At 30.3% G+C, this 72089-nt stretch overlaps 7 protein-coding genes and 2 long non-coding RNA genes across 12 annotated transcripts in view; 4 read left to right on the top strand and 5 right to left on the bottom strand.

Annotated features, from left to right (window-relative positions):
- Positions 1 to 1595, bottom strand: part of LOC111041877 (chymotrypsinogen B-like) — a 7161-nt gene extending 5566 nt beyond the window's left edge. Inside the window, exon 1 of the mRNA XM_022326313.1 lies at positions 1520 to 1595. Coding sequence (XP_022182005.1) covers positions 1520 to 1589 — 70 coding nt within the window. The 5' untranslated portion in view covers positions 1590 to 1595. The remainder of the gene's footprint in view (positions 1 to 1519) is intronic.
- A 5629-nt stretch (positions 1596 to 7224) lies between these two features.
- LOC111042230 lies at positions 7225 to 10442 on the bottom strand. Its single transcript, XM_022326774.1, has 3 exons — positions 10018 to 10442; positions 9581 to 9842; positions 7225 to 7806 (listed from the first exon to the last, which is right to left on the bottom strand). The coding sequence occupies exons 1-3, from the start codon at positions 10417 to 10419 to the stop codon at positions 7289 to 7291; spliced, it is 1182 nt and encodes a 393-aa protein (XP_022182466.1). The 5' UTR covers positions 10420 to 10442; the 3' UTR covers positions 7225 to 7288.
- A 1302-nt stretch (positions 10443 to 11744) lies between these two features.
- On the top strand, positions 11745 to 12383 carry LOC111042238. The gene is made up of 3 exons (XR_002605417.1): positions 11745 to 11854; positions 11930 to 11997; positions 12074 to 12383. It is a non-coding gene; the product is annotated as an uncharacterized LOC111042238 (long non-coding RNA).
- Positions 12384 to 14765: 2382 nt separating this feature from the next.
- On the bottom strand, positions 14766 to 21079 carry LOC111041958 (sodium-coupled monocarboxylate transporter 1-like). The gene is made up of 11 exons (XM_022326422.1): positions 20907 to 21079; positions 19627 to 19789; positions 19400 to 19517; positions 18739 to 18806; positions 18485 to 18639; positions 17972 to 18221; positions 17747 to 17856; positions 16307 to 16490; positions 16148 to 16234; positions 15807 to 15970; positions 14766 to 15146 (listed from the first exon to the last, which is right to left on the bottom strand). The coding sequence occupies exons 1-11, from the start codon at positions 21077 to 21079 to the stop codon at positions 14861 to 14863; spliced, it is 1758 nt and encodes a 585-aa protein (XP_022182114.1). The 3' UTR covers positions 14766 to 14860.
- Positions 21080 to 32080: 11001 nt separating this feature from the next.
- On the top strand, positions 32081 to 35615 carry LOC111041949 (fumarate hydratase, mitochondrial-like). Its single transcript, XM_022326411.1, has 7 exons — positions 32081 to 32410; positions 32556 to 32696; positions 33374 to 33577; positions 33648 to 33893; positions 34410 to 34806; positions 34894 to 35186; positions 35266 to 35615. The coding sequence occupies exons 1-7, from the start codon at positions 32291 to 32293 to the stop codon at positions 35395 to 35397; spliced, it is 1533 nt and encodes a 510-aa protein (XP_022182103.1). The 5' UTR covers positions 32081 to 32290; the 3' UTR covers positions 35398 to 35615.
- A 2118-nt stretch (positions 35616 to 37733) lies between these two features.
- Positions 37734 to 38994, bottom strand: LOC111041430 (RNA exonuclease 4). Its single transcript, XM_022325702.1, has 2 exons — positions 38736 to 38994; positions 37734 to 38649 (listed from the first exon to the last, which is right to left on the bottom strand). The coding sequence occupies exons 1-2, from the start codon at positions 38853 to 38855 to the stop codon at positions 38071 to 38073; spliced, it is 699 nt and encodes a 232-aa protein (XP_022181394.1). The 5' UTR covers positions 38856 to 38994; the 3' UTR covers positions 37734 to 38070.
- A 736-nt stretch (positions 38995 to 39730) lies between these two features.
- Positions 39731 to 43435, top strand: LOC111041391 (disks large-associated protein 1-like). 4 transcript variants are annotated; one of them, XM_022325662.1, is made up of 2 exons: positions 39731 to 39843; positions 41977 to 43434. In XM_022325662.1, the coding sequence occupies exon 2, from the start codon at positions 42027 to 42029 to the stop codon at positions 43062 to 43064; it is 1038 nt and encodes a 345-aa protein (XP_022181354.1). In that variant the 5' UTR covers positions 39731 to 39843; positions 41977 to 42026; the 3' UTR covers positions 43065 to 43434. The 4 variants fall into 4 exon arrangements, with proteins under 4 accessions (XP_022181354.1, XP_022181361.1, XP_022181376.1 ...); XM_022325669.1 differs by having other exon boundaries at positions 39759 to 39851; positions 41977 to 43435; XM_022325684.1 differs by lacking the exon at positions 39731 to 39843 and adding an exon at positions 39900 to 40576 and having other exon boundaries at positions 41977 to 43435.
- Positions 39743 to 57749, top strand: LOC111041422 (mitochondrial genome maintenance exonuclease 1-like). The gene is made up of 6 exons (XM_022325689.1): positions 39743 to 39847; positions 51252 to 51544; positions 51623 to 51862; positions 56316 to 56529; positions 56658 to 56790; positions 57577 to 57749. Exons 2-6 carry the CDS (start codon positions 51310 to 51312, stop codon positions 57721 to 57723), a joined length of 969 nt encoding a protein of 322 aa, XP_022181381.1. The 5' UTR covers positions 39743 to 39847; positions 51252 to 51309; the 3' UTR covers positions 57724 to 57749.
- LOC111041439 lies at positions 57704 to 64370 on the bottom strand. The gene is made up of 2 exons (XR_002605327.1): positions 64034 to 64370; positions 57704 to 57846 (listed from the first exon to the last, which is right to left on the bottom strand). It is a non-coding gene; the product is annotated as an uncharacterized LOC111041439 (long non-coding RNA).
- Between the last annotated feature and the right edge of the window lie 7719 nt (positions 64371 to 72089).

Below are 72089 nucleotides of genomic sequence, written 5' to 3'. Positions count from 1 at the left end.
TAATAACTAATGCTCTAATGCCCAATTTGTATTAAGAGAAATAGATATGTGATAATACATTCTAAATGCATACATTATATAATTTTACTATAATCTAAGATTGTTATACAGGTATGAGGTAGGTAGGGCAGATAGGCGTTTTAATAAATTATATACCCGTAGTTTCATAATTTCATTATTTATTATAATTGAGATATTGTCTAACTAGCTGAACGATCTGATAAGAACAGACGGTATATCAAATCTATGCCAAATTGATGAGTTAAAACTCAAAAATAAAAAATTAGATTAATTGGGTATAAAATATTATAAATAACCTAAAGTACAATATACTAACTACTTACTAAATAAAATATTGTATATGTATATGTATATGTATAATATTAAGCTGAATGGAAACATTGAAAACAGGTGTTATATTATTATATTCTATAAAAAACATATGAACTACTCATGTAACGGGCACTTATATCTTCATTATTGTAGTAACTAATTTTATGTTCAATTTTAGGTATGATTTATGAAATTTTCACAATTTCAACTCAACTTGGACACACCCTCCTTCTGTTCCTCCCAACGAAATTTAAAAAAGGAAAATATAAAAAAGTGATTCCAATATTTTACTGTAGGTGCCTATAGGTATAGGTATATCGTATATACTATACACAAACCAAATAATAATATACATTTATAATAATCTTAAAATCATACTATAATAATATATGTTAAAACGCGTAAAAAAAGTGTTGATAGGTATATGAGCGCAATTATTTCGATCAACACACAATTTTCCGTCATTGGCGATGAAAAGGTTAAAATATAAAAATTTGTATTTTGGTATACTTATTTACTACTTATTAGTTATTACCTATATTTAAATGCATTTTATTTTTTTTTTAGAAATTTGTACTTTAACTTAAAAGTTCAGATTTTTTCTGTACAACTTTTTTATTTTAAAAGTGCAATATTTTTTTAGTAGAACTGTTATTATAAGAAATCTAATTTTATTTCTAAATTGAAATTGTATTCTAAATATACCTAAAAAGCAAGGAAAAATCTAATGAGAACTAATATTTTTCATCAAAAAAATTAATTATTGTAATGTAACAGTTAAAATGTTTAATGCCCAAGTAAAAATATTGAGAATCATCTATGTCGTATACACTTTTAGGTATTGTAATTTATAGTTGTATGTATTGACTTTAACGAACGGACGCGGTCTGCTGAAACTGTATGTCTTAATGTCTACCATAAAAATAACGATGGAGATTGATATTTCTGGTCGCACAGCCGTCGTACAAATTTATTCGTGTTTCTGAGTGTAAATACACGTCAGCATGAGAAAAAAATTGGCTTTTTAAGTACAATAATATACCTGTATTATATTACATGTATATTATTATGATATAAACGAGTATACTCCTGCAGCCCTTCCAGTGTAAGTCCATCCTCCGCGACAAGTGCATAAGCCTAAGCACGACAAAAATAAATTTCCGCAATACAATGCGATCACACTTACCGTCGGCCGTCGAAGGGTTGGGCGCGAACGAGGCAACGGCCAGCGACAGACACAGCACTGCGTGTAACATGATCCACGTGCGCGCACACACTGACGCGTGCTGGAAAAAAAAAATTCCCGTCGAGTGCCTACCTAGAGTATAATATTATGATGGAAGAGGAGGAAAAAAATAAACACGCGGGCACACATTATTATAAGAAGGTAAGAATAAGAAAAACGCTCTCTCTTTCGGTCAAAAATCATCTCCTTTCGCCTTCGTCCGCGGTGGACTCTGTACGTATCACTGCAATATTATAATATACACGTATAATGTATACAGTACACGTACTATGTGCAGAGCGATTCACCAAGCATGATCACCCCCAATTTTACCTTTCACGGTGAAATTATTCAAATTTTGATTTTTTAAGTTTTTAAATATACCTACTCGAAGACCATTTTTTTAAAACTCTTAAATTTTTTACAGTAAGCACTTAAGAAGTGTTCTGTGGCAAATCGAACTTCTGTTTTTCAAAAAAAAACTCCACCCCTGTATATGTATTTATTTCAAGGTAAGCTGACCAACAAAAATGCTTACATAAAAAATAAGTTTGGTTTTTCGCAATCAAACTATTTTAAAATAAGAAGTTGCTTTACTTTCACTTGTACCTAATGGTAGTTTGGAAATATTGGTCATTTCATAGTATAGGTATATTTTTATAATTTTCTTTATTGCAATACAAGCATATATTTAATCAAAAACAAATACATATATTTTACAACTATAGCATACTGCGTATAGACCTAGTTGTGAAAAACAATAACACAGGTATACAGTTCAATTGTCTTACTGTTATGTAGGTATAGCTTGGTATACGTGTATAAATTATAGCGGGACGCGAGGATTACAAAACGAAAAAAACCGAATCCTGTGATCGCTATCGAAAAGAAATCTCATTGTATTTATCATCGTAATAATATATATTATTAATATTTAATATTATAGACAAATATGTAAAGCATGTAAAACGCTCCGGAACGGTTTGAAATTGTTGAGTAATAACAACACTTAATTTACTCATCCCTATCGAATTAATCCAATAATGTTCTTAATGTGTACAGGTCTAATAATGTGTCAATTTAATATTATGTTATATTGTTTCCCTAAATTACCAAACTAATTATTACCTTACTAAAAATTGTCTAAACATATCGAAAAAAATAATGCTGAGTGCTAACGGATGTAATTCGTGAGCAACCTGATTCGAAAAAATATCATGATTTTGACAAGAACGGATTAAACTCGAGGTAGGTATGAATGTAGGTATAATAGGCCACCTATTATACCTATCACATCTATTCTGTGGAAGATATAGTATAGTACATCTTATATAGGTATTTAATGGGTAACATGCAGGATCAGCACCAAAAAAATATTGATAGGGGGGGGGGGATATCATAAAAAATTTCAAAAAGGATTTCAATCCAATCCTTATACCATATATTTGTCGACATCAAACAAAAATTCCTTAGGTGTTAATAACATATATGTGTTAATAATCATATAATAACACCATGTTATTATATGATTATTTAAAAATACAAATCACAAAAAGTTTCATTTAAGTCACTTTTGCTCTGCGGTATGCGTCGATATAACCACTTAATAATGTACTATTCTCGTGGGAAACTGTCATAGGAAAAAACACGAAGAATACAATTTAAAAATAAATGAAATGCGTATTATGTTAAAGTGTAATCTACACTAACAAATGCAAAAAAGTAATGTCAATAAGTACTACGAATGGCCTAATACCTAACCTTATATAGTAGGTAAAGATTAAAGGTACCACCGATACCCATAAAGTACCTACGACCTACCTATCGTATAAAACAGGCATATACAGCGTCAACGAAAAAAAAACAATCACTTCGGCCAATTAGTTCCTGCCATCATCACAACATATCGAGCAGTATAATACAAACTATATTATATACACATTACACACGTGCGGTGTTATTATAATATTACGAGATTCTGATGTATCCGTAAAATTATAGAAAGTAAAAAGAAAAACTATCATAATCACAACATCGTACGTTATTGATTTTTGGAAAGCAATTATTATTTTCATACACGCGATATCGACCGTTTAAAATCGGAAAAGTAATAAACTAGTGCTATGTTGTATAGCATCTAGCCATCAACAGGTAGGATTGCTGGAACTATATGAGCTGCGATTAGGTACCATACCTATAATAGTATAGGGCTCGCATTTATATAGATTGGTAAATTATTTTCTAGCCGAGTCCGAATAGGATATCCTATATGGGCGAGAAGAAAGTCGCCAGACAGATCTTTGGATATGTAAAATCTAATATTCTACAGGCGAATAATAATATAATATTACGGTGAGCAGCGTCTTAATCAACGATTTTATATCATTGTTATTATTTGCAGCGAGCCGCGAGAAAGGCGTACATACAGGTACAGACGTACAGCGAACACACCATAGGTATACGCAAATATTATTATTCTTATCGTGTGTACCTACCTATAGGTACTTATTATTACATGTTTCTATACAGCTAGCTGAGTTGTATCTAAGCGCCGCCGGACCGCCTGTGGATTTCGCTCTGCGGTTTTGCGGCACCCGTGTGCTTGTGAGATTAGACAGACTATATAATATATTATATTGTGTGCGAATATAATACCACCTAATCATAAAAGAAAAATTATCGTTTAACGAGCCACGTCGAAGGGACGCCACCACACCGGATAGGCCAATAATAATATAATATATTCATATATGCAGTATACAATATATATATATATATTATACGAATACAACGATTGTACAAAGAAACAACAATGACGATAAATGATAATGTATATAGATGGTATATTATAGAAGTTTATAATTTTATTTATCGTATTGTAGTAAAAATAAGACTCTTATTATAAAAGTTTCTAATTTAATGAGATTTATAATGTGTTCATATGATACGATTATATTATATTATACTATAGATTGAAACGCATTGAACCTATTTCTTATAAATTATACGTAGGTATCCCATTAAAAAAAATAACTGACCGAATGAGTTAGATTATTAAATTAATTAAAAATATTATACTGAAAATTAAATAAATATCTATACAAATAAAAAGTAATATCAACAAATTATAATTACAAATTTCAGTGGTATATTTGCTCGCAGACAAACAACAAATTTCCAAAATATTGAAAAAAATACGAAGTCGTGAGTTGTGACTCATGCCCTCATTATTCATAATAACACTTTAAAATTTCAGCGATAAAAATATAATATCTCACGGACATCATATTATGTCGTTAAATATTAAATTTATAAAATTACAAAATCAGACGCTCCTGCGGTAGTTCACGGAGTATATTATATTTAAATATAGATATATCAGTATTATCAGTATTAATGAGTTTGGCACATTCTACAAAAAAAAAGAATTCGTTCCGTTCCGTTCCGTAGTTCCGTTCCTTGTTTAAAAACAAAGCAAAAAGGAATTCGTTAGCTTGCTTTTTATTATAGTTACATTAATATAATGGTGAAAATAAGGAATAAAAATTCTATAAATAGCTTGTAAATTTATAATATTTCATTTTGACTAAATTACTTAGTAAACTATCATAATTTAAGATTTGAAACTCCTTAGCCATAGAAGCCATGATCTGTTCAAAATTTCAAATATTTAAATTCATGGTTATGTATCTGCATCTTAACTCAGGTGGATGGTTACAATTATGATTTTTAATTAAGTTTTCACACTAAAACTTATTTTATTATACTGCGATAACTACCCACAGTACAATTTTGAACGAATGACAAATGTAAGAAATTATTTAATTCCATTAACCGTCCTTTTTTTTTTTATCAAATAAATTCGTGAATGTCTTATCTGAAGGCATAATAAAATATAATAATAATCAAATAAAGAAACTGTTTTTAGCAAATGGTGACTCTCGTGGGCTCGTTATTAGAAAGTTAAGAGTGGAATTTATCATTAAATCTGAAATGAACAAAATAATATTATTATTTATTATGGTCATATTATTAAACCTTATGCAAATACAATGTCATCTAAACAAACTAAAGATTCGAATAGTTTTAAATTATTTTATTAGATAAAACATAATATGTTATTATAAAAATATTTCCGAAACCTTTTCATTCAAATCTATGAAAGTATTTGTGGGAAAAATATTCGAATAATTGTAAATAATATATTCAAATAATATAATACTAAAAATGATCTAAATAAAAAGTGACCAACTCTGTTGTATAAAATCATATTATTTATAGCTTCCGTCACTCGCTGTTTTTTCGTTAATTGTTCGTAGAATAGAAATTTTGTAATGATAATGTATACCTGCTGTTTTATAAAAATTATCAAGGCTGGAGTTGAAATTTAAATCTAGAGAGGGCCGTATAATGCGCCTGGATATGACATGGTATTCATCCTAAAAATCGTAGAAAGCTTGGGACATAGATCCGTAATAATATATAAAAAGGTCCTTAGCCTATACCTACCTACAACAGCGTTTATAAAGAGGAGACCTCCTAATTTTGTACGACCGTCAAAATCTCACATTTTGTTCAAATATATTCATTTTATTTGAATTTGACCATCGGGTAATCGGGACTAATTTGCAGGTTTTGCGTGATTGTAGCATTAAAATAATTATATATATAAGTTTCACGTCAGTACGGACGTTATATTATGCGTGTTTGTAAAAAAAAAAACGATATACTTCCGATATTAACTTGTCGTTTGCGTGGTACGAGAGAAAAATGAATTGAAAGTCGAACAGGTTGGATACTATAATATAGGGTATTTGACAGAAGAAATCTTTCGTGTATAAGTAATCAGCCGACAGCTTATACGATTTTAATTATAGGCGATTAGCCCGATGACGAGACGGAAAAGAATAATAGCTCACAATTTATACAATGGCGTCCGTATTCGTAATTTGTGCCATGTGAACACAGGGGACATCCCGGTCTGATAATCCACGAGATTTATCAATTTATCAATTATTTTCTTGTAGTACCTACGGATGAAGCGTATAGCTGCAACCTCTTGTGTACGCGACACTGACAAAATCGCAGCAACCACTAAACGAAAGAAGCAAAGTGATCATATACTATGCAATATAAATATAATAGGCCATAATATTATTGTAGTGTTCCTTTTTTTAATTTCTGATTTTTTTAATTTTGCATGCAGTTATTTAGAATTTTAAATTAAATACGGAATAAGCGCTTCATTGGTCATATATTATGAATCGATACTGCAATTTAGACCATTTTAGTATTGGTAATCACAATTCAAGTACCTGTTTATTAGTGTTTAAAATTTTGAATTTTTGATCTAAAGTCAAAATTAAAAATGTCACTATACAATATTATGTGACTAAAATCCAACATATACAAAGCGCAGTTAAAATCATTTTGAATGCATGTCGTACAAATTTGGGACTCCCATAATAAATATTAACATAATCTGCAAAAATCAAAATACAAAACCTAACTCAAAACAAATTAATTAACCTACTCTGTAACAAATAGTAAAATAAATTACTCGATCCATTTGTCCAAGTGTATACTGTTATTATTTCGAAAAGTTTTAACTTTTTTGTAAATATTGTTTTTCTTTGATTTGATATCATTTCAAAACAATATTTCAAAATAAAAAATATTTTTTATTTTTTCAAAAATGTTGTTAAAAATCAATGTTTATAGACTGCTGGATTAGGTTTTCGCTTTTTTCGATTTTTTTGATTTTTTCGATTTTTTTGACTTTTTCGATTTTTTGCGTTTATTTTTCTTGACGGGCGGCGGCGGCGGCAATAGTATCGTCGAAAAGTCCGTTTCAAAACACTGCGAGCAACCGTCCTTGTACACCAGGGGCGCGATCATCCGGCATGGGTCTACCCGGCCCACGTTCACGACGAACAAATCCGCATCGTCGACGATTTCGCGGTTTTTCAACCGATTATTCGACGACCAAGCGTTGCCGGGACGGGTGCCGTCGATCAAGTGGTCGACGAACGCGTTGGACGCTTGTCCTGTCCTGAATGGACAACGGGCGGCCGGACAATTCAGGTCGAACATGCACGGTTGGCCATGTTGATTTCCGTCCTCGTTAAACTCGCCACTGCGAGCCGACCAACCAGTTTTCATGTCTTTGTATAAGGCTGTTAACTTTTCCATCATTGTCATAACGCAGTTGGCCTGTTTCATTTCCGAGACACAATTGCTGCTGGGATCTGCAGCACACGAAAATGTAATAGTACTTGTTATTAGATGTACTGAGACAGATCTGAGGAGGGCGAAATGGGCGAATACTGTCCCCAGATACTTCATTTTTTGAGTTTATTGTTTCTGATGGTTTGGAAGTTTTTCGAAAAAAAAACCAGTTACCTACGACTAGCACGGCGTGCACCTAGCCTCTACACGCGTTTGATGCTCGACAAAAGTGATGGTCGTGTATTAACTATTGACTGTAGGTATATTAAAATAATGTTATTTCCACGTTATTATTCATATTTAAAATTTAATGTAAATTATTGAAAACAAATGGGTTGGTTTAATAGTCAAATTGAAACATTGATTAGATAATAATATAATATAATATAATATGACACTTGTTTAATAACTGAATTAATTAATGATAAACCTTTTTTTTCTAGAGTAACTGTATTAAGTAGTTGGTGTGTACTGTGTATTTAGATCTTTAAATCACTTCTGAATCAAAAATCAAGATAATATGTTACTGCAATGTTAGTGAAACATTTAAAATTTAAAATAGTAAAGAGCGCTGCATAAAAAATTGTTTTCAGTTAGTATTTATTGCTGAGTTTAATTGTTAATTTTACTAACCACGAGATCTCTTTAAATATAATTTAATGACAGTTAGAATTTAGCTCAAAATGTTCTGACTCTTTTTAAGCTATTTATAGACATGATCAATTTTCCATATTTTCGAATTTTTTTGGTTTTTTTTTCAATTATTTTAAATAAACCATTTTTTTTTGAGCCAGAAATCTTGAAAACTTTATACTAGAGGTTCTTTGTAAGTTGTTATTAGTGTAATAAAAAAAAACTAACTTAAATCCACAATCCTTTTTTATAAGCTTCCGAAGTTAACATTTTTACAAAATTCGTCAAAATCGTGAAATAAGTAGTAAATTTAATTTTTTCCAAAACATCTAAAAAAATAGATAACCCAGTTTTTTTATATTATAACTAATTTAAAAATATTATTCTTGGATATTTCTACACACAATTACATTTTATAATTCAATATTTACTGCAAAAATTAATTCAAAGTTACCATATTATTGTTATTGAGTAATTAATAATAATTAATAGTAAAATAAATTACTTAATAACATTAATATGATAAAATATACTTAGTAATATAAGGCTGACTGACCGGCTTTGCTCAGTACATTTTTCGTGTATAATGATATAATTGTGTGACACGAGTACACGACACTACCACTACCACTACTACCACTACTACCAATAGTAGTATATTTTATTATCAATTTTAATAATATATTACACTGTATATTTGCCGTTCATTAGAACGCTTTTGCTATGGAAATCTCTCAGTATTTGAAGTATAGCGTGTAGACTGCACAACCAAACTCCTGCGATCTTGAAGAGCCGAAATGTTGTTTTCACCGGTCGACTTGAAATATTAATTTCAAAACGTTAAATGCACGACTGCTTCACGTCCTACTAATCTATATACTATTCACTTTCTTTATCTTGGATTTGCCACTGTCCACCAACACAGGCCACAGCTGATCATAATCTCTTGCCCATAAATGGCAAGTTACAATAAACAAAACAAAAACAAGTACCTACCTACAAGCGAACTTTGGCACGATACTTTAAAATGTTACCACATAGTAGGGCGGTGAGCTATTTTAACACAAGGAGCAAAGATTTTAGTCTACCCAACCACCCAATATTTTATAAAAACATATAAAAAATTGTTTTAAAAAATTTCAGGTTGAACAATATCAGTACCTGGCTTGACTTTAGGTCGTTTGTTCCTACACGAAGTTCTGTGTTTGCACATTTTCTTTGGGTTGAACATTATTCTTTCGGTACAATTCATCGTCGACGCTTGTGTAGAAACGCAGTCGTTTACTGCTTTGTATTGATATTTATTGCTATCCGGTGCACGGTTGAAATGAGTCACCACTAAATCCCCTTGTGAAGTCAAACGGACGAAGACTTCTATAGCGCCAACGGGATTCGGTCGGCCATTATCGTACAACGGCAAAACCTACAAGTGAAACACACACCGTGACTTCCATTAATTAACTTGCAATAATTTTCAATTATTTTTTAATATCATATTATGTAGCTTAATATTTAAGACTTACCTTTATCGTATGAAGATAAATAAGTAGTAATGAAATACAAACTAAGTAATTATGATAGCTCAGAATATACGTTACCCGTTTCAGTTTGCGGGCCCTTTGATCCTGGTTGGGATTCAGTATAAGGTCGACGAACGTCCGATCGAACTCGAGCTTCGTCTGCGCCACATATCGCATTTGCTGTTCGCCAAGCACTCGCCTGTTCACGCTGACGATGGCGCAAAAGTCTCGGGCAGTCCGGCAAAGGTCCGCTGTGCTGACCGTGAACAAGCAAGACTTGCCGTTGGCCATCAGGATTTCACCCCCGCCAACCTTGCCGTCGGCGCAATATCCACCCTCACATATTACCAATTCGACCAGACCCGGAAACCGGAAGCACACACACACCGGACACGTGTTGTGTATCTGGATCTGATCCGTTAACGTCACGCGGTACACGATCACCTCCATCATGAATAGATTATTCCCGGTAACCGACATGTTGCCGTCGCAATTATGCTGATTCTGTTCGTAAGTATAGAGAGTAAGTACTCATGTATTGGTATAGTGCACTGGATTTTTGCTATTAACGCTGACGGTGATATGTGACTAAATTTTGACGGTAATTTTTTGTTCACCACATAATTCGTGTTATTGAATCATTAAATTAAATACAATTTGTTTGTTTGTTGATGTCTACGGATTTTCCATACTTTGCGCCTTGGGTTGCCAAGTGTTATTTTACTCGTTATTGGCTCGGTGGACCAACACGAAATCATTTTTTTAGAAAGTATTGTGTAGCATTAATATAATATTACTATTTAATTTGTTTATACTGGTTTTAAGTCTCTTTAATTATAATTTACAAGATACTCTGAACAGCCAAATAAGAATAGTAAAACGTAACCTATTATAATAAAATTGATTCCACGTCAAAAATTTTTTGAACAATTTTTAGCAACTGATTCTAAGTGAGTCTCGAGGGTGCCTGTTCGGAGAGGGGAAGGTAGTAAGGGATAGCATGTTCCCTCCTAGAAAATAAAAAAATTCTACATATATGCTTTGAATCCGTATACTTATTTCATATTTAATATCATACACGATACTATTGACTTTTGCTAATGCTTATCGCTGAATCAGTGAACTAATCACTTTATGTACGTATTTAATAATAGGTCTTGGAATCTAGTTTCATTTTGACCTCCCCTCTTGAAAATTACCCAATGATCACCCTCTATTCGATTTCAACGTTACTCGATACTCCCAAAGCAACGAAATGGGACTACCTATAAATATATTAACACTTAATGGTCATTAAATTCTTCAATTAGTTACAACTTACATCGGCCCCTATAGCACTGTTTACGTATACCACTTAATCAATGGATACATTAATATTTAGACCAAGGATGACTACCATTATCAACATTAACAGAATTTTCAGGTCTTAGAAATAAAAATCTCAAACCGCATACAAATAACTAATAAGTGGTAACTAGATGACTAAAATGAAAAGTGAAGAGTTTAATCGCGGTTTTTCTTAATACTACTATGTCACAATATAATATCATCAGCAACGTAATCACACTGATATGAACCGTAATAATAATCACGTGAACAGACGAAAGGTAAATTATTTGTCTGTAGACAGTAATATAGTTTCGTCTCATCTTGATTATAATATTATATATTATAATATACGTATACGTATTTTCCAAGACGTCTATAGCGGTCGCATTATTGCAATGTCGTCTCGTCAATCATGTTGAAATAATAATATATGAAGTACAATATATCATGCGTGTATAATAATATAATAATAATTGTTGTCCGATACATCTCAATCGGGGTATTGACATTTACTGCAACTATTTATTATATATAGGTACGCTGCTCCTAGATCAAGACGTCCGCCGTGACGGCATATTATACCATGGTATTGTATTGTATTATATTCAGTCTTCGCATTATATATTTTATATATAACATTATATTATATGTTTAATTATAGCAACGTCTGGAAAATGTACATCGTCACGACTTCGCACTGACGCGTATCGATCAAAATGTGTGCTTCAAGTAACATATCACTTAATATAATATTTACTAACGATTTAAATATTATTAATGTCTGATTCATCGATTTCCAAAACAGCATGTTTAGTGTACTCAAATATAATTACAGTCACAAAACAATTGTCCATCATTAATCCGATAAAATGATCACGAGTGAGTCACAATCCATCGCTACTCCGTTAAGTTGTCAGCGAAAATATAGTATAAAATAATATTATAAATGATTTAAATTTTAAATAATAATATTATGCTGTATCATGTTTTTGGTTGTTTTTTTTTGTCATAATAATTTATTGTACGGCGTAATGCATAGACGATAAACATTTGTACATAACATAACATTCTATCTTATGATCTGGGAGATGATTATATTGAATATTGATATCACAATTATGTGTTTTTTTTATTCAATTTTTAATTTTTAATTTTTGTGTCATCACCTTTTGGAGCATTAAAAGTACTTAAATGTAGAACTCCAATATATTTATTGACATTTTTACCAAATTTTTATATTAGTAATTTCTATATAATATGATATAATTAAAAAAATTATTTTGCAATTACATTTTCTCTGGGTCAAAAAACTTGAAAATTGAAAGAATCATTGAAATGAATTGAATATTGAATTTTTATAGCTAAGGCTTGATAATTGAATTACAAAATTTATCATATTTAGTATATTTTGAAATGTATAAGTTTATGAGCAGAGCAATAACCTTTTGCCCACATATTTTTTAACTTGATCTTTTTTCTAGGACTAACTGGGCCCTAGCTGTATCTTAGATAATCTTAGTATAGATAATCTTATAATAATATGCCAATAATTATGTCGAGCCTAAACCTACTGTTATGTTATGCTCTCTTCATTGAAACCTGCTAACGATTTTGCTACAAGATGGAAGTGTATATAAGCCTAACATAGTTAAGCACGTGATGTAGATAGTGCCTACATAACATAGGTGAATATAGGAGTATTATAGCGTTTACATTCATGATTACACAGTCGTTCGTTTACGAGCTATACTAATACAGTAATACGTATTATGTATATCATATTATATTCGTATAGTATCTACATAATATGCAAATACCTATCTGTTTTCACTATCTAGATCCGTTAGGCGTTATGTATAAAATGGTCTGCATGCAGACATCACGAACAATTGTTGAATTACCATTTTTAATTTAAGTTTAGTTTAATACGTATCGTTTTTTTATAAGTACAAACGCAAAATAATCCCCGCATGAATGTATGGAAATTTGACAGTATGTATGGTATTTTTAGTTTAATTATTGTTCTTACAGCGCATTATTTCCAAAAGGATTATGCCTATAGATAATCGCAAGTCGTTTTACTGTGTGTCTGTAACTGATAATCGTGTACAACTACATATTATATTTTTAGTAGACAATATACTAGCTGTCTCTTAATAATTAGTTTGCTACCTACCTATATGTCCTATATATAAAATAATTGTGGAGGTTGATAAAGTTTCAAGTATATAACATTAAGTGAAACATTGATTTAAAACAATTATCATTGTGTAAATAAATACCTGTTAATAGTACTTAATACGTTGTTAAGCACATTGTTGTGTAATAAATTACAAGATTGAACAACTGATGAAAAAAACAAAAAAATTACTATCAAAACCACTAGGCCTACACTTTTGTGAACTACACAGCAAAATCATCAAGTCTATATAATTTAACTTGGACAAATTGACATTATAACGATAGGTATGTAGTAGGTACTCGAGTTTGTCTCGTATTGAACCTAACTATTGCACGATGTAAAGATTATAAATTATAGCAGTTGATTAGTTGAATTTGTATTGAAATTACAAATTTAAAAACATACCTAGGTACCTACATTATCAAATTACAATATTATACATTTATACATAGGAATTCATTTGCAGATAAAATCAATACAATTATTACTATCGTTCAAATATTTATTAGTATTTATATTATGTTAAAAAAATATGTATAGGCTTATAAAAATTAAAAATGTTTAACATGGAGCTCATCGTACCTATTGGACTATATACAAGATTTGATGAATTGCAAATAAATAGTCTAATATAGTGTAATAATTTTAAAAATATATTACCATTTTATAAACTGAAAAATTTAAATAACTGTAAACAATTTTAAAAAAAACTGTTAATCTTGGTCAAAAAATTACAATCATAAAAATATCATTGAAAAAAAGATAGGTATTTAATCCGGTGTAGGTATATCACCATCTAATCCATATTATAGAGTTGACATTTTTAACGGGCAACGAAGTGCACAGGAGATCAGCTAGTCATATTATAATAATTACCTTGACTTTTAATACACATTTCATTGAAACTCAGAAACTTGAAATCTCGTAGGTATGTCTTTGGTAAAGTACAAATGTATCAGTCTATCCCACATTCCCTGTATCACCCCGAGCTTTTCCAATATAAGTATATACCCAACGCGTATACCTGATGATTAATTAAAAAATAAAAAAAAATCTCGAGTAAAATCAAACAATTATTTAAAGGCTGCCATTTTACACACATATAGCGGTTACTTCCAGAATACCCTCAACAGTCAACAGCCTCTGGACGATCGGACACCGTCTTTACCCAGATTAAACTATATGTGTAAAATTATAACTGTAATACTGCAATATTACAATAATATCATTCTTATCCTGTAGTTTTGTAATTTCAGTCGGAAAACGCCGTCGACAGTAAAATGATGTACATTTCGAAGAAGCAAAAAAAACGAGCTTTGTAATTATTTTTCGTATATTTTTAAAGATACAACACTATTCAAGTCAGATGGAGCTATACGGTCGTTAACACACTGCGCACAACCGCATTCGTCATAGTTTGGTTTCCTGAGACACCAGCTCGTACGTATCGGTCTTGTTGTGGCATGTCACGCCGTTCTTAACCGTCTCCGCCATGTACTTGGGATACACAAAGTTCCGTATACAGGGCGTCAACAGTCTGGGGTCTATGTTCTGGTCCGTGGGGAACAACAGGCTGACGGCGAGTCCGACGGCGATCCCGACCACAGTGCCGATGGTACTGTAGTGCATGTATGAAACCGTATAAATTGTCGGCACGTTGGGACTTGCATACACTTCTTCGTTCAACCGGATTAACCTATCATAAATACGATTCAGGTCATGAATGAGTACGGTATACGGGGATTTTTCAAGTGCATCCTAAAATTACACCAGGTTGATGCTCCAAGTGCGTCCGCAAAAAAAAATGTACGACCAGCAGTAGGTATGCGTCTCAAACCAAAATTATTTTTACACTGCATAACCCGTGGGTGTCCCAGGTAAAATGAACTGCATTCCTCAAGGTGCAATATGAAGTGGATTACATCCTGACATTTTGTTTCTATGATTTTTGTTTTTAAAGCATTAAGTATATTATTTTCAATAGTTATCGAAAATTACATCACATATTTTGTTTTTAATTAGTTTTTAAATCACATATACGTGAAATCAATTATCTGTGTTGGGAATTTTACGACATATTCTCAATGAATGTAATTTTTTTCTGATTTACCGATCCAAATTATTTAAGTATTCACTAAGAAGTATCAGCGATAACACTGTGGAGTCACTTAGGCAATTCAAAAGACACAATTTTGAAAACGAGACGCACTCCAATTATACGACTCGCGTAATACGTTGAACCACATGTACGAAACATTAGTTGTACATAGATCTATCGTATTGTATAATTCTACCATAATAGGTCATCGACTGTATGTCTAACTGTCTGTTTTAATAATATGTATTTAGTATTTACCCCGAAAAATCTGTATGATTACTGAACGTTGTGTTGGCCGGACATCCAGCTATCGAAACGTCCAGTTCGACGAACTTCAATTCCTTGTTGTATATGGCAAACTGAGCTCCAGCAACTATCCAAGCCATGACAGCTAAGCTAGTTAACATCCCATACATCGCTCCCTGCAGTATACACGAATGTAATTTATATGACGTGTTTAAATAATTGTGTTCAGCCATACTAGCGTATTCTATTGAGCGTGAAAGAAGTAAATCTTACTACAGTATTACTTAGATTTAAATTTTGTAATTTTAAATAACTCGGAATCAGCTAGGCGTTAACATTTTAAGCAGACTTACTCTGGAGTTTGCCCACGGAAAACAAACCCCCAACGTGAATACTGTCAATAATGCTCCATGAGTCACTCCGCCCAGACTAATTGACATCTATAATACACGGGTTATTAAACATATTTTTTTAACAATGCAATCAGCAGTGATTCTATTTAAGACTTATACTTGAAGGATTCCGTTCAATTTTTCGACCGCAAACACCAATAACACGCATATTATACCGCTGATCACTGCGATACACTTCATGATAATGCTGGCCGTCAAATCGGACACTTTTATGCCCATCATTTTCACTATGAAATCTTCGTAAATCGTACCGGAAACAGTGTTAATCTGCGCTGACATTGTACTAGGTATAGAATTTAAGTGTTATGTAGTTTAGCGCGTAATAAATCAGAATACGCCAACAATTAATTGCATACAGCTAATAGCTTTAAGCACCCCGTATTTTCGGATGTAGCACAAATACCTACTCGCGTTTACCTTTTTTTTAAAAATTTATGATGATTGTGCATCAATGTTAGAAATGTTTCATCAAAAAATAAATGTATAATTCATAATTTTTCTGATCGCTAATAGTACAGCCATCCTACAAGGGACTACCTACTGCCCCAGGACTCTGGGTTCTCCATACATTTTACAAGTATCAAATAAAACCTTTTTTATTAATTAATTAATTTATGTTTTGCCATGTAGGTAGCTGGTGTGTATATAGTCAAGCAAAATTATTTTTTTTTTTAAGAATTTTATATTGTTAAACGGTAGTTGTAGACTTGTAATATACAGTGCCCACCATAATTTTTGACGAATTAAACAATTCTAATATTCGTGCACGATCGTGTGAAGTGCGCTCTCATGCTATACCACCCGTGGGTCATTTTATGGTTAAATCATATATATATATTACAGTTCTGTTCGGCGGTGAAACGAATTTTTATTTTACAAACAAAACCCTTCTTTATTTTGCCATACAAATCTATGAGCAAATTACTTTTTTTTATAATTTTGATGTAACGATATATTTCCGAGTGATCAATAATTGTATATTACCATAATTCATAACCATATTTATATATGTATTTTAAACATAGGAGTGGTCTGCGTTCTTGCTCGCTCTAATCTGCACTAACCTCCTAGATTTCACCAACCTCCTGGGATGTTTTTCATAACTGTCTTTTTGGTATCTACATTCTACATATTATCAATATCTACATATCTAAGTCTTTTTGAACATATATTTTTTGGTTGTTATGAGGCACTATTATATTTTATCACTCAAGAAAACCAAAAAAATACTTCATATAATTGAGGGATTTTACATTCAAATACTCAATAGACTCGAAATATAAATATAAAAAAAGAGGTTCTTGCTTAGAAAACAAAAGTTCGTACTACCACAGTGCAGTCAGCAAATAAATATTAAGATTTCAAAATATTTCTTATTTTCTTGTATAAGTATAAATTATTTCAACAAGCCTAAAAATTCACATCTTGAAGACTAGAACGAATAGACCATTTAAGCATAAAAATGGGCTGAGAATATTTAAAAATCACACCATAGATATATTAAGTAGGTATAAATAATGTACATAATATTATGTATACCTCAAGGCAGCACTAACAATACCGGAAACGAATAGGCCGGTGAGTCCTGGAAATTTCGCAGCCACGTCCATTACATAGTACGGCACTAATTTTCTATCGTTGTCTATGAACTGAAATCATCAATTCAATAATTAATAATCAATCATACACACCATAATAATATAAGAGGCAAGCATCGTTATAAGTTATAACGTCATGTCGATGCGCCGTAATGAAAGAACTGACATTAGCCATCAAGGGGTCGCAGTCTTTGTATTTGGTGTAGATCAACATTCCTATGGCACCGGTCAAGATTTTAACGATGCAAATACCCAAAACAAACCAAACCGCAGCTTTTCGAGCCTTTCCATGCGTGGGCAATGCTACAAAACGTTGAACTGCTCCCGGATGAATGCCCAGTGCTGAGAGCCACTGAAACGTAGTACCTATGGTGACGGTCCAAAAAGTGTTTCTCAAAAACGGATTTGGGTCCATCCTAAGTGAAATACAATTTAAAATCAGTCCTATATGTAAATCTGATCACGGCCGCTTTAAAAATAATGCGATGGGGACAAAAAAAAAAACCAAAAATCAAATAATACACAGCTTATAAATACCGTTCGGTTTTTCTAATCACGAATATTTCTTACGCCAAGAATACAAAGGTAAGCGTTAAATTGCTGTTATATACCTATTTTAACCGCATGAATCAATATTTAAAATGAAATAATATAATTAAAAACAGTTTAGTATAAATACTTAAAAAATTCTATTCGGCCCCCTTCTTGGTTGGCTTTGATTACGTTTCCGATTCCTCCGACTTGCATAACTCCCAAGATGATCACAATCAGGATTGAAACAGCTGTGAAAAGACTTTGGATAGCATCTGTCCACACTACTGCCTTCAGTCCGCCCTAATATTTTCAATATAACGGTTAGAACAGCAAGTTTAAATTCTAACGATTGCATTAATATTTATAATAATAGTAGTTAGAAATAAGTATTAAACTTACGATGGTGGTATAAAATATACAAATGACGCAAATGATCAAGGTTATTAAATGTACATCAAGTCCTGTCACTGTTAATGCAAAAACAATGGTTATTGTTGATATCCATACGTAATTCAATTCAATTATGCACTTAAACGTTGAGTAAAACTTAAGAAGATGTCAGCAAATACAAAATATTGTTGTCTCTACTTTAAAAAAATATGAATTTCTTGTTTTTTACCAAACTGTTCAAAGTAAGTAAGTAAACATAAGTTCATAACCTATTTCAAAATGTACTACCTTGTAAAGTGAATTATAAGCTCTGTATCGTGCTTTGTATCATTTGTTTTCATGTAAGAAACTTAATCCATTAGTGTTAAGTTTTTACTTATTATTAACTTCAATAAGTATTGGTCATAAATTATTTTTAAAAAAAATTTTTAATTTAAAAACAATAGGTACCTATTTATTATAATAGCTCATGTTTATAAACTTATTTAAACAGTTTAGCCATATACTGATTAAAACGTCATGAGACATGAGTACCATTTAAAAGACAGAGACTGTAAATACTAAATGTTATACGCTGACATAATGACATCGCCTGACGTCTATTAATCTTTTAATAGGTGTATGTATAATTTATTTGGTCTGAAAATGTTTTTTAATATACTTTACTTACCCTGATTGAACGCTAATGCTGGTATGTAAATTACAACAGGGATGTACAATATTAGGTGCACGGCGAAGATGAGCGACGACAATCCGCGGATGTTGGAATTAAATCGTAATCCCAAATACTAAAATTGAAATTAAATTTAAATAAATCCATGAACTTGATGGATGTATATGTTAATAAGATTTTATATCTTATAATAACTATAACAATTAATAACAAAAAACATTCACCTCATATACTGATGTCAACTGAAGATCGTAAAAAACGGGTAAATAAATGAATACGACCAAGAAGATGACCACTACAGTGTTAACCACACCGACAATTAAGTATTGTGTTCCATTGCTATATATCTCAGACGGAACTCCGAGCAGCGTTATGCCAGAAATGTGACTAAAATATGCAAGTATTGATGATCTTATTTTTTTCTATTTTTAACCATACGAAATTTAATTATTTACCTAACTATACTTATATTACATACTTTAGGTAGTACCTATTTATTGTTCAATATTTTTTTTTATAAAAGTAATGGTATTTTTTTATACTTATTAGTTATTTGTCAGTAGGTTATAGGTCTGGTAATTTTAATATGAGTTTACGTTCAAATCACAACATAAATACATTATATTATTCGAGTAAAAAAGCATCAAATTTACTTTAAGATATTGCGTTAATTTAATAAATAATAATATATTTGATGATGCATACATTTAATTGTAACTATTGGCTTTTACGCCCGATGTAATTAAGAACAATAAAAAACAAAATTATATATTCTTATAAATAAGTAAAAATCGTGTAATAATAACATGCAGAGCAGCTAGGATTAAGATGATGTCAGAGCACTGTTTGTTGTCTTTCTTTAGCCCACGCGCAATGTAGAAAAAAACGCATTTAGGTAGAATAATGTTTTGTATGATTTTGAGTAATGAGGAAATCACCCATTACAATAACGATAGAGAATAATATTTAAAAGGTATGACCTATTGATTTGTCTAAATATTGTCTTAAAATTTTATACATCATTTTAATTTACAAAACTTTTTTTTATTATGAAAGTTGAATACTAAGTCAAACAATAATAAAATATAAAACCTATATACGTCATGCCCTTAAAATATTATCCTAAACATTTTTTGTAATTAGTGATTTTAATATATTACTCAAAGATCATAAAAAACGATTTTATGTGAAGCCGTTTTGTCCATGCATGTTGTGCTTGGGTCAGAGAGAGTACACAAATATTGTGCTGACATACTCTTAAGACGGAGTATTTACTTCGGTCAAAAAATGTTTAGCGACATTCGCCCCATCCCCATCACTACCAATGCTCGCTAACCGACCTAATCCAATATACATTTTTTTAAAAAAAATCTTTTTTGCACAAAAATCTCGGCCACATTATTATTTACGAATAACATTACGGTATATAATAATACAATAGGTATATAGCTAGGTATAGGTTAGGTTAGCTTAGGTTTGCGATCGCAATAATAATGTTATATACCTAGCGACCAGCGACATGGTGATCGGAAAGACGGACATGTGCTTGCCGCCCAACAGGTAATCGTTGACGGTGTTCTGTTTGGAGATGCACCCATAGTATAGACCAATGACGACGGACAGTCCGAGCATGATGACGAACGCAGCGTATTCCGCCATCCAGTTCAACTGTTCCATGGCGGTGGCGTCACGGACTTCCGGTCTCTGGGATATAATATACGATACACGAAATCGGGCGGGCGGGTGGACTTTATGCACCGGAAACGCGACACGTCCGTACAACAATGTATCGTTATTATTATTTCGACACTATATAGGTGCCGCCGTTGTGGACGCACGTCTTGTTATGCGAAAGCTCTCGTCCCGCCTTGCCCGAACATCTTCGTGTCATCGTAATCTTTGCACTCGCCGATTGGTCTGTCGCGACGCCAGCGCGAACTGTGCTGCATACGGCGCGGTCGCCGTCACTGTTTGCCGTGCAACAATATTTACCGTCGAAAAATATTATGTAACAACGTTGACGCGCAGATAGAGCCCCCTTCTTATTTTAGTAGAATTTAATCCTCGTCAATTTGAAGGGTTTACGATATTTATGATTCGTGATAATTGATAACCGAGAAGTTCAGTAAATATTTATCGAGATATCGATGAAACGATAACCATATACTTCTATCATAAGCAAATAACGTTAACTGTTCTAAAGGTATAGATCATGTACCAAATGTAATAAGGTAAAATTTTTTTTTTAAATTTTTATAGTTTTGAATTTATGTTTAAAACTGAAAATCTTATAAAATAAAAGATATTTCAACATTGTTGTACTAACATTACAATATATAGTATGCACAGTGGTGCATATTGCAAAATTCTCAAGGAGGAGAGGTTTCAATCACGTAATGTTTTGTATTAATAAGTAAAGTAAAACTCTGTACAAGAGAGGAAGTCGGGAGAAATGTACTAAGTATGTATATAAGTATATACAGTATATACTTACTTCACTCGTGTATTGTTTGTGGGGGCTTGTTAAGATTTTGGGAGTTAAACTAACCTCCCCGCCCAAGCATTCCGCCTATTTGAGACACTGCAGTATAAGATACAATAACTACACGTTTACCCGTTTTCTCTTTCTGGGTACAGTTATTATTCCATAGGTGCAACAGTTACAGTTCAATAATGTATATACCTACTATGTCAGTTAATTTCTTTTTTTTGAGCATTCTACGTTTTTAATTTTAAGATGTACCTACTACATTTATCCATCCATACATATCTAATGCTTCCCACCTGTATAAATCAGCCATCAGGCAATTTTGTCAAATCAGACAATGATGTGGATAAGACAAATCCCCTCGTCAATTCAATGTTAACTTTACGTACCTCGGTACCTGTATGAACAGTAAGTGGTTCGTAAATAATGCAAGTGGCAACAGATGATGTCGATACACAAGTACTAAATTCATACTGCTGGTAAATTAACTATAAATTCTTCATCAAACATTTGTAATCATTAATTATTAGCGCAAACTATAAATATAGACAACTATATTAAACTAGAATAGAAACTAGAATAGGTACTCGTATAAACTATATCAATTAAATACTTGACGGTAAGTGTGACTGTGTTATATTGTGTTCACTAAGAGTTTCTTTTTTTTTTATTTACAAACATAAATAATAGGTACGCGTTGATAACCGATTTATTTGTTTAAAGGTACCTATTACGAAAACAATATCATTATTCACTATAAATTATGTATAATTTTACTATAATATCATAAAGTGTACGTATAGGTAAAATAAAGTAAATATAGAGTACCCACTTATTAAGCAATTAACATAAATCATAATTTATCTAGGCTGCAACCACTCGTCAAAGGTAGATCACACAATACGCTGTGGCCCTTTATCTATTATGTTCTGTCATAACGGCTTTCTTAACATTTTTTTATTTTATATAATCGTATACAAAAAAAACAAAATATTAACTTTCCTAACTAACTTTGAACATTGGTAATAATAATATAAATCAAACAATAACAACATTCTAGTCGCTAAAAATATTAGGAATATAATCACACACCTTCGTCCGTGAAGCATTTATACTATACCTTTGTATTGATAATTCATGAGCGTGCTAAAGTCTGTATCCTGTAGGTGCCTAATTAAAATGTGTTACATAAATTACTCGTTTAAAGTTCTTTGAAGTTCGATGTAACAAACTCTAATGGTCTAATGTGTTCGATAACGCAAACGTAATATTATTATGCTATACGTACGTAACCTAAAATAATTGACCCAAAATCATCAGTTCACTTTAATGATTTGTCGCATAAAGATGGAATCGATTCCGCCAGAGGCGAGATAATCCGTCCTATTAAGGGAAGAAGTATACTATGGTTGGGTCCTGTCGTCCTGAGATAAAAATTCTACGTTAATTGAGTCCTAGAATTCGTAGCCCATATAGGCAATACTTTTACTAGCCCATAATTTGGAACCTCATCAATTTAGGTAGTATATAGGTACACTAGTTCTGTTCACAACAACTGTTGTACATACTGTACACACAATACTGGAACTTATGATAACTATAGGCTGTTGATATGCATTCCGACAGATCATAAACTTATTCGAAACTAGCACGATCATATTCCCAAAATGTCTTTAGCAGTATCAAATCGTCACTGTATCTTGAACGAGTGCATTATTTTGTGAAATACCTGTATAAGTTAATATATCAAAAATTAATTGAGTAAAATTATTTAAAAATTCTCTAATACTCAAACTGATATTTTAGGCAAAGCCTTCTAAATTTTTACATATTGAATTAAACATTTATACAAATATCTACTTTTAAATGAAGTTGTATAATGTATAGGGTATAGTATATACGTACATAACATTTAAATTTAGAGTCAAGCCAATAAGAACATATTTTACTAACCAATAGTTTACAATATTCGTGATAACATGATTATTAATTGTATTGTGTACAATTTATATTTTTGTAAACATTCGATATACTATTATAGTTTACTACTCATCTGTAAAAAACCAAAATATTTGGGTTAAAACACTTTTAAAAATGATTTTGAATAAATACTCTAATACTTCATTGAGTTCATTGTAATAGTATTCTGAATAAAAACAAGTATACTTTAAAAGTACTCCAAACTTTTTAAATATTTTGTTTGTTTTAGATAACATAGTAATATTATATAATATGATACTTGTCTTTTGGAAAATTTGAAATTATATAACCAACGTTAAAATATATTGTATTTGGGTGTAATATGCTTGTGATAATTTATGATACACAACATACCAATACATATTAAAAAATTAATTTGAATACTATAAAAATACAATTTTATAAACAATCAAACAGTATTCTAAAATTATTTAGAATACTACCCTCAAGTCTAAAAACTCGCCCTACGGCCTACACAGTAACCCAATGATAATTCTATTCGATCACGACACTTGTTTGCGGAATTTGTTCAAACTCGTTTGATTCTGCGGCGTATTCGATAGGAAAAAATTTATCTTGTCAGCGACATAACTATACCTTCGAGATCTCAGCGAAAATACGCGTCATACACCGAGAATCGCACGCTGTATACGTCCGCGATTCATTTGTACCGACCGTACGTGAATTAATAATTCTAATGTATAAATATATAATAATGATATTGCAGTTCGCTCATACAGCCGTACAGTCGAGACGCTGAAATAAATTTAAAAAAAAAAACCTTTTAAACTTAATACATAAATGTGTTTTGAGAGGAAACGTCGTAATTGGTTAAAGGCCGTGTTTGAACGCCGTTCGTTTGACTTCGCCGGACGCCCGATTAAATTGTAGAGTCCAATAATAATGTAAGTATATGATAAACACATAGGACATATTATACGTTATGCACTCATACATAATATAATACCACGTAGGTACATTGTTATTTAATTTTTTTATCCTGCAACCGGTTTCTCGATGGCTTGTACATGCCCGTCACCTTGTGGACAATAAACGGGAGCTGAAGCTACATACGATTAAGTACCAATGTTTACATAAAATTATAAATACAAAGATGCTAATAATAGTGTAACACAATCGGTATTTGAAATAAAGCTTTTCAACTTTGAGAGTAGTTTTTAATAGCAAATTGGATCTAGTCGGTACTTTCGAGAAGTCATAAATTAAAATTTCCTGTATTTTTTAAAAACATTCGGTTAACTCTAAATAGAAAGTCGGGAGAGTGCAGGGTATCACTCTGCTGTACATTTTAACTGCAATAAGTTAGTTACGGCCCGACAATATTTTAGCTGTGAGTTGCGACCCAAGTAATTATCATTACCTATGTACCTATGCGGCTATGCCCATGCGCCTTGCAGATGTGGTAATGACGGTATTTGGACTTTTCCCCCCGTGCCACCCCAATTTTAGCGGTACTTGACATTCCCCCCCCCGGACAGAGACATTTCCCACCTGAATCAATATATATTATATATTTTTACACATTAATCGGATAAATATAATAGGTTGGAAAATACTAAAATAGGTTCTTTGGTTTTACCCAAAATATATAATCATCATATCTATTGACTATTAACATTCACTTTTTTATTGAAGCTCTACATTTGAGTAAATTTTTTGGTTTGTGTGAGTTATATTACCAAAATAAAAAAAATATTATTTAGGCTTTTTTATTTGTATTATTTAATTTTGTATTTTAATGTCAACAGTGTTAATATGACGGTATTATTCCGGGAGATATCTTACCAGAATAAAAAGTAAAAGTTACGTTTTGTTTTATTTGTATTATTTAATTATATCATATTTATAAAAGTATTTATAATTTGTACTAGTATGTCTAATATTTTTAATATTTATATAATTAGTGAATTTTGTATTGGCATTTGGCAAATTTTTGTTTTTGGTCCTGGGGGATTTTGTCCTATTCAGGAGGGGGACGTCCGCTGCATCGGGGCGAAAAGTCACAGGGGGGGGGGGGACGTCCTGGATTCGGTGATGACTGATGTCTATACATAGCGATTAACGATAAACGAAAATGTTCTAATGTTCTATACACAGATTACAGGTATATTATTTAATAATTAGATAGCCAACTCCCAACTCCATACACAACGGTATTATTGAATTATGATGCCCCGAGCCCCGACGCCATATTACGAATATTTATATATTATCACTTACACAATTTTTTCCTGTTGACATGTAGCTGCCGACTTCAATGTTATCCTGTAGTCGGTTATCTAGTTATTACATATAACTGTGGTTCTATACTTATGGACAGTTTAACTGTCACAAACCGCAGTTATACCGGGGAATAGTAAGTTCCTACACCAGAGTAGCAGGTAATTACATACGTTAGTTCCTACACGGACATATGTAAGTTCCTACACGGTAAAAACCAGGTACGTATGTTAGTTCCTACACTGCGGAAAGGGTTAAATATGTATATTATACACAGACGTATCGTTCTAATAATAATATGTCCAGCCGTAGCTTACTAATATACGTTCAATTAATATAAAATCAATACGAATATGTTAAGATTTTAAGTTACAGAAATAAACCTCATAAAATATAAAAGTTCGTATTTTATGTATTTTTAATTTTTATTATATTTTTTAATCACATATTAAACACTATATTTCTTTGTGAAAATGCACGATTTTTATTATATTTTTTAATCATCATAATATATTTGTTTTTTTAAATTCGTATATACATATTTAGTTGTGTATAATATACATATTTAACCCTTTCCGCAGTAACTAACATAAGTACCTGGTTTTTACCGTGTAGGAACTTACATATGTACCTTTTTCCGTCGTGTAGGAACTAACGTATGTATTTTGTGTACCTGCTACTCTCGTGTAGGAACTTACATTGACAATTAGAATTAAATAATAATTGAATATTATTGCATTGACAATTTTAATTTTGAAATGATCCGATTATCGTAGTTAATATTGCAAGTCATACGGCAGATGATACGATAAAACGATCGGTCTTATTTTTATCATATTATAGGTATAATGGGCGAATGTAAGTATTCAGCCCGAAATCCATTTTTGTTCGTACAAGTTTTTATCAATTTAATATGATAATGATATTATAAGTACTTGAATACCTCTATACTTCGTAATGGAAATTGTATTTGATGAAAAATCAAAGATACTCATTATCTACGAAGGCTAAAAATGTCGTTTTAATAAAACACAACAAGATGATTTACAGAGATAGTCTGGCTGTGTCAACAAGTGCTTTATTAAATTATCACCTTCAAGTATAATAGTGATAGTAACTAACACCAATCACAAACGCAGCTAAACAATAAAAAAATAAAAAATAAAAACGACAAAACAATATTATACTACCTAATACTTTTATTTTTTTTTAACATTAGTAATGTACCTATTATATTATATTCTAAAACTGGCAAAACAATATTATATTATTTATATATACGAAAATTTGCAAATATTTTGTTGTTACGTTATTACATTATATATTCTATTCTATTCAATATTGTATTATTATTCATTTGATAAATAGTGGAAAAGTGGAAAATACGTTATATTTGTGCTGTGTGTAATTATACTAATTATATGTTTAATTATAATCATTTTTGTGTTGCCGTGATTCATACATTGTACATAGCAAAGCCTGGAAGCAACTCGTACTTTATTTAGGCCTTGATAACACCGCCTTTTACTACAATATTATGGTTGATTTAACCAAACTAGTTATTGTCAATTTAACAAAAACAGTTTGTCAATTCAACTAAATCCAACAGTCGCGTAGACTATTTCACGTAAACATTGGAAATTTGTATCAGGAGCGCATGGAATATTATGGTTGATTTAACTAGATCAGTTGTAGTCGATTTAACAAAAGCAGTTTGTCAATTCAACTAAATCAAACAGTTGCGTTGACTATTTCACGTACAACATTGGAAATTTATATCAGGAGTGCATGCAACGGATGCCGTGGATGTAGAATTACTGAGACGCTTACGCCGAGTCCCGCCAACGGCCAACGAGTGTTGAATAAATTGTCGGCAATGATATCGACAAAGGCTATTCTTCCTGGGCCCCTGATACTGTCGACGCGGTTTCCGCGACGTCGGTTCACGCACCGTGTTCCGCCGCGGGTCACGCACGGTCGAACCCGCTGACATAATGACATTAAAATATTATTAATTTTTCATAATATTATAAAAACCACAAAAATGAAAAAAGTAATAAACCGATGTCATGACGAAATGCATCAGTTCTTAACCAATAACTACACTCATAGAGTGAGTTACTTTACCATTTGAAAGAACTGGTTTCCAAGCTTCGAATGCCTGCCACATGAGCGCTGTAAGTATACCTATTGCTCAAGCCATATAAAATAAATAATAATATATTAAACATAGACCTTATGGCTTATACTAAGCATTAGCATACTTAACAGTTAACATGAATTGTATGATAGTACAAATTAGTACTAAATCCTAAGTATAAGGTCTCTATGATATTAACATGAATTACAAGATAAATTAAATAGGTATGTCAGCAGGTCCTACGCAGCAATATATATACTGGTTTTGAAAAAAATGGAGCATCAACCCTCCATCCAGCCCCGTAATGTGACATGAGCATTTCGCTGTTTCTCGTTGGTCCGGCGTCGTCACTGTCACTGCAGCCGGGATGACACAACTGTTACTTATTCTGTGTTACTACTGCAACGACATTTTAGTATACTTCGATATTTTATTATGATTTATGACTACCGCAAAATATAATTAATAATGATGTTGTATAATTGTATGGGTAAAACAGATACATTACAGAAGTGTTCACAACTATACGTTTTAGTTCATTTCGAGTGGGTACACTCCATTCTCAACAGAGACATTGATAAGCCCCGCCTCAATCACTGAGATCCATACTTTTCAGATCCAAATACCCAATCGAATGCGCGAAATAACCACGTTCTCTCAGCAAACAGAGTAAAGGCATAATAGTATGATAGGAACATTGATATTATGATGCGTTGATTTAAGATAGATAAACAGCATTACAACTATAAAACAGTGAAACGTAATCATAAAAAACGATGTAAATTATTTTACGATTGTGGATACCTATGATACTATAATAGTATACATTAAAATAATTATACATTTAAAAATGGTGTGGGGGCCAAAATAAAAATGATCTCAAAATCGTAGCGAGCTCGGTCGTCATTGCTGATTACGGCGAAGCAAGACGATGATGACGGCACCGGTGGCTAATAGAGTGAAATCCGACAATACCGACAATGACGGCGGCGAATACTTTGGGCATGGGATGAGTGGTAAAGATGTGTGCTGGGAACACGGAAGTCGGCAGCGCCGAACCCGCGGAAACTAACAAAGTTTGACGGTGCGGCGGCGGTTCGGGATCGGTGGTCATTGCTGCTGCGACGAACATGCGGCTGAAGTGAAAACAACAGGGCAAAAATGATCGAGAGTCGCTGTCCGCCGACGCCGTCTCGACGATCGCTTTTTCGCCCCGCGGTAACCCGTGTCAGCCAAGTCGCTTGTCTATCGCAGTCAGCGCCGATTCTGCACGCGCCAAATCTCGGTTCACTCGCTCTGTGTGACTGTGTCCACTATATGGTCTGCTCCTCCTCCGTGGTCGACCATCGCTCCAGACTCCAGTGGCCGTCTTGGTCTGACTTCGCCGGCTGAGAAAGGTCGTCACACGTCCGAGCAAACTCGCCTGTGAGTTGACACTCGTTCATTGGTCTTGAGAACGTTGTGGAGGTAACCAGTAGCCACACTTGCACCCAATCACCATTTCGTATTCTCCCCTCTTTGTTTTATATGTCTCCTGGCCACTGCTACATAGATACTACGGACTATCTATAGACATGCTCCTGACCGAAGTTTTAGATTCTGAGCAAAGTGATGAATGTATTGATTTTACAATGATGTGCGTTGTCTCGAAAACAATCTGTTCGTATGTTGGTGGTTGAAAAGACGAATATGTCAGTCTACCGACAACTGCGACCAATGCGTTGTCAATCGCCAATACCAAAGCGCTTTAAATGAGACCAACAATACAAATTCTAGAATTAAATAATTAATTCACTGAGCCAAAAAAGTGGTTAAGTCCTTACAATTTTTGGTGTTTAATTTACGTACTATCAAAATTATATATACAAACATAATTGTTCAAATTTTGGTACTTTCAAATTGGTAAAAGTAACATCCGCCGTACGCCCCCATCACAACCATCTTAAATTGTAATTCCCCTTATTTATGATTCGTGCTGCAAACTGCGAAGGTTAATATGACTCGACTTTAATCAGAACAATTTTCTACAATCAAATTTTGGAACACTTTTACATTTCTTTAAAAGTTCAAAAAGAAACACATACTTATGTCTAATCGCTATTGTTTTTTCCTTTGTTCAGAATTAAAAACTTTGGAAAACGACTAAACGCGTTAAACAATAGGAAATTGAACAGCAAAAGAATGTTTAAATTAATGAAAATAGTTATTGGTGGACATCAAATTGATGACGAATTGTTGAGTAAGATTTGTCCTCCCTCCAAGAGGGAACTGCGGAGGTATGCTATTCTAATATTATACACAGCACTGTGCACACAAGTAATTTCCTATGAAGTAAATTAACAGTCCACATGCCATATTGTCAAAGTGGACCCTCTCTTTCTCCTATGGGATAATAAAATCAGAACAGTTGTAAAATACGTCTGTCCAGGTATCAAAATACCAAATGCTTAGGTACATTTTTAGTTTTAAGATAAGTACATTTACCACTCTAACTGTAAACCTGAATATTATTAATGTAATCATTTTTTATTTTTATTTTTTTCGCATACACACTAAAACCAAAATTAAAATTCCCAGTAGTTTTCAAAATCACCAGAAAAAACAACAACAAAATTAAGAAAAAACGGGAATTTTTACTCAAAATTGATATTGATATTTTTTAATGTAATTCTAAAAAAATTACCTACCGTAAATACAAATTATTTTGTGTAGTTGAATATTTATCAAAAATTAAAAGTAAAGTAGCATACGAGTAGTTAATTCTGTAACCCAAAAAAATCTAAAGAATTTATATATATATATATAAATTTTTTTTTATAGTTATTTCATGTTCAAATTAGGACTAAATTACATATTATTAAATAGCCAAGAATAATTATTTAAGTTAATTTGTTGTTATATAAAACTATTATTTGTGGGTACTTGAAAACTTATAGAGTATATTATTATATTTTATACACTCAATGATTTTTCAAATGCTATTTTTTTTCAATCACAATAAATAATAATATCATCAAATACACTAAATTACTAAGCCATTATAGGCTGTCAGACCGCGGTCTTCGCTCAGAATCGTATAGTTGTTCGTATACACGGTTTTAGATTATTATTATTATTTACACGGTCTTATTTTCGTATAGGATGATTTTATATCATAGAATTCAAATTTAATTCCAACTTGATTCACTTTTGAAACCAGAAAAGAAGCTGGTAATAATATAATTAAGTTAAGTCGTATTTACGCATTATTATACCATGATGGTGATGGAAGTCTAAACGATCTCATAGTCTTAATGTTGTACTAGAAGTTAAAAAATTAAAATTTAAGAGAAACTGCAAGATGTAGATCTGTTTGTAGACTTTTTTGAGCTGTATATGTACTATTTTATAGACATTTACGATTTTTTAGTTTATTTTCTATAAGCATCGAAAAAAAAGCTTGAAAATGTAATACTAGGTTTTTCATAAGTTGTTGTTAATTATTATAGGTATTTAATAATACTGAAGATTTATAATGATATTTAGGCACTATTGTTAAAATAAGTAATTATATTCCAAATGTTGATAAAATTGGTCAAAAATACTCAAAATCATGACAATTTGAAAATAACATACTTTTAAAAATTACATATTTACTACATGCATCTTGTGGTCATATCACAGAGACACTGTCACACAGACAAGATAAAAATATGTAGATCACGAAAACGATCTTTCAAGACCGTGATTTAAGATATCTTTAATCGTGATAATAACTGAATAAAAGATAGCTATTATCTATAAACTTTGGCCTATCACAGGCGTCGTATCAGCAAATTACAAGTGCAGCTGATCTTTGTTTCTTGTTGGTCGATTATTTTTTACTGACATACCTAGTTTGTCCTGTGATTATCATTGTAAAATGTTAATGTAAAATAATTTCTATGTGTGCACCGGTGGCTCTATAATTGTCCATTTATTCTTATCGTTCTTCAATTTTACCCAGTGATCCGAACGGAAAAATAATTCAACCGGTAGGTACACAGACGCATTATCCACGATGAGGGCGTGTCAGTTGTTCAAGACCTTTCATATCAAGCCAGCGCTTGTGACCGGTTTCGAACACGGCGGCGGCTGCGCGACTTTGAGGCTGCCCTCGATCTCGATCAGAAGATCTATGGTGAGTTGTATGTTCCGTTTGCATGTCGTCCTGTTCATCGTTTTAATTACTATTTACCAGTATTGCTTTTGACGCCGAATTTGTGTGTTTAAAAAAAAACCGCCGTTTAATATTACCTAGGTATTTGTGATTTACAATGTTTAAGGCTTCCAAGAGTGATGTTGGTGTCCGCAAGGAGTCCGACACGTTCGGTGAACTGGACGTGCCAAGCGATCGTTACTATGGTGCCCAAACGGTGAGGTCGACAATGAACTTTCGTATTGGAGGTGAAAAAGAACAGATGCCGGTATGTGCAGTTTTTGTACTTAGTTATTTGATATTAAATATTTTTTATATTTTAATGATATTACATAGTTGGAAGCTTAAATAAATAAGTGCACATTTAAAAGAATCAATTCTGCACAATACATATTACGTACTTATTGCTAAGTAAAAACTAAAATTCCTTTTAATTATCTGTGATAATGATGATGAAATTAATTTCTATTAGATTTGTAAACCATATTGTTAATTTAATAATCGATTGCATCATTAAATATTGAACTTGTAATTTTAACAATTTAAATATTTTAAACTAAAAATTGCATTTTATGAAAGGTCTCAACTAGTGATTTATTCACCTTATTGAATATTATTCAGCAAGCAATAAAAAATACATTTTAATTTTGTCAATTTTTTACACTTTCTCGGACTGTTCTAAATTGTATTAAACTAAAATACCAGTTTCAAGAATCACTTTTAAATTGTAACCTAGCCCAGTATTATTCTTTAATACCTGCTCTCTATATTATTTGGTTTTCTTCTCTTATATTTTAAATATTCATAAATTATTTAGTACTTGTAAAAATTATATAAGTAATAATTACCTTTGGTATTAGGTATATTTAGGATTTTAATATGTAAACTTTCATCTTAAATCTATTCAAAATAGATTTACTTATTATGTAATAACTATTTTTTTAGTATCCAGTAATTGTGGCCATGGGCATACTGAAAAAAGCTGCGGCTGAAGTAAATAAAGAATTTGGCCTTGATGCAAAAATTGCTGATGCAATAAGCAAAGCAGCAGATGAAGTAATCAGTGGAAAACTTTACAATGAAGGACATTTTCCTTTAGTAATATGGCAAACTGGATCTGGTACACAGTCAAATATGAACACAAATGAAGTAAGTACAAAGTAGTGATTCAATTTTAAGTTGCAATAAAAAAGTTACAGTTGAATGAAATGTATTACAGGTGATCAGTAATAGAGCTATTGAACTTCTGGGGGGAGAATTGGGATCAAAAGTTCCAGTTCATCCTAATGACCATGTTAATAAAAGTCAGAGCTCCAACGACACTTTTCCAACAGCTATGCATATTGCAGTAGCAATGGAATTAAACAACTTATTGTTGCCATCATTAAAACATCTACATAAGGAATTAGATAAAAAAGCAAAAGAATTCTCTGGCATAATAAAAATTGGTAGAACACACACACAAGTAAGAATAATAGTTAATTGATTTCAATACATTTAAAATTATAATATCTACATGATATTTCTTTATCATGTATTTTCTCTTTTTACTAATGAGTTCTTTAAAATTCAAATCACTAAATCTTTTAAATTTTAAAGTTTTAAGATTTACTGATACCTATTGGATAAAATTATAAAATACTTACTACTTAATTACTATTATACTACATACTATATAGTCATAATATTACTATTCTACTAAAAATACACAATATGTACAGGCTTGCTTTTTTAAATGTTAAATCTTACTGTTCTTAAATAAATTTAAAAAAAAAAAATATATTTTTAGGCTTTTTTTACATAAAATATATTTATCCATATTTTTTTTGTTGTGAATATTAAACAATTAAGCATAATTCAAAATTAATAATGCATAAAAAAATATAATTTTACGTTATTTAAATATTAAAATGTATTATAATAAGTGTTATAGTTTGCTGTATACTATTACTAATAGAGTTGTAAATTATTGTTGATGTAGGATGCTACACCGTTAACTTTAGAACAAGAATTCAGTGGATATGTTAGACAATTACATAATGGTATCAAAAGAGTAGAAAATACCTTACCTCATCTGTATGAACTGGGTTTGGGTGGCACAGCTGTTGGAACAGGCTTGAATACTAGAATTGGTTTTGCTGAAAAATGTGCTGAGAAGATTAGTGAACTAACCAAGTTGCCATTTATAAAATCTCCAAATTTCTTTGAATCACTGGCTGCTCATGACGCTATGGTAGAAGTATCAGGAGCACTAAATGTACTCTCGTGCAGCTTAATGAAGATTGCAAATGATATCAGGTTCCTTGCATCTGGACCAAGAAGTGGCTTAGGCGAACTGTCACTACCAGAAAACGAACCGGGGAGCAGTATTATGCCTGGTATTATATAATAATTTTAATTCTCACTCATTTCATTACTATGATATATTTACTATTACTAAATGTTATATTGTAATTGTAATTTAGGAAAAGTAAATCCTACCCAATGCGAGGCAATGACAATGGTGTGTGCTCAAGTGATGGGTAACCATGTTGCGGTAACGGTTGGTGGAAGTAATGGCCACTTCGAGTTGAATGTTTTCAAACCTATGATTGTATCCAATGTGCTACGGTCTACAAGACTTTTGGCAGATAGTTGTATGTCATTCACAGATAATTGTGTTGTTGGTATTGAAGCTAATAAGGAGAGGATTTCTCATCTTTTACAAAATTCTCTCATGTTAGTTACTGCCTTGAATCCACATATAGGATACGATAAAGTAAGATAATCTATGGTTTTATAGACTTATTTAAATACATAGCAAGTCAACTTTATTAATTTTTTTTTTTAAATTTTAGGCTGCTAAAATTGCAAAAACGGCGCATAAAAATGGATCGACGTTGAAAGAAACTGCGTTACAACTTGGATACTTAACCGAAGAAGAATTTGATAAATGGGTCAGACCAGAAGACATGTTAGGACCCAAATAATTTACTTAATTCAGCATAGGTGTAAAATTACTCATATGTTTTTATCTGTTAATAATGTTAAAAACGTTCTACATTGATTTGAAAAAAAATAACAATAAATTGAAATCAATATTTTTTAGTTAATATTATTCATTTTTTTTGTTATTAAATTTATTTACATAAGTAATCACTTTCAAATCCTGCTATAGAAATACAGTCAAAATTATAGCTTATTGAAATACAACATGTATGTATTGATTTTCTAAACGAGTCCTTGAGTAACACTGAATAAGCTTTGGATTTATTGCTTTGAATACTGTCAAATTTCCATTAATTGTTAAATAACATTATATGAACCCTGTTCACATTAGACTAGCGGTCCCCACTACATGGCCCTTTAACAGATTTTGCACAGGCCCTCACTAAATTTAAATTGTTCATTCTAAAATCTAAAATTCTTTAAAGAGTAAATAAAATTAACGTCGCTTTTTATATGATCTTATTATTCGTATTTATATATTTTATCTTTCAATTTGTATTGAATTACCAGTTGGACAGATTACTGTCACTTATGATTATGAGTTTATATATTTCTACCTCTTAGTTTTGAATGAACAGTTTATGTGTTAGTATTTTATCACTTGTTTTTGTTATAATATTTAATTCTGTGAGTAAGCTGTTAATTTTGATTTTCTATGATTGCAAAACGTCAAAATCAAAAATGAACACAAAATATTTCAGCAGTATTGAGATTGAATTTTCCGTACTTCTGGTAAGAGACACTGCTTTCCGTCAAATTTGTCGTAAAATCATAAATATTCCAAAACGTTATAATACTAATTGTCACTACATAACTCACCATAGTGAATTTTTTAAAAACTATCTCCTTCCACCTAAAATAAGAAAAGAAAAGATAAAAGAATTTTAAAAAAAGATTTTTTTCTGAAAAACAATCAATGTTACGGTTCACTAACAAAAATGAACTTTCAACAAAAGCATTGTTTGAAGTAACATAATATGTTAGCCAAACACAGGAAACCATTTTTAGATGTTGAATTAATAAAAAATTGTATGAAATCAATTGTAAATAATCTGTTCTGTAACTTTTTCAATTTTAAAGAAATACTTTACCAAATTTCAAATAAGCAGTAATCTGACACTACACAATGTGTTTGTAGAATTGAACATCTTGGAAATCAAGAATTCAATTTAGTGATCAACAAATTAATAGATTGCCGATTTTTTTCTTTAGCATTAGATTCAAGTTCTACTTCTCAATTAATCCTTTTTGTTAGATTTTGTTCAAAAGGTAATATTATTAATGAAGATTTTTTGAAAATTATACCAATGAAAAGTCAAACTTGTGGTGTGGATTATATTAAAACAATTTCTACATTCAAAAAATAAAATAGATTGGCAAAATTTGATTTCCATATGTGCAGACGGTTGTCCTGTAATAGTTGGAATTGATTCTGGTCTTATCACTCCTATAAAAATGAAATTGAGAAATCAAAATTAATCAAAAACCAAATAAAAATATATCAATATCTATTTAAAAAACTCTGATAATAGTATGAATGATTTGTATAAAATAAACTATGAATTGACTCTAAAATTATATTAATAAGAGTTCAAGAAAAAAATTTATACAATTTATGTTTTTTCTACAGCACCATTTCGGATTTCCTAACAAAATGTCCTGTCTCATTTTATTATTTTCCATTAAATAAAGTGAGCAGTAGTCAATTTTTAATTATTATTATTAAAAATGTATGCTACTCGCTAGTCACTTTCAAAAGTTATATTTAGCCCTTTCTAAAACATTAGTGAGAACCTCTGCATTAGACATAAACTCTATTTGTGTCTAAGAGCTTACACTACAACAACCAGTCTCCATCAGGAAGAGGTCGATCAAAACAAGTCTATCACAGGACACAGAGTTTACTACCAGTTGCACAAGTTGGTTGCCAAATATGTTTCTTAAATTAAATAGGGTATAGTCAGTAGTCGGTATATACTATTTTTAAAGTGGGTAACAGGTAAACAACACGAAAATAGGAAACAATGTGCGTTACAAGAATATTATTTTGGATACCAAAACCTTTTACAAAAATATCTAACCTAATTTACTTTATACCTAGTATTTTACAATAAAATAACAAGCAGTTTTTTTTATTCGTGCTTTCAAAATATAAGATATACAGATATTAATTAAGTGTTAACAAATATGGTATAAAAAATAAAAACCTACTTAAATTTATTAATTTTGTTTTAGATAAATTACATGACAGGATTTTGATTACATTTTTGAAACATTGAATTCAGGTAAATTTAGTGATTAATCATTCATTACATTGTTTTTACATTTTTTGTGTTTTTTATTTGGAATAACAAAATTACCCTTTTAGTGATTTGCCTAAATACAATATAAGAACAATATTCTCACATAACAACTGATATAATCCAGATTCTCTTATGTATTAGAGATATCAAGATTAAAATAATACTATTAATGGGTTTCTATTGAAATAACATTATATTTTAGGAGAAATAAGTTCAAAGTATTACATACTTAACCAACAAAATGTATAAAACAACAATTTAAATTTTTTACAAGTAAAATAATCTCAAAAACAGTCTTATCATAATTCAAAATAAAACTTTAATTACAAAGATTTTAATGTAAAAAAACTATTATTTATGTTTTCCATGTGATCCATTATGTGGTTTATTCCCATTTCTGGGGCGGCTTCTTCTCTTTTTTAAAAGTAATTCCCAATCTTTACGAGCTAGCATGTATAACTGTAGTGCTGCCTTGGCGTCTTGAACGGAACTGTGTTCTCCTTCCTGTATGCTAGCTCCAAGAAAATGTAATGTCAATCGTTTCAGACCTGGGGTTCGACCCTCTGTCAATTGTTTGAATTGCCAATAAGTTGAGGTGTCTCTAATCATATGTTTGGGGTGTGAAATCCTCAATACCCTCAAATCATGTTCTAATGCATGTCCTACCAATAATTTGTTTTTGAGTATTTGTGTGACTTCTTTTTTAACTTTGGTAAATACCTCCCCGTGTGCAATATCTTCAGGTCGAATGCCACTCACCGGCGTACGATAATCCGTCACTGGCGCTGTGGGCTTCACAAACTTGTCATAAATAGTTTCACCTTTAGAGTTAACAATTGAAACACGAGCCAACATGTTTCCCTGTCCATCAGGATGTATGCCGACCATTTCGCAGTCGATCGCTACAACTTCAATATCTTTTTTTTCCTTCTGAAACAAAAACAAGGGGTAGATAAGCACACAGTGAGTCAACTACACTCACAGGACTAAAACCACAGATGCTCTGGTTAAATTACCTGCACGACGGCATTGTTGTTTAAATTACTAGTGGGCGGCGGTGAAGCGTTTGTAAACTTTAACCAATTGTTGGCACCGTTGGCGTTCTTATGAACCGCCGATGCGACGTTTTTGTCCATTCTCAGCTGTAATATTGGCTAATAAATAATAGACAAAAAGCATAGAATAACACGATGTCCTGCAGGCCACAGGATCGGGGATGTACCGCACTAGTGACTACCGGAGCCACGGGGCACGGAGTAAGTAACCGGGATCTGGCCGGCCAGATACGACGTCGTTGATAAGAGTAAACATGAACTACACGACGCCCACGACGGATAAAATATAAAAAAATAAAATTGAATAATTTTATAGTGATAACACAGACCCTCCACGGTCGTAGTGGGTTTTGTCGGGAATACTTTAGAGTTTCGGACCACACTTCATTAACTATAACTGAGTACCGCGGCCCACGGGTAGTTAATAATACTATAATTGTTGAGATTCGGGGGGAATCACAAATCGAATACACGAAAACGATATTTTGGAAGGAATGAAGTAGAAAATTGAGTAGGTATATAAAATTAACGAACACGACGGTTGGACCAGAACGGAAACAACATAACCTCCAAATACCAAGACTGAACAATAATCATAGGAATGAATGTGTAGGAATTTCGTATTATCTATTTTAGGTTAAATTTGAGGTGTCTTTTAAAAATAATATAACAATCATAATAATTAAATCGGTTGCGATAATAATAATAATAATAATAATAATAATGACGATGACGATTGACGATAAGTCGTTGCCGTCATCGCCGCAAATTTAAATACAGTGAATAACGATAATATTGTTATTATTTATTATCGGACAGTACCGATTCGCGAAATCGTGACTCGCCAGTCGCCAGTCGCCACTCACGAGTCACGAGTCGTTACTGAATCGTTGTCGTTGTCACTCGTCGTCCGTCGTACAGTAATAGTTGACGGATAGTAGTCGGTCTTTTATTTATCACACGCCAAGACCGAATACTAATTTGCCGATTTTGCCGACTAAAATCAAATCTCAATACTCTCAGTTTCGGGGAAAAGTCGTGTTCGTGGCTCGTCGTCGCCGAAATTTAAGTAAGTACGTCCTAGATTAATATGTACCCGACTAGCAACTACCCAAGTCTGCGTTAGTGCGTTCTCGTTTCAACTTTCAAGGCTGTGGACTCAAATGTCCCGGTTCACAGTCGCCCCATTTTACTTTCGTCGATTTATTTTTTCATTTCTACCTAAGTACTCCTTCCTAAATATTATAATTAATTGCCGTCCGAATATTGTTACCTACCTACACACACACACATGGACACATGTGGCAGTCTTATTTACGTATCTACACAATAGTTAGGTTTCTATAATAGCCACTGCCACAGTGTACACAATAAATCATTGTACCTACTCGTGTCTCGTAATAATAGATCATTCGGTCGATTGCCTCGAGGGAGACTTTTACGTAATCAATTTCCCGGTGGCTCGTCGTCTATTGTGTGCACTGTGCAGTTGTCAGTTACTATTATTGCGACGGTTGTCGTCCAATACTGCAACTGTTTGTGGGCTCCAAGGTAATGATGCCCCTTGGGGGGTGTTGTGTGTCATGTCAACAAAGCCAACTTTCACGGTCCACTACCTCCCTCCCACACATTATGAACGTCATGTGTTTTGCAATCTTGTAAGTTGTGATACTGCTCTTACCCGCTAAGTATTATGGGTATTGTTTTTGGTGAAAAAAAAATTTCGCATTTCACCCTTTGTCGAGGGACTATCCGAAGCTATATTTTCAACACTGCCATTCAGTATGCTCATCGTTATATAGGTAATGTTTGCCGGTTGTTCAATGCGCTGTTATTGTTGTTTGAATTCTCACAAGACTATTAAATTCGATACTACTTTGTTTTTGTTCTATTTAAATTTGGTTTTGTTGATGTAAGACTATATGGAAGGTATAACCTTTTTTTCAAAAAACTTTTTTTATTTACCACCGTCTACGGCCCATCACATAAATAAAACATACATGATTCATCTATGGGTATTACCTATTATTAATAAGCTTCTCAAAATTACATTGTAGCAAGATGTGTTTACGCTTTACATATTATATGACATTCATATTGTTCGTGAACTTCAATTATAATTAAAAAAAAAAAAATAAGTGGTAAATAAATATAAAAATGTTGTCGATCCATTTTTAAAATTATGTATATTTGTGGTTAGGTATATTAAATAATAAAAGAATAACACTGGAATTAACAAATCTTATATGAACTAACTGCCATTTGTTTATCTTAATTACATTTTTCATGTACCTAAACACTACTTGTCTTATTTTCAATGTTCTAATGAGTCAATATTTAAAAATTAACCAAATTATTTGATTATTTTGTTATAATGTAGTTGATTTTGTATTTTATACATAACCTACTATTTCAAGTTTTTTTGTTTTACCTAATAGTTTATCACTTAAAGAAGAGTGCTCTAAACACTGTATCTGTTTTAGAGCAATCTTGTTTCAAAAAGATAATTTTGTTGAAATCTCAATCAAAGGTTTTAAAATATACCTTCTGTCAACTAGTATAATTATTTGTTATTTAGTGTTTCAACATAACTTTCAAGTTCTAAGAAAAGAAAAGCGTAATTTTTATAGTTATCCATTTCATATTATTTTTTAGAAGTACCAAATTAACTTGAAAAAAATTAAAGATATCAGACTATACGAAGAATATTTCAACGTAAGTTCCTGTGATACATTTGCATTTTGATCATAAGAAGAATTTAATAAGTTTCTTTTAAAATAGTAATACAATATTTTATGATTAATAAATCATGTACAAACAAATACTTTTCTAATAAAATATTTATTTAAAATTATCTTAAGTGGATAGTATTAACATTAAGTATGCATAATACTTGACTACATACAGCATTTTTTTGAGTATTTATTTAAATAATAAATGAAATCATAAAATTTGTTGTACTCATTAATTTATGTAGGGTTGTAAGGACAACATTTTTGGTTCAATTTTTTGCAATATTTTTATCAATCTTTGGATGATTTTGTTCTGATTTATTCAGTATTGCAGTAACCTATCGTTTCTCTAGAGATTTTAACAGTATTATATTATTATATAGTACCTACCTGGCTATCTTATCTATCAATTATTTTAAGTATCAGAAAATACATTTTTCTAAGGTATTTTAATTGTGTGAATTCAACAGGAACAATGAAGCTGTTCAAGTGATTAAACCAGTGTGCTCTATTGACAGTGATGAGTACCAGAGACGCAACAGATGACCGCTATATTGACGATTCTATCCGAAATTGCAAAAAACCACCTTTCAAGGTAAAGTCACCATCATATGTCAACATATCTAGATCTATAAATGGTTATACATCATCCTTAACACAGTACGATAGCAAGAAACGCGAGAGTCGATCTAGAGATTGTAGTCCTATCAATGTACGCACGGTTAATAGTAATATGGAAGACCAACATATTATGACGAAATGTTCAATTACTGATACCGTTGATTATAGGACTGAATCAGCTAATTCCGTAGTTGTAAACACAATTCAAAGACTTTACGGTTCTAGTGTTAAAGTGTCGCCAAAGGAAAAAAGATTGAACAACATTCCTAAATCAACTGTAATACATAGAGAACATACACCTGACAGACATGATTTGCCTGTGTTAAAATTGCTCAACCCCCAATTCCGGGCAAAATTAGTAATAAATAATAATTCACCACCCCCAAAAATTAAACCTTCACAAATCACCAATGGTAGTGATGTAGAAGTTAATGGTGGCAACTACTTTATTAAATTAGTTAGCTTAGAATGTGATACAATAAGAAAATTAATATCGCAGGTAGAATGCTTGTTACCAATGGCTCCTGAAAATGGCCAAGCTCGTATTCAAGCTATCGTTGGTAAATCAAATCTGTTAATGTCCAAAAAAATTCAACAATTCCTTGGCTTATGTGAAAGTAATATATCCTGTGCACTCAATGATTTATCCAGACCCAAAAACAATGATTTAGAAGGGTTTTGGGATATGGTCAAAATACAAGTTGAGCAGGTTAAAACTGAAATGCGAGAAATTATTGATATAAGTAATAAAGGTTGGCCTGATGACGAAGACGAAAACAAAAATAAAGAGATACCTATCAAAACAATTAAAGTAAAAACGAAAATAAAAAAACCTGTTGTTTTAAATTCAAAATATGACGCGGCTAGAAGAAAAGCAATTGAAGATCAACGCAAGGCAATGAAAAACTTAAAAAGTGATGATATTATATTTTTTTAACTTTAAGTGTGTAGAGATTATACTGTAATATTATGTGTTAATGAGTATTATAATATTTAATTAGTAATTGTTTAACTTTTTAATTTATATATATTTTGTATATTATGTCACTTGCATTATTGTAAACCATTATTTTACATTTTTAAACAAATTTTATCAAAATTTAAAACATATTGTATTATTGTTAATACATTATGATTATTTATGTTGATGAGTATTTTTAACTTTTTTAAACAAGTGCACTTATAGTTAATATAAATTTTGTATTTTGGTTTAACCAAACCATAGAATAAGAAATAACAACTAAGACAAATTTCTAAATTAAAATTTTATATGAACAAAATAACTAAAATTGAATTAATTAAAACAGTTTTGTATTATTTATAATTTGTTTTGCTCAATATTTATTTACCCAAGTATGTTATTTACAATAATATTTTGTGTATAAGTTATTTTCTTATCCAATATACTAGAGTATTTAACATAACATAAGTAATTTTAATTCCTACCCTTCTAATAGTATACTCCTTTATTTTATCTACCTCCTTTCCTCTTGCCAGATGTCCAAACGGATGTATATATTATAATCAGCAGATACCTACTTATTGGAAATGAATAATTTGTCTTTTAAAAGTCTTATTTAAATTATCCATAAGGCTAAGTCATATAGTCATATAGTTGGCTGTTTCAGAATATGAAGTACAGTACAAATTAACACTTAAGTTTTTTTATTTTGAGTTGAGGTGAACTATATTTTTAATTATATGTTAACTATGTGTTAATCATAACAATATTAAATATATTTGTGGCTTTATTACTCAATTAAATTTTTTTTTAAATAAAGTTATTGACAGGGACTTAGCGTTGGGGAAAAACTATAATTAACTAATGATTAAAATCTTAAAAAGATTAAATTTACCTATAATACCTATTTTAAATCGATGTATTTCAATACATATGCAATTGTTTAATTTGTCGATACAAATATAAAGGATTAACATGATAAAATGATTATAAGTTAATTATAAAAAAAAATTTGAAAGTTAAATTAATTATACTTGATCAAAATTTCAATCATAGTCCATGATTAATTTTGTTTAGTATTGGTTTTAGATTTTCAGTGGAGCTATGAATGTATTGATTTTACAAATATGTGTGTTTTTTTTCTGACCAAACATTTTTCCTAGTAGAAATAATGCTTTGATTTTTAATTTCAGCATCTTTTCTGATGGGAAAGTGAAACTAGTTGATACTTGTGAGAAGTTAAATTAGAACATTCAAAGCAGTTTTCAAAATAATTGGGAGAAACAAACAAAAAATTAAGGGAAATGTGGATTTCTATGTAAAACCAGTTTTTTGACAAACCGTTTTCTACCGCCTCTTCTCAGAAACGTTTTTGGATACTATTTGTTACTACTTTTTGGATATATATCATTGAATTAAAATTTAACACCATCTGTTACAATGTCATTCTAACATACCATACAGCAGAGCGGTATTCACCATTTTTAATTGTGAAATAGTTTTAAAATTTGTAATAATATCTAAATCCATATAGTATTGACAATATTTGAATAAATGCATATTCATTGCAATGAAGAGATAATTTAATTCTTTTAAACAATGCTTAATCCTAATAATCATTGTTTAATTATAGATTTTTTGGCCCAACTCTGTTAACACCCTCCTTATATATAATATATAAGAGTTACTTTAATTGTAAAAGCCTGTCTACACTGGTTAAAATATTGTAGTTCAAGTTAAAAATACACGAGTACAAAAAAAAATTTTAAACACGCATTTTGACTCACATTCTTTATATATTTGAATTTAATTTACATATTGTATAGTGTATATTATTATTATATATATATATATATTGTTAATGTGTTCTCAAATGTATATTTTTCCAATTTTATATAATTTTAATATTATGGTATTAATGCATTATATAGGTATTATGACACATATTTGAGTGAATACGAGTTGTACTTTATACATGATTGATTTATATTTTATTCTGAATTATTCCTTTACTTGATGTTTGATTATTCAAAAATTAGTCTTACGTTTTATAAATATGTTAATTATATAACTACGTTAAACATTATAGTTTGGTTGATTGTAGGTATCTACGACGTATTAACAATTTACAACTAAAAATGTTGATACCCACTGTTAGGGATTTTTTTCCTGCTTATTAACACAAATACACAATAATATTAGCATTTTTCAATTTTTCAATGATTGTTGAAACTCAAAGTCAGAAGTTGTCTTAAGATAATTTACGATGACATAAATTATACTTATAACACCCATGTTTTGAATTGAAACATATTATATTCTTTATAGTATTTTATAGTATTTATTTTTTTAGTTGGCGAAAAAATACATTATTATTAGGTATATATTATACTTCTGTCGTTTGTACTTTCTATACGTAGGTAATTACATAGATAATATTATGTAAGTATAAAATAAATACCTTATATTATTATAGCTATCTAAACATTGAAGAAGAAATAATAACTTTCAGAGCATAAATTCATTAAATTATGTCTGGCGAAGTTAAAAACAATTACAGACGTAAATAAGTAACTACTTATAAAACAAACTTGTAAACACATTTAGGTACATCATACACACCAAAGCCGCAACTAGAAATTAATTTCGGGGGGGGGGGACCCCTCCCAGATGATACACACGTCAATCGTCTTGAGATTCAAAAATTATAATGTCACAAAATCTTTATATTTAATTGATGTTTCTATATTATAATTTATAATATTGAATTTATTTTAGTTAATGCAAAACAGATGCAATTAGATTGGCTAACGATGAAACTCATAATTTATTGTTGTATGGAATAACTGCATAAGTAGCAATTTTATATTAAGGTGTATAGGTTCAATAGTAAAAATTGCAAAAAAAATGTTACATAATCATGGAATTTTTACAATTCAGTTATATGTACTTATTATTTTTTTTTTAACGAAACGATTTGCCTCACCTGATCTTTTCAGAGCACTTTTCCGATAGGTCGACATACGTTCAAATAAGTATATTAATTGTGTGGTACTCGCCAGTGGCGCAGGAGTGTTTTAAATATACTATGACATCGTATATCATGCCCCCCACCATTTTTTTAATTCAACCATCAGATTCAAATCAAATCACTTACATATAATAGGTAATGCGATGTTTAATAATTATTTTTCCGTTTTAACTTAAATTCTGGATGCAGTACCTTACGAGTTACGGTGTGCCACCTCATCTAAAAAATATGACATGACATACATAAATTAGGTGATCGGCGCCACCGGTATTCACAGTAGGGTATAGTATTAATTACATAATATATATGCATAGATAATAAAGATATATTAAAAATCTTGATTAGGTATCTATAGATATATTATTATATCTCTCAAAGAAATCAACTCACTCGCCCACGTGTAACGGACGATTGTAAACTCCACCAAAAACCGGTTATACGAAAAGGTAATGAAAAAGTCTAATGTAAACTTCACCACTTTTATTTTCTTTCCTGTAATGAGTACAGCCAGTGTTAAGGCTTTGTTTGTGTAAAACTTGATAGTATATTTCAACCAAAAAAACTCGATACATCTACTCCTGTATAGCTACTCTCAAAACATAATGTGGTTGATATGACCCATCACAACCCCGAGAACGACCTTTCATACGTACTACTTACAGGGGTTGGCCAGCATCGCGCTTAGAATAATACGTATTCACAAAATTCTACGACATGTGCGGGCCATCACGATTTTATATAATATAATGCATTGAATTGGTCAGTGTTGATTATGCTCGTATTGTAAATGTTGAATGTGGCGAAAAAATTCAGTTTAATTGGACTGGTGGGCGAACGGACCCTCTCCTCTGTACCTGCACTGCCGTACAGTGTGTATCTCGGAGTTTTACATGAAAATTTGGTACTATAAAATAGGTAGGTAGGTAAATCGTCAGATGTTTTTGATATTATATTCTCTGTATAGGTACTGTACATCGTAATAATTGCGTCGGCGGCGTAAACACCATAAGACCGACGTCCGACGATATTAGTGGTTTACCAGATACCAACATAATAATGTTACATCCATTATCCATAATAATATGTATATAGATAGGTACGTCACTGAAATGTTTTCGTAGGCGAAAAACAAAAAAATGATATTTATTGGAAAACTCAAAACATAATTTATTACGAGTTTAATGTGTGGTGTATAAGCTGTCGGATAACACCTACCTATTGGCCGCGAATTAACCTCATCTCCAAAATCGTAAATAGGTTCCTACCTACTTCCACTTCGAGACATGTTACGATTATGTTCTGTTAAAATCGTTTTTTAATGATTGAAATTATATTATTCGCGTGTCCGAAATACTATTACGTACCTATTATAATTTATGTACCCACCTGTGAACCTGATGCCCTCGATCGAGCGAAAAAATACGGATGGTATAGATATTGTATTCAACTAACAGTTACCTACGAGTAACACTACGGCTATATAGATCAGGGGTCGGTAACCTTCGGCCCGCAAAGAGATTTTGTGCAACCCGCGTCAGAAATGTATAATGTACATAAAAAACCAACACATTATAAACCTAATCCATATACCTAACAAGAACATTACTGTGCTCTTAATGTTTGTTGATGTGTAACCAGTATTTCTGAAATTATTACGCACAACTACACTCTGCAGTGTATAATCTACGGTGTTAATATTGTAGTTTTTCTGTACATTGCAGTCTATTGAACATGTTTGTCGTACAAAAATAAATTAATAGTTACCTACTTACCTACCTATTAGGCATAAAACATTGAATGACTAGAGTAAAAAAAGTGAATAATTTTTATGTTGCCTTTGATAATTTTTAATACGGTTTTTAGCCATTGTTAAAAAAAAATATAGTTTTTGTTTGTTTCAACATTTTAACTTAATTATAGGTAACTTACTCGTACCACGGAAACAACATTATATCGAATTTGTGACGAACAAAAAAATAATTTAATGTTCGTTTTTTTATTACTTCTAGGCTATAAATTAATCACAAATTATAGTCTTAATAGGTTGAAGGTATTTAATATAGGTATTATATGTCATTAATTAACCTATATTATATTATAATTAATTCATAAGTACCTATATCATATGTATAGTAAGTAGGTTATATACTAATATGCCCATTTGAATGAGTAATGACGTGCATGTACATTCATAATTTATGTATGTGTCTGCAATACCAACGAGGTTAAAACAATATTAACTTAAAAAAAAATTATCGATGCGATTCATGTGCACACAAAATGAATAATATAATATGTTGTAGCCTGATCATGATGTGGAAAAAATACATTATTTAGAACTGGTATAACGTATTTGTGTGTAGATTTGTCTGCTTTTAATTTTAAAATAAACAATAAAAAAAAAATAATAACAAAAGTAATAATAATCGCATATATTTGGGTATGCAAGGTCCTGCAAAAGTCTAAATCATTTATTATTGACCATAATTATTGCAGTTGTATACATATTATGTAGGTAAATACAATTGATAACATATTATATCTACCCTCAACAATGTTTCTTAAATTTACTGTAAATGAAATATTATTGAAATTATATAGGTATTAGGAGGCACCTATAGATGGAGTATGATACATATACATATAATTTACGAGTATACCAATTTCCAATATTTATGATTAATAACCTGAAATAGCCGATAAAGCTCAGCACAAGGAACATATATCGTGCGTATGAAATACAACTATAGTACCTTCCATAATAATAATTAGAGTCTGGATTTTTATTTTTTTTGTACATTATTTGTATAGTTTGTTTTTAACTATTATTTTTATGAGCAATTTACTGTTGGTGTCATTTGATACAATACGAATATACGTTAAGAGTAACAAATATGACTGGTTAACATTATTTTGATGAAAGGGGCCACCCATTAATGACACTTTCTAGTTCCTATGTGATTTGTATAGTGAAATTATTTTTTGTATTTTTAATTTTTAAAACGACTTAAATATTATTTAATATATAGGGGTAACTGCCGATCGGATGAATGACTGTCAAGGGATAATCTTGATTACCTTGTTTATTACAAAACTATGATAACTAAAAATCAGCTCTCCTCGTGGAATGATTCATTTTGTTATAATATAAATATATGAGTATATGTCTTATTTATGGTAACTAGTAGTTCTCAGTTACTTTTTTTAGCTAAACAATTGTTGTCAGTGTTTATTATATACATTTTTTCCAAAAATCATCTTCGTACAGCATTTTTCGAGGTGGTTTGTTTTGTTTTATTTTTCTTTGTTTGCATTTCTTAATAACCAGCAAGAAGTAAGGTTTACATAATTGCGCATTATCTTGACGCATATTTTACGGCATTGGTAGTTATATTTTATGTAGCGCGCATATTTATAGTTTTAAATGTTATTAAATCGGGTAAATTTATCAATAAGTTATAAGTTATAGATAAAAACGTTTCAAAAATGTATCGAATATTGATAGGTAATTTAAAAGTACATCATTTATATTATCACTAGGTACCTAAGTAGTAAGTGCTAATAGTAGTCTGGTCCAATTACATGCATTTATTAATGTTGTTTTCTAGACTGAGTGTTATGAGTTATAACATTTAAAAGTAACGATGCATAAATTAAAATAATAACAGTTCTGGTTTCTAATAGCAAATCATAGGTGTGGAACATTTGAATTGTGTAATAAAATATGTAGTTACATAATTTATATTAACTACAAATTATTGTTTTAAAAAAATGTTTGGTATAATGTAATTGTAAATCACTTACATTCCTATAGATTTGATTATACTCGTAGTTTCTAAATTCACCAAGCTTAGGTATGTACAATCATAAATACCTACAGTCTGCGGGGTAATACCTGCATCTAATGAAAGACACACATTATTTCAGAAAACACTAATGTTCTTGAACAGTTGAACATATTTCTTTTGCAACATCTGTAACAAAATTTATTTTGATTTTGAATGGCAACATACATTTATAATTTCATATTCTGAAGTAGGTGGAATATTATTCGGAGTATTAATATCTATAAAAATCAAATTTCGGACAAGACGTATAGTTTATCACATATAACTCATGAACTATGTGTCCGTCTGAAATTAAATTTGTATGTATCGAAATTCTCCAAAAAATATTCTCACTCTGGAACAAGGAATTAAAAATGCACTAAAAAAGTAAAAATTAAAAAATTGTGAATTACAAAAAATAGTATTTAATAATATTGTTTTCAACGACTTTAAATCTAAAAAAAAATTTTAATAGTTTTTGAAATAATTTATGTGTGTTACTTTTCATCCGATTTATTTGATAAATATCAAATATATTTTATAACCTAATCTAACCTACTTAAAAGATAAAACGTTGAGAAAATGTCAACTTCGCTGTAGAAGTACTTAAGACTTAAAATGTTAAAAATTGTTTATAATACTTTCAAACTATATATAGGTAACTAGGTATCTCAGGCATATTTTGTCCGTCAAATTTAATTTAAAAAATAAAAATATATATAATATTATTTTAATCTACGTTACTTTACCTTGGACGTTCTATAGAGGGGAGAGTATAACGGATATGATACATAGATAATTTCAAGTTTTAAGTTATTTGAATTTTTCATTTTTATAGTAAGTTTTGACACGGAATGTCATTACGTCAAACAAAAGAACAGAATTTAATTAATTATGACAAAAAAAAGATACGATTTGCTTTTGTTTCCGATGCTCTTTTTACAACTTTTTTGTTTCCTCGACCCTTTAGTCCCAATAATAAAATGCAATGAATTTTAAATATTAATGGATCTTTTTAAATTTTTTTTTTTTATTTGAGCCTCTCAGTATAAACTATTATAACTCGACAATTTAATAGGTCTTATCTGTTGTGATTATTAATAATTATGTTATAAACTATAATAATTTATTAAATTGTTAAGCCTTTCACTTTTCAGTAACATACTTAAAATATTTGGTATAAATCTTTAAAATGTTATGTATTTTAGAAACTCTAATAAACTTAGCACAGGCGTATAAAAAAAAAATTGTATTGTTACTGTTATAATTATTTTAATATTTTTGTTGTTTTAATTGGTTATGTAGGTGCTGTATTCCTAGACACTATACCTATACGTTTGTAAATAACTATATCGGCTTCAATATGATTGGAATATGGACTTTGTTACGTTTTAAATCGACCAATTGTAAAAAAGATCTGGGCACAGTGTTTAAAAAGATGAATAAAGATACCAAACAGTTATTCGGCGATCTGTTAGAAACGAACAAAACGCGAAAACACCGTTTGAAACTTGCAGACAAAATCGTGGGCGACGAAAAGGAAAAAGAAAATAATTATCTTAATCGATTGAAGTCACAGATCAAACCGACGTTGGAAGGTACCCAGAGCTTGCCGTCTATAAACACATCATTTTAATTTGAATGTTTATCTTACCGTTATACAATGTAATTTTTAGATGGTATCAATAGTATGGTGAATGATTCAAAGCAGTATTTAAACCAAGAATACTACAGTAAGCTCACCGCCGAATTGCCTTCCGAAATGATTATTCACGAAACCCCCAAACGTGATATACCTTCAGTAACAAACATTCTTATTACCACAATGTCAGAGAAGTCAAAAGCAGCTTTAGAAAATTGGAAAAAGAGTATGATTGAAAAGCTGGGAGAAGACGGTTTTAATAAATATAGCAGAGGTAACATTTGTGTTTTAAAAAAGCAACTAAACTTTTTTATGGTTAAAAAAATAATATAATATGGTATCTGCTTCTGCTATACTTAAGTACTATACATCCGAATTAATGCTTCTACTATTGTGTAGTCGAACGAAAAGAAAAACATTTTATTGGCGGCTTATATAAAATTCGGAAAATGTCTTTTATAATAATATAAATAGTTTTATATTTCTATTAACGGCGAAACAGAAAAATGCTAGAGATTAAAATATATACCAACTTAGTTGTATAAAAGTATAAGTACACGGTTTATATTTTAAAGGACTATGCAACTAAAAAAAAAATGATTTTTTTTTATTGTGTGAAAATGTAGTACTTTAAAAAAGAATAATTTTGATGCTCTCAAAATTGTTGTCGGACAATTGCTTCCGTGTTTAAATATAAGTCGCGTTTTACGCGTGACGTCATAAAATCACACCGTCCGTCGGGCCGTATCTAAAATACACACGTGGTATGTCTTTCGCGCGATTAAAATAACTATAGAGACAAATTGATTCAACATTAATAATATGATACTTTTTATTTTAAGTTTAAACAAATATGTTATTATAATTTATAGGTTTATAATACATTAATATACACGGTAATCTTTTTATTTTTACTTTGATCACTTCTTATTTGGAAAAGTATTACATTTTTTGCAAACCTTATTTTTTGTTAATTATAGGTAAGTATACAGGACATTTTAATATTATGTCATGCCATTTGTTTTTGGTTTGTGAACCCACTGACAATAATGGCCACGTGGGTGATCAATAAATAATTCTATTATTCTACTATACAGTCGAACAAAAATAAAAAACAATACTCATACTTGAACTATACTATTTGGAAAATCGTTATTTTGTAATGAAATGTTCGAACTTCAAGTAGGTTTTTGAAATAACAAGTGTTCGTCGCTAAAAGAATCAACCCTGTATCACACTGTGTTAACTCGTCTCAAATGGGATAGAACCATATATTTCATCCCCCTTCTAATTACACCACTGCTTCTATATTGCATCCATTCACAGATGTATACGTAGTATATACAGTACCTATACACGGAATATTTAATAATACATATTTTGTTTTCGATCCGATATCGGATGAAAAAATAATTTTATTATTTGAAAATTCGATTTAACGCCGTAAATCTAATATACTGTCGGGCATAATATAATAATGCACCGGTGAATATTGCACGGCACTATACTAAATAGCTATATAGTTTGCTTTTCAGAATGATTTAATTCCGTGTAATAAAAATAATGTAAAATGTAGTATATTTTAGACACTATATGAATATTTTGTCAACACACGAGAACCATGATGATTATGGTACCTATATGATATTAGCAGTTAGTATTTAGTACCCATAACGTTATCTGATATCAATATTTTTAATTAAACTATTGAAACCATTTAAAAATAAAATAAAATTGACTATAGACTTTTGTGATAAATCGTCAAAGTATGTCATTAATGTTTTACTGCAGTACCTAATACCTTTATATTACATTCACTATTAATTCTTACAGTTAATATTGTGCTTTCGAAAGAACGATTACGGTATATATTTTGTTTCAGTCCATTATTTTTCCAAGTTAGAAAATTTTTATCGTTTCATTAATAATATTATTTTTTAACCTAGAATTTGGATGACTCTTTTATAATATTTAAAGATCAGATATTTTAAAGTGTTCAGTTAGTATCGCGATTCGCGGCTATAGTTGTACAGAATATGGTTTCACTTACTTGAAGCGGTTTTATGTTAAAATTTTGCAGATCACCTAAATAAACAGCAAACCAATATACACATTATTATTCAACATTATTATAATTTAGCGCTGGTGTGGTCGTGTGGGTATTGACCCACTGGGGTGAATTCTGAGTGGAGTCGCACTCATAACTATATATATTGGTACTCTTATTGTATAATATACAATAATAGTAGGTATATAGGTATAAACACATAATCAGAATTTAATTCACGATGGCGATGTAACTTCTGTTAAATGTATGCAATCTAAATAACTAACGAGGTACCAATGGCAAGTACTGAATTTCGGGGAAAATGCAAATTCGTTTACGCAATGAAAATAAGTGCATATAGTACTATATGCTTAAAAATGTATAGTCATGATGCATTACCAGCCGTTATACCAGTTCTGTTAATTATCACCATATATATAATAATTTTGCTTTAATAGTCGTTTGTACAAAGTCGTATTGAGCTCCGAGTTCTGATCAAACTATTTTTGTTTGCAGCGTCACACGTCTGCAGCAGTCGTCGGCTAATCGGGCTGTTTGACGAAATTAAATATAATGCCACGGGTGGGCATTAAATATTAATATGTACAATAATTATGTCCACGAATAACACACACGGGCGCGCACTCTTGAATGTCTCGATCAGTATGGGTATTATTATATGCGTTCTAAAACTATCTCTACAATGTTTTATTCAGTGCAGTATAATTCGATCTGCGCAGCGGTGTGAGCCGTTTTAATCACAAATGGAAAATCGTTTAATTTAATTGTAACTGCTGTAGCAGGTATCGTATCGACGGCTTTAAAAAAGACTCATAAAAAAGGGGCGTGGAAATGGAGATTATTCCCAACGGAACTTATTTGGGAAGTACACGACGGTGAAGTATCTGAGAGTTGAAATAATAGCTAGTAGGACAGTCTATAAAATGCTGTTTTTGCAAAATACGGTATACCTACCTACTATAGTTGTAGTTGTATAGGGTGGTTATTACATTTTAACGATGGAAAAAATACAAATCATATTATATATTTATGTCAAGTTATTCGTTTTGAATGATCTTACCTAGTTATAAGTAGGTACGTTATATTGTGCAAGAATTGCTTACTATACAGGAAAGTGCTCTTACTGGAATTCTACTTGAATATAGAATATTTATCGTGGGTACTTCTATATTTACAACTAATTATTCTTAGACGAGAAAGGCGCAATTCAGATGAATTCTCCGAGACTTGTAGTTAGTAGTTAAAAATTAAAATAATAATTACTATCGCCATAACAATTTTTAGTGAAATCTCAACAAAATCGATGTACACTTAATTTTTCACGGTACCAGGAACTCTTAATAAAATATTGATTAACCTAAGTTACAATAAAAATAATTAAATGAGAACCCCAACCCAGACTATGATTTCTCTACTTGTGTTAGAAATTCACCACCCTTATAAATCTTCAGGTTATAGGTATAGATTAGGTTCCAGTACCTCCTCGCATCTGACATTTAATTGTAGATATGAAATGGAATGTTTTGCGCACAAATTGAGAAGTCCGTGGAATTTTTTAACGCATTGTTTTTCTCAAGCACAAAGTGTCACCGCTATGTGGCTCATTTTTGTCAGCCAAATGCATGCTAACCATATCCGTCCTACGCTTACAGAAAAAAAAAAATTAAAATGAATTTATTTGGCTTGTTATGGCTGAACCGGGATAAAATTGTCAGTTATGGTACCAACGAGTTTTATGCCGCAACTTTTTTTCCGGTTTTGATTCAGTTATTAATTATTTTAGTTAATATGGACTATATACGCGGGTTACGTTTTATTATGGAATATACAGCTTCTATAATTGTTAATTATAATTTTTTCCCCAATATTTCAACTGATATCATACTTTTTTTTATTTATTCTATTGATTTTAATTATTCCAAATATTAAAATATGCCCGTCATCGTTTGAGTTTTTTTTACTCCATAACGGTGTGATCTGCGCTTTTTAGGTTTCTTAGCATAATAGTCTAGAACACCTTATATATTCCCATTGTTCCATATATTCCATCCGTTAGTTACCTGCAGTAATCATAGTTACGACTGTTTGTGTTAAGATATTTTAACCGTGGTTTTATTCAAAGAAAATTCATACTTGCCAGAAGCTTGTATTAAAAAATATGAGTTCAATTGAAGCCAATATTAAAAAATAGGTACCAAAATATAAATAATACCAAATAATTATTTTTAAATTGTATAATTTGGAATTATAGCTTATTCCGGTAGTGTTATATACTTATATGTATTAAAATACGTTTAGAAGCCGGGAATTTTACACTCTCGCTTTCCTTACTTGTTTTTAAAATATTTTTTTTTATGGCGATATTAGATTTTTATTCGATTATTTGCAGTTTATTAAGTTTAAAAAAAAAATAATTTCGTGTAAAGTTTAATAGAAATAATATTTCGTTAAGAAATATTATGTCAGAAGACTGAAACTTTAAATAGGCTGACCTCTTATTATAGTCTTGTATATAATTTATTGTAGATACCTACCTGTAGCATATTATAAAAGCAAGTCTTATGCAAACAAAAGTGTTGTGAGCGAAATGTTTCTATTACGTATATATACTATTAGTATAGGTGTATATAAGTCGTTGACCGTTGTATACAATTTTTAGAACTAATGGCCATGGGAAGTGCTATGCATAGTAAAATACAGTCGCATTTAACCGGCTGCGAACCGGACGTAAGTCATTACGTTGAAGTAGAAAACTGTTGGAAAAGTTTGGATGCAGTTTTAAAAAACGTTTCGAAACCGATTCTGGTGGAAAAAATGGTCGTACACGACGGATTGTCGTACAGAGGCATCGTGGATTGCGTTGCGTTTTACAAGTAATGATATAGTTATTACCTATACAGTAATATAAACTGACAAAACTGGTATTTTTAACGTACATACCTCAAATCGATTTTCATATTATACTTAAACGGCAATAATTATAACTTGTCGTGTTTTACAGAGACACTCCTGTGGTAATCGAATGGAAAAAATCGTCACGTGATAAATCGAGTTTGCAGTCGACGTACGACGCGCCTATTCAATTGGCAGCTTATATGGGAGCTGTGAATAACGACATTTCCTATGACTTCAAGGTAAATTATTGTACTTCATATTTATTGAATTAATTATTTTTAGATTTTTAGGAAAAAAGCTTTTTTTTCGCCGATAATTAATTACGTTTATACTATATTATGTATAATATTGTATAGATTCATTATACGCATTTACTTTCAAACTTTGATGCATAAAAAATAATGGATGATGATGATTTTGTCCGAATTCGCGTTTTACAAAGTTGTGTTCATGTTCAGACGTTATTATTATTATTATTTTTTTTTACTATTATAACACATTAATTATAAAACGCAACTTTTTTTTTAGTTCGTTTCGAGCGTGTTGTTGTTATTGGCATAATAGAATATATGATACGCGCCATGTACACGATACACCTACTTTATTTTCGAGTGAGTTATGGGCCCCGGGGAAAATTTAGTGGATTACTCGCTATATTATACGCGTGTTCCGTGATACGTTTTTCGGACGGTGAAAAAAATCTCTGGGACCAAAAAATAGCCTTAATTTAAGGTGGTTGTGATATTGGAGATAGGCGGTGTACGGTGTAAACAGAGCTTTCGTTATTTGAGTTTCGTCGTAGTTATATATTTACACTATAGGTATACGAGGAAATTGTTTTTGTGTAATATACTTGTTATTATATATACCCACAGTATACACGAAATATATTTTGGAAGGTCCCACATTTAAGCAACGATGGTCTCGTATATAAATACGTATCTTGATAATACTAATTATTATAAAGACGTGCTGCCGTCTCAAAAGCTTTTAAAATTATTAATATAGTATGCAATTTTATTTAGGTTGAAGAAGGATTACTAGTCGTCGCGTATAGTGACGGTCATCCGGCCAATGTCTTTAAACTGACAAAAGAAGCGTGTCTCGATTATTGGAAGATTTGGGTGGGTAGACTGAATAAATACAAACAAATTCAAAGTAGTTTTAAGTAATTATTGTTATAGTTCAATTAATATAATTGAATACATCAAGGAACTGATTAATTCGTTTTTTCTTCTTCTGTTTCATCCGTAACTTTGACATTGTTCGTTATTTTCACAAAATTCTTACTGAGCCTGTAAACAAAATAAATTAAACATAAATAATACGAAAAACCTATTCATATTCATTTGAGTAATATCTCTTAATATTGTGATATTATGATATTATGTATTAACCGCATGGTAAGTATGGTTATGTACCGTAATATTTATTTACTAAATTATATATAAAAAAAAAAATTAAACTTATAAAACAGTATACTTTTCTTTTTTGCTCATTATCTTTTTTATTATATTTTTATATTTTTAAGAACAATAGGGTTTTTACAGTACAATTTTATTTTGTCACATATAACTTGTTCCTACCGTATTATACATTTATTTTTTTCATGAAATGTGTTTGGTAACGGTTTGCCTATGTATATATATATTATTTATTAAGATTAAGTTAATGATTGTACTGTAATTTATAAGGATTCTTAGTAATATAAATTACTTTTATTTATGTAAATAATATGGTTTTTTCTAAGTTAATTAAAAAAATATTTTTTAATTGAGTTCTTATTTAAAGGAAAGTCTATTATTCAAAATGTATTGTTTGCTCCAACAACAATAGATATTTTACAGTTTTATTTATTTATTTTACGATATGCGTTTTAATAAAATATTTGTTTTTCATCTTTTTATTAGTTATTCTCTCTACGAGCTTATACTAGAGTCTTTGTTCTCAACCCTTGCACATTTTCCTTTCAGTAATTACTTTGTCGTCGATTCAATAAAACAACACATTTAATAATTCAAATAAATCATTTCTATTTATTTTTAACGTCTTGATTCACTTGTTGGTGTCGCTTATGCACACATATCAATATAATATAAGGATGTTATAGTTGTTTCATTTTTCAGTGAGGCATATAAAATAAATTATCTACAGTAAAAATAATTTTATAATATCGAAGACTTGATGTTATATTATAATATTTTCATTTGTTGATGTGTAGTAAAGCTATTTGCCTATTTTATTTATTAATTTAATCACTAAAATGCAAATACCTAAAGAAACTGGAACATAACCAATATCGTGCAAATGTTTCTGGTTGCGTAAAAAAATCACCAGAGACATTTTATGATGAGAAATGAAAGGATAGATTAAGGTGGATAAGGGTACGTATAATGTATTAGATACTTTCAAAACGTAATTTTTGTTATTATTCAAATGTAGACATTCAGGAATTTGTCTATTTAGCATTTTGTATTGCATATTTGTTGTAATATATGAATTGAATCAATTTAATAATGAGGGATTTTAAATGGAGCTAAAAGCTTTAGACTTTCGAATAAATCCCGTCACGTCTGTGCTATTTTCGTTAGCTCGGTACCACAGCAATATCACAATGTCGCAGTTTCCTTTTTTCTTTCTATATTCCCACTGTTCTTTGCGAATCGTAATTGAACCAATTTATCAGTACTTGCTGAAATTCTACGGTACTATTGCTATTTATGTAAGTTTGCCACGATGAATACCTTAGCGAAGTTGTATGATTTTATAGTAAACATCAATCTTAGATTTTAAACAGAGCGATGAATGTATTGGTTTTACAATGATGTGTGTGTTTTTTTTATTTTCTTGTTCATCGTCATCTTTTAGAGCAGTACAAATTCTTCGATTTTTAACTATTTGAGTAGGGTTTCTGATAGCATTAGATTCAACCTACCGTATTAATAATAATATATACTTAGTAATAAAAGCATACAAACTGTCTTCGCTCAGTAACGTTTTTCGTATTCAATGATTTATCATTTATTATTGAATTCAAATTTAACACATCCATTATAGTGACATTCTTAATGAAGTGGTACACACGATACCTACCATATACAGTAGAGTGAGTTCCTTGGTTTCTATATTTAATTCTTTATAATGTGCTTAGAAAGACAGGCGATAAATAATAAATTGTAAGATTCAAGAAGGTTTGAGCAATAGTTCTGTTTAATTAATATAGTAGGTATCTGTGTTTTTATTAGAAACTGACGACATTAGGTTTTTAATTTTTATAAGCTACCTACTTGATTCAGGAAAATTAATTTCGAAAAAAATATCATTCAACGTTTAGAGATCAGTTCTAGTTGTAAAGTTGTGTGTGGTGTAAATTTGACATTATCTATATACAGGGTGATTTACCAAGCATTTTCACCCCTTTTTCTCCTTCAATAATGCAGTTATTCAAAATCTAATTTTTTAATTTTTAAATATACATTAAGATCATATTTTCAAATTCTTGAGATTTTTTGTACTACTTAAGGAGTGTTTTGTGGAGATACCAAGTATAATAAATACTAGATCCAATTTTAAGTCTTTTTTATATTTATGTAAAACTAGTTTTAAGGACTATTATCCTAAATTCAAACATTTTAATAGCCAAGAAATTAGTCGTTTGAATTTTTATTGTTGGACATCAACATTCTCAAATAAATTATCCACTAATTAATTTACAGTAAAAGAGGAGGGTTCACCACAGGGCACAGGACACTTTTTAAGTAGTACTAAAAAATTCAAGAATTTGAAAGTATGGTCTTTGAGTATAATATAGTGAACAACGTAATAGAAATTTCAAAAATCAGAATTTGAATAAATTCATTATTAAAGGAAAAAATGGGGGTGAGACTTCTTGGTGAATCACCCTGTATCTACGGAGACAGTATAAACATACATTTATCGGCTGTAGTCAATGTGCACCAAAATTGACCCAAAATATATACAACATGTGTAATTTGCACTATTTTTTTAAAATGCATTTGTAATTTGCACCAAAATAAAGATATGTCATTTGCACCATCCGTAGGTAATAAGAAATAGGAATTGTAAATTGTAATTCGCACCAAAATTAAAATCGATTATTTTTTCGATAGTATCTCGATAGTACCAACTTACAAGGTTAAGCTTATACACAAATTGCTGTAAGTTTATATAAAATCGTATAATTATGAATATAAAAAAAATTAGCCAATCAAAATAATTATATGTAAAATTGAAAAAAAAACAGTACAGATTTCGATAAAGATGTCTATAATCCTAATATAACTTTAGAGCTTCGACTGTTTTGGTTAATTGAATTTTTTTTGTATTTGTATGCAACTAATTCAATGAATGAAGTTCTTTAAATACATTTATTATTATACTGGTCTAAAGCAGCTTAAATTTGTTTTGTCCGTTGACATGTTTGAGAAGTTATTCGCAGAGTTATATGTTAACTTGATAGTTTTATGTACGTATCTGTTTGAAAATCTGTTAGAACTTAAATGAAACTAAAAATTTGAGGGTGTGGATGATACAATTCTGAGTTAAATTTACTGTGAAAGGATTCACATGCATTCGTTGTAAGTGCAGACGACGATGATGAAACTGCCCAAATATACGGGGGAAATAATGAATTGTTGTCTCTATAATTATCAATCAAATAGTCAGCAAACATTTGAAATTTAGTCGTCAAAATATTACCAGATAAGTTGAAAAATCCCAAAAAATTATTATCATCATTCGTGTCCGTCTAACCTTGACGCAAACGAGGATATCGAAGAATAATGTACAAATAAATAATAATTTTGGTACAAATTACATACCTTTATTTTGGTACAAATTACAAACACTACTTTCAACTACCTGCAGTGGTGTGAATTACATATCTTTAATTTGGTGCAAATTATTAGCTCCCGATTAAATAAATACAGTGAAACTTCCATATAACGAAATTTCATTTAACAAAATTTTCTATTTAACAAATTATTTTTTAGAACCTTCATACACGAAAATTTATCTCCAAATAACGAATCTGTTGTTTCTATATAACGAAATAATTATTCGATAAAAACTGGTTTTTGTAAATGTTATCACTATAAAATGTTAAACATATAGTTCTGAAATTGTACATGAACAATGGATCCGATAAAGATAAAACACCGAAGGTAGGCAAACTGATTAATTTTATTGCAGTATTTTAAAACTTAATGATATAGAAACTTTTTATGAAAAAAGTACAATTTATAAAAATAATAAGGAAACAAAACTCACTAATTATTTCTTTTGAATTATAAAATTAAAAACTAAATTAAACTGTAATATTATATTTAATGTTGTTTTTTTACATAACACATACAACACATAAGTATATACATACAATATAATTTTTAAAAAAAGTTGAAAATATAATTAATTCTATTTAACGAATTCCTCCTACTACGAATTTTTTTTTGCTGCTTATTCGACTTCGTTTATGGAAGTTTCACTGTATTTTAAGAATATAGCTCCTACTCCTTCTATAATACTGCCATATGGACGTACGGAAATACGCGGAAATCATTTCCAAATAAAGAACAGAGAAAACAATAACTTTTGAGATAATAAATATTTATTGTAGGGATCTTATCCGACGGGTTTCGTCAAAATATTACTCTCTATACTCGACAACGATTTACTTTGTAGTTAAAATTAAGCTAATTTTTTTGGCTAGATTTAGACCATCCTTTTCCAAATAACTGGTGATAGGAATGATATTAATATTAGGGTTATGAGTATGAAATATCTCACATGAAATTTTCACTTTGAAATATTGAAAAATATATTTTAATTTTGTTTTTTAATTTTTTGTTTTTGGTATGTTCGACAAAATCATCACTAGATTGAAGCATTATTATTTATTATATTTTTAATTTCATTTTAAGTATATAAATTAATTTTAGTTCCTATTGTGATCAGCTGTTATCTATAGTCAGTAGTCACACCACAAAAGCCAGTCAATAAATTTAGAGACATTTTAATTATAAAAATTATAATTTATATCTTTAATCTCAACTATGCCACAGGGGCCAAAGAGAGGCATCTAATTTGTTTTTAATTTTTAAAGATTTATTGCAAGTCTGCAAACAATAATGTGATAATATAATAATAAAAAACTAAATTTCATGAAATTTTAGAACCCTCATTAATATAATACATATTGTGTGATGTTTAGTATAGATATAGAATAATGCATTAATAGATTTATAATTTGTTAATGTAATTATGTAAAATACTTAAATGTCAATGTGTCTTACGGTATTAAGATGATCATTAAAAATTGCGGGGCCCTGTAACAAGTGCGGTGGCCCTGGACATATGTCCCATTTGTGTCCTCCCCTAGCCCCGGCACTGCGCAAAACTCAATAAACATTTGATTCTTAGGCGGTGTAGTGTAGTAATCGGCTCTGCAGCATTTTTATTAAATTGCTAGGAAGAATGCTACACAACGTGCAGTATGTTATATGTATACGACTTTGAAATAGCTTGTTATTTATGTATGGGAAAAGAACCAAGTGATCCTTATCGAACGTATCTGTGTTGATCAATTAATTGTAATAATTTAACTGTAGTTTTTTTCTCTTCGATTGAGCATAATAATATAATATATACCTACTATTATTCATTTCTATCGGCTACTTTGACGTCTATATTACTTACCTACATAACATGTTATCGTCGCTTAAATGCTCGTCTAGTGGACACTGAGCCGGCACAAAGGTCAAAGAGTTAAATTCAAACGGTCAGTACAGGGGAACCGAGCTGGGTGTATCTATCTACTACTTAGCTGTTGAAAGTTTTCAATTACGAAATGTCATCTCATTAGTTATCATGTATAAATTATCGAATACCTAACTATTGGTCTTGAAAAAATCATATCTGTTACTATACCTCGTTGTGATGACCCTTTTCCATTCGTAATCAGTATTGTGAATGGTAACTTACTTCAACGTCCAGTTACGGGTTAAATCAGAGGGGCCCAACAGTAAAAGTAATAAATAACAATTGAAAAATAAAATTAATTCACATTTATCTACGACTTTATGCAAAATAAAATATTCATTAGTGTATTTCCTTTTTTTCTATTGCTTATTGTCAATTACATAGTACGTTTATTGTTAATCAGACATGAAACTGTGTCGCAGCTTTGTCGTCGTTACCTATACGTTGTTTAATAATAGAAACAACACTGTATTTATCGTTTTGTACGAACGCTATAATTTATCCACCACCAATATCAACTATTCAAATATTCAATTATTAGGACTTAAAGTAAAAATTTAAAATTTTTTGGTCAGCTAAGGAATTTTTTCTATGGCCCTCGGTAAAAAAAAGGTTGGTCATCACTGGGTTACCTGACCAGGATAATCCCTCAATACTCAGAAAAATACTTGTTTAAGAGTGTAAGCGCGCTTGTGCACAACTTACTTGTTGAGCTCTTCCTCTAGCCCGCGATTAGCTTGTTCGATTTGTTCTCGCTGCGCAGTGATCGCTTTCATGCGGTCCTGCAGCAGTTGAATCCTTTCCTCCAACAGTGCCTCCATGTTTCGTTCCTCTTGGCTCAAGTTTCGCAGATCGTCGGCGAGGCTGAGCTGTGTACAAAGGAAGATGGCAATATAATTATGTAAGTATAATATTAATAATAACAACGATTAGTCGTTATTGTAATATTATACGACGTTATTCGCGCGCAGAGAATAACGACACCCGTATGCGTCGATGTGCACGAACATCGTTGGACCACCGAATGTGGATGTACGTATCATGTATAACGTGTGTGTGTGTGTGTGTGTGTGTGTGTGTGTGTGTAGGCAAGCGTGTATGTGGTGCACCATGTCTATAATTAAGCTAGGGTCCTGGACATGCGCCAGCGCCATTACATTCGTATGATAATATGAGTGTGCCTGCTGTAGGTTTCACGTTGTGTCAAATATATTGTAAAATAAGTTATCGAGATTGATAGCAGGTGACGAAGACGTGACAAAAAAAAAAAAAATTGTAATTATAATATTTAATTATTTAAATGTCTAAATAGTCTGAAAAGCACTGTCCTGGAGGGGATGGGGTTCATCTGGGAGGATTCTTTATATCATGCGAATCATTCATACGCCGATTCCTCAACAAAAAAAATTTTTAGTTTAAGATAAAAATAATGGAAAAGTGAAAACTATGAGAAAATGTAGGTGTAGACAATAATACATTATTATGATCATTGACGTTTAGATTTTTTTCAGTTCTTTGTGTTTTTTTGGAATATTTTGATATTGCCTGGTTTACGATAAAATAATCACCAGCTCTGTGAACAGTTCAGGTATATAGGTAGAATTGTGTTGTAAATAATATTTAAAACCGACGCCATGATTCGATACGTTTCAAAGTTCACTTCATTTATAATTTTGCTTATATTCCAATTAAAATAAACTTGTATTGTAATGAGTTATAACATTTCATCTGAAACGAATTTATAAAATCCATATAAAGTCGTTTCACTATAATTTACGACTACCGTACCGATAAAGATGATATTTATTTCAAATGCACTTCTTTTTATGACCCTTTAAGTTGTTGTGGTTGTTACCGTAATTCAGTAGTGGTTTGCGGGCGATCTCGTTCAAAACTCTTGACATTTAAAAGTTATCGGTTTTAATAAATAAATAATGTTTTAAAATTGTTCGGATGATAACTTAAAAATGTTCAAACGATTATATTAGTCATAAGAAAAGTAAATTTAGTAAATTTTAGGTCAATTCAGTCGAATAAACAATCTTGTTGGTTTGCGCATTAAGTTAATAAATAATTGAAAATGTCTATAAAAAGAACATTCTGTTTTAAGAAATGACGACTGTATGGGATTGCTTGAAACATAAACAATAGCAGCAGTAAAGCAGTAAGTATTAAAAATGTACACCAAAATATGAGCCTTTTAAATTAAATTTAATGAACTTTTTGCAGTGTATATTTTTAGTACCGTATTTCAACTGAACGTGTTTTTATGCTTTAAGTACAGGGTTGTAAAAATAGCTTAAGGATAAATAAAAGTTATTTTGAAGTTAATCGAGTAGAGAGATAAAACAATAGTTTGCTTTATTTATATAACAATTTGTGTTGACGCAAGAAGGTACAGCTAAGTTAAAATTTGATTTCTAAATAAATTGACTGATTTCTAATCATAACACTATTTTGAGACACATTATAGTTTTTGAATTTTTATTATTGACGATCTTTTAATTTCCATGCTTTCAAATAAAAAATAGTTGTTTAATAACTATCATACATTGTATCAATAACACATAATATTATTTAAGTAGGCCTCTTGATCCACCAACAATCTTATTTTATAGATTGTTTTATCAAAAAATGTAAGTAGAAAATCAATAAATATAAGATTTAGTTTCCCTGCGCATTATTTTATGGTTGAGTGGTATTAAGAAATATTTATGAGTGAAGAAATTAAAATTTCTAATCAACAATGATAGGGAAAATAATGGAAGACGATAATATAAATGTGATCACATTTGATTTAATGCAAAAATTAGAGGTAAATAATGGGAAGTTCTATACACTTTATTAATAAAAGAAAAAAAATCAAAATTCCCTTAAAACAGTGGTTACCCAAGTTACAATAGTAATGTTTGGTATAAACATCGGTTTTCAATCAATAAAAAACCACGCTTGACTTGTGACTTGTGATATAATGGTCATTTCATTTCCACAAAGTTCCACACAATGTAATATTATGTTTAAACGATTCGTTGTCGTCCCTTAAATTCCCCCTCGGTTGTCACAAACAAGTGCAGTTAAGCTTGTGCGGTGAACAGTAATGCGCTTTTAATGCATAACTTTCTCAAGATTATTATTTTAAAATTAATATTGAATTGTGATTTTGAAATATTTCTTGAAGTTCGTTTCCATAACGGACGTTATTTTTATGCGTTTATTACTTTATGAAATATTATAGTAACTATAGCTGCACGTATTTAGGTGCCTACAAAGAGAAATTCGTAGTACATTTTTCATCCAGTGTTTGAGTAATTTTAACGACATAAACGAACTGTGACTAATATAAAAACGGGGCACATCGCAGGTAAAGGACGACTATTAATTGGTAGTTTCGATTATCGTAAGATGGTAGATAGACTAAATCGTAACAGGAAAATTAGTGAATTGGTGTAGCGCAGGAAAGTGAGGCCACCAAGAAACAAAGTTTTTACTAGGGCGTTACCACCCACAAAATTTTGATTATGCCAAGACATTGCCCTACCCTACACTAGGTGTTTGTGTTTGCATCTTTGCATTCTATTCGCATATATCATAATAAATAAGTGACATTATCTTACGTTGGACGATGACACTTCCTGTTCTTCTTCTATTAGTTTCACCAGAGTTTTCCCATAGTTTACAATCATTATACTTCTTGAATAGATCAACAACACTATATTATATTATATTTATATAGGTGATAAAAAACCATTAGAATATGATTATGAACAACTTTGCTAAATAATTCAGGCCCACGTACCTTTAGTGCAGTTATCTATCTTTTCCACGAGAACGGCGGCCGCGAAAAGGTCTTTCCAGACTAATATCTTGACCTTGGCATTATCAATTTTTCGATTCGATAAGTCCAATAACTTCCGTTTTTTCTCTACTTTTAAACTTAATTTATTCATTTGACTTTTTTCATTGTCTCTTCTTTCTCGTTTTAGAATGTCAACACGCGTGTTGGCCAAACATCGCAGTTCGTTTTGTTCTATCTCCAATTCGCTTATCTGATTATAAATAATATAAAATACAATTGATTTATCGGTTAATGGTTAACGATTTAACCATTATTATTGTCGTACTCTTTCATCGAATTAGGCCAAAAGAAGACACGCAGACACGCGCATGATATAATTGTACCCTAACACCCGATGGCTGTAAATTATAGTTGACAAAAAAAATTTGTAATGTCGTTCTGCTTATTGATATTATTTGCTTTTTGGTATTCTATTTGTGCTGTATGATAATTATCTCGTAAAATAGTAACTAGTAAGCACCATCAAATTATAAACTATTTAATTAATAATTATATATTAGTTCTTATCAAATGGATCCGTGTCCCACGACAAACATAATATTCAAATACAATCAATATATAAAATAATAACATCTGCTTTGCTTACACTCCTATAACAGTATTATTTTATCTAAATATAAAAATTACACCGCAGTTATACTTTATACACAGAATTTAGTAATTATAGTATAATGTCATTGTCATAATATTATTGTACTATTTTTATTTTTTCAAATATTTATAAATTGATCGTCATTTGAAAATATTTGTCTGAGTTGACTCGAGTATAAATATATATTGTATTTTTTTCTCAACGCATTAATTATTATAATATTATGCTTGCAAATGTAAAGTGATACTAATAACTAATGTTTTATTTCAAAGTTGTATATATTCTTTTTTGTAAGAAGTAAGGAAAATATTATAAACTTAATGTTATGAGACTAAAGAGTATAAAGTTATTTGTATTATTATTGAAGCTATTCTCTAACGAAATGGTAGACTATTAAAAACTTTCCAGTCTACAAATGTGTGTCGTTAACAAATAATAACTATGCTACCAGTAAGCCATTAGTTATACTTTTTGCCCACCATTCGAAACTATTGTTTTTATGTTAAACGAGGACATTACTTTTATATTCGTTTTTTAAATATTGTCCTTGTAGATTTCAAAGAGAATATTATGCATTTGTCACTTTTAATAATTTCTGTAGTTTAGTTTTAAATTATTATTAATTGTCCCGAGATTTAAATTTCAAATTGATTATAATATATTACCACTTAAACGAATACAAATTACATCAATATTAAGATCAAAATTATATAACATCTAATAAATTATAGTAATAATTATACTCAACATTTCCAGACGACTACTAGAGCTACGTGTGTTCCTGGAGGCTAAGGTTGAGCAATTTCCGGGAGCGTAATTGCAATTATCGATGAGTGGAAATTCCCAGGAATGTCAAGAAATGCTTGGAAATGACCGGGAATATTGAAAAATGCATGGTAATAAATTACTATTTATAAACATGTTATCTTATGACGTATGTGAAAAACGATGCTGAGTGAATGCAGTCTGTCAGCCTATAATAATATTGTTTTAATTTACAAAAAAATAACTACATTCGATTTTAATGATCGTTATTATGAGTTTAAATATCTAATTTCATCCAAGTTTAAACTTAAAATATCAAAATGTCGATTCAAATAAAAAAAAAATACTATGTTTGTATAATTTTTAGATTTGATGGTTACACTATGAAACACTTATGAGAAATCTTGTTTTAAATTTTTAATCCTTAGCTATATAAATTAACCATTTCTTACATTTTAAACAGCAAAATAATTTTTAAATTTGACGAATTTTGTTAACATTTGAACATTAAATGTTTATAAATAAAAATTTTTTGTATGCATTTTAATATTATTATAAATTTATAACACATTATATTTATAAGGAAATTTGAATTTAATGTTCAAGCTTTTTGACCCAGTAAAAATATTGTTATTGATATTACATAATAATATAATGTAAGTTCATGACGTTACTGAATATAATATTATACTGGACATAATTAAGGTTATGAGTATAAAATATTTCACATGAAATTTTCACTTTGAAATATTTCAAACTTGAAACTTTCAACCTCGTTGAAATCTTTCAACGAAATATTGAAAAATATAAAATTTTAATTTTTTTGTTTTTGGTATGTTCGACAAAATCATCACTAGATTGAAGCATTATTATTTATTATATTTTTAATTTTATTTTAAGTATATAAATTAATTTTAGTTCCTATTGTGATCAGCTGTTTTCTAGTCAGTAGTCACACCACAAAAGTCAGTCAATAAATGTGGAGACATTTTAATTTTAATAATTTATATCTTTAATCTCAACTATGCACAGGTGCCAAAGAGGGGCATCTAATTTGTTTTTAATTTTTAAAGATTTATTGCAATAATAAAGTATTAATTAATTTTATTTTTATTAGTTAATGATTAATGTTAAACTAAATTGACTAACTATTTTATTTTGTTTTATAAATGCTTAATCTTTAACACTGAAGTATAAGTTATGTTATCTACTTAAATAAACAAACATAATTTTGTTTTAAAATATGATTATTTTTTCTTTGATGTTTATAAATTATAATGATAATTGATAATATTAATTATTAATATCATATTATATATTATATATTATTATATTCATAATATATTAATATACAAATATGATATTATATTAGCCTTATAGGCTGTAAATTATAAATTATAATAATACTATTATACTAAGGATTCAATAAATGTAAAATTTTTATTCTATTTTAATTCAAATAGGAATACTATATGTATAAGGTTAAACTCATAGATTATTGTAATAGGAACTCAGGTTATAACTATATCTAATTAGTAATTATAAAATATTAAATAAACATGAATTAAGAAATTGATATTAGAAATTCGTGTGTTTTGAAAGTTTTTTAAGTATGTTTGTATGAATTTTATGGAATTTGTATAATGTACTAGGTATGTAAGAAATATTTCAATAACATTTCTACTCTAGATTTAAATTTAAATGATTTTTTATTAATTTTCATAAAAAAAAAATATTTCAAAATAATAAATTTCATGCAATTTTAGAACCCTAGACATAATGTTTAAGTAAAACTATTTTATTTTAATTTTTCCATAAAAAAAAGAAAAAAGGGAATATCAATTGTTTGTTATTGGTTATATTTTGTTTATTTTATTATAATAATATAATCAATAGTACGAATGATAATACGTTGGTATAATATTATCTATGTACTTGCAGGAACCGGACAAAATATTAATCCATGACAGTGATGTACCTAATTTGCCTATCCAATACGCCGTGTTAATGTGTTATCATAGTCGCAATACCATAATATTATTATAATCATAGTTTTATAGTATGTGTAGGCAAACTATTACGAATCATCAAGTTTTTAATGTTTATAAAGCTTAAATATTAGAACGATACATTTATTTAGTTCTACTCATTAATCAGTAAGGTTATAAAATAACAAAACATGTTTAGTCCGAAAAAAAATGTATGTAATAAAACCAGGGAACAAAAAATGTGAACTTCGTCGTTCAATAAAACGATTTTGAATTAAGCTTACGACAATGTAAGTATATAATTATTATTAACTTTTATTGTTAGTTTCGTATTCAGTATTTCAGTATGTTTAATATTATACCACGAGATTTTTTTTTTATTAGCCTTCATAAAAAATGTTAGCTCAACAATTAAGTAAAATACCACGAGATTAAACGGAAATAAGGAAAGAATATTATTCAGTACATAAACTTCACAAAATCTAAAATGTCTACAAATAACCCAAAATTATAAAAAGATACTGACAACTTTATCACTGAGAAGTATTTAATTACACATTTGGTGTAAATTTCAGAATTCGAGAATCATTTTTTTTTAGAATTATGAAGAAATAACAATAATGAAATTAATTTTGTCGTCATTTTCTGGTAGTTGGAAGCACTAAACGAAATTAATGTTCTAAAATCGAAAAACAACGTATTAAAAGTACCAATAAGATAAAAATTTGACATTGAAAAATAGATATGCATGTACGACGCGTGACGCACCTATTCTGGTCAAATAATTATTCACAAGAAAATATAAATAATAAAAATCATTATTAATTTTAAAACCATTAACTCAATAGTCCATTGAACTACTCAGAATCTAAACTTACGCTAATACAATATACAGATTTAGTGAAATTTTCAGATTTAAATATGCGAAATAATTTCAAAATTATATACTAAAGGTAACATTTTAAGGAACTATAAAATATATAGATATATTTTGGATGTTTTTGACAAAGAAATCCAGGCCATATATAATTCATATTCATGATGGTTTCGTTAAAATATTTATCTTAACATATTGTGTAGGTACCTTTTAAATATGCAATATAATATAGTATACTATTCTTAATAGTTAATGCATATTATGCAATATATATAAACTTCACTGACCTAACCTAAAACTAATATTATTTTCTTACTTTTTTTGTCATCTCATCGAACAGAATGTTCGGTATTTGTAACTTCACACTTTGTACTGAATTAAATGCACGCACCACAAGATTACTAATGTAATTCTCGATAAAAACTTTATTGAATTTAGCAATCATCTTGTTTGTAAGTTTCTCGGCGTTTTCATCCAAGTCTCTAAAAGTTATAGAAATAGTTATGGTAAATTTATTTGGCTGAGTGTGATATATTTTTTTCATAAATTTGTATCACGAAGTTCAACACTGCTATCAGGACCGTATTAAGGGACAATGTACGGGGGAACAAACATAGATATGACGTCCTTTATTCAGTATACGCCTTTTTTTTACAAGAAAATAACCAAACAATTTTTTTCTA

This window comes from Myzus persicae, unplaced genomic scaffold (genome assembly GCF_001856785.1).
Source record: "Myzus persicae strain clone G006 unplaced genomic scaffold, MPER_G0061.0, whole genome shotgun sequence".
NCBI lineage: Eukaryota > Metazoa > Arthropoda > Insecta > Hemiptera > Aphididae > Myzus > Myzus persicae.
This window is presented reverse-complemented; position numbering and strand designations above follow the sequence as displayed.

Excerpts from the sequence above, each read along its gene's own strand:
- LOC111042230 (XM_022326774.1), bottom strand. The coding sequence starts at position 10,419 with ATGTCGGTTACCGGGAATAATCTATTCATGATGGAGGTGATCGTGTAC. Across the intron at positions 9,843-10,017 it reads GGGCCCGCAAACTGAAACGG|GTTTTGCCGTTGTACGATAA; the intron begins GTAACGTATATT and ends TTTCACTTGTAG. Across the intron at positions 7,807-9,580 it reads ACGACCTAAAGTCAAGCCAG|ATCCCAGCAGCAATTGTGTC; the intron begins GTACTGATATTG and ends CGTGTGCTGCAG.
- LOC111041958 (XM_022326422.1), bottom strand. The coding sequence starts at position 21,079 with ATGGAACAGTTGAACTGGATGGCGGAATACGCTGCGTTCGTCATCATG. Across the intron at positions 19,790-20,906 it reads ACCATGTCGCTGGTCGCTAG|TCACATTTCTGGCATAACGC; the intron begins GTATATAACATT and ends TGCATATTTTAG. Across the intron at positions 19,518-19,626 it reads AGTTGACATCAGTATATGAG|TATTTGGGATTACGATTTAA; the intron begins GTGAATGTTTTT and ends TTTCAATTTTAG.
- LOC111041949 (XM_022326411.1), top strand. The coding sequence starts at position 32,291 with ATGAGGGCGTGTCAGTTGTTCAAGACCTTTCATATCAAGCCAGCGCTT. Across the intron at positions 33,894-34,409 it reads TTGGTAGAACACACACACAA|GATGCTACACCGTTAACTTT; the intron begins GTAAGAATAATA and ends TTGTTGATGTAG. Across the intron at positions 35,187-35,265 it reads CACATATAGGATACGATAAA|GCTGCTAAAATTGCAAAAAC; the intron begins GTAAGATAATCT and ends TTTAAATTTTAG.
- LOC111041430 (XM_022325702.1), bottom strand. The coding sequence starts at position 38,855 with ATGGACAAAAACGTCGCATCGGCGGTTCATAAGAACGCCAACGGTGCC. Across the intron at positions 38,650-38,735 it reads ACAACAATGCCGTCGTGCAG|AAGGAAAAAAAAGATATTGA; the intron begins GTAATTTAACCA and ends TTTTTGTTTCAG.
- LOC111041391 (XM_022325669.1), top strand. The coding sequence starts at position 42,027 with ATGAGTACCAGAGACGCAACAGATGACCGCTATATTGACGATTCTATC.
- LOC111041422 (XM_022325689.1), top strand. The coding sequence starts at position 51,310 with ATGATTGGAATATGGACTTTGTTACGTTTTAAATCGACCAATTGTAAA. Across the intron at positions 56,530-56,657 it reads GATTGCGTTGCGTTTTACAA|AGACACTCCTGTGGTAATCG; the intron begins GTAATGATATAG and ends CGTGTTTTACAG. Across the intron at positions 56,791-57,576 it reads ACATTTCCTATGACTTCAAG|GTTGAAGAAGGATTACTAGT; the intron begins GTAAATTATTGT and ends AATTTTATTTAG.